Genomic DNA, 72,089 nt, shown 5'->3' on the forward strand with positions numbered 1-72,089 from the left:
AACCAGGTTGGAGTGCAGTGGCACAATCTCATCTCACTGCAGCCTCCTCCTCCCAGGTTCAAGCAATTCTCCTGCCTCAGCCTCCTGAGTAGCTGGGACTACAGGCACACACCACAACGCCCGGCTAATTTTTTTTTTTTTTTTTCAGATTTTTAGTAGAGACAGGATTTCATTGTGTTGGCCAGGCTGCTCTCGAACTTCTGACCTCAGGTGATCAGCCCACCTCAGCCTTCCAAAGTACTGGTATTACAGGTATGAGCCAGCACGCCCGGCCTTCTTTGCAACTATTAGGATGACTGTAATAAAAATAAATAAATACATAAATACATAAATTATACATATATAGAGAGAGAGAGAGTAGGGGGAGAAAAAAGGGTTAGCTAAGATGTGGATAAAGTTAGACACTTACATTGGTGGTGGGAATATCAAACTGTGTGCTTACTGTGGAAATCAATTTGGAGGTTAATCAAAAAGCTAAACATAGAATAATTCCACTTCTAAGTGTATACCCAAATAATTCAAGCGTGACTCAAACAGATACTTGTACACCAGTGTTTTTTTTTTTGCAGCATTTTTTACAATAGTCAAAAGGTAGAAAAACCCTAACAGATGAATCTTTAATGAATGAATAGATGAACAAAATGTTGTACATAAATACAAAGGATTATTATTCAGCCATAAAAAAGAATGATGTTTTGATACACACTACAGCATAATGAACCTTAAAAACATTTTCTAAGTGAAATAAGCCAGACTCAAAAGGACAAATATTGTATGATTCCAAACATGTGAAATATCTAGAATGGGAAAATTCATAGAGATAGAAAATACGTTAGTGATTACTAGGATGTGAGGGGAGAGTTAAAAGGTGTTTTGTGAGTATAGTTTTTGTTTGGAGTGATGAGCTAATTTTAGAAATAGATAGTTCTGATGTTTATACATTTTGCATGTAATTACTACCATAGAATTATACACTTAAAATTTTTTAATGATGTATGTATATCATATTAAAATTTTAAAAAGCAAACAAATAGGAGGTGCCTAAGCTTGACTCATGTTCATTAATTTACTGACCCCTTGATTATGGCAGTGGTTAATATATTTTAGAATTTAAAATTCACTTAAAAGACGTGTTAAAAGACAGATTGCTGTTTCCTTAGTTTCTGATTCATTCACGCTGGAATGGTACCCAAGAATTTGCATTTCTAATACATTTGTGTATGATGTGGATGCTGTTGGTCTGTTGATCACACTTAAAAAAACTTCTAGGCTACATTATGCCTAAAACAGTTCCTCTGTCTCATCAATGCAATTGTTTAATTGATTTGTTTTTTTTTTCCTCCAAGTAAAGGGATTAAGTTATTCTAATCTAATAACGTGCTAATACAGTTTGGCTCAGTCAGGCAAAATCAATCATACATATGAAATCATTATCAGCTGCAAGGAAATAGAGAGAGACAAAGTTGGGAAGAGATTAAAAGTGAGAGCTGATGTAGGATTGCCTGGATGGAACTAAAATCCCGGTTCCATCACCTTTCTCCTCTGTAACATTGGAACATGCGATGAATTTCCCTGAGATTTAGATTCCCTTGCCTGTAAAGGAGAATAAATAACAAAAATTCCTCATAGAGTATTTTGAGGATTACATGGGATACTGCTTATAAAGTTGCTAGCAAAATGTCTGGTACATAACAAGTCCTCATAAACAGTTACAAATGAAAAAGAGATGGACAGGGAATAACATTGATGATAAATCAATCTATAATAAGACATTTGATTAAAATATTAGCTACTTTTGTTAGCTAGCAACTCTCAATTTTGCCTAAAGCTGACCCCATATCTAGGGTTAGGTTTTGAAAGAAATTCATCACCATCAGAAGTAGGTCTGGAAGTTAGAAAGGAAAGCTTAAAAAAACAGAAATATGTGCAACACCTATTTACAAAGAATCCATTGGGAAACCCCCACTGAGCCCAGGTAGATGGCACATGTCCCCTTTGGGCATGTAACTCAGTTCCCTGAGGGTCAGTATACTGTCTTTGTTTAAAAGGTCCCAAGGCAAACTTTTTAATAATTGTGGTCCCACTCAATAGTCATGTTCACTTACTTTATGGGTACATTTGTGGCATATTTTAAAATGTGAAGTTGAGTGCATTTCACTTGAAAACCAAAGGCATGTAATGACAACATGTTATACAGGAAAAATTATTGATTTGTGTAAATCAGCAGATCTTGTTTGTATTCTAGCTCCACGGCTTACTAATTTTGTGATATGGGCAATTTATATCCTATCTGAGCCTGTGTTTCCTCTACAATATGAGATAATTTCTACTTTGAAGTACTGTTATGAGGGTTAAATATAAATTACTTTCTGGTTTATGATGTTGGTATATACTATTTCCATGCGTGATAGTTATTTTTATGAATAAGATTTTAACAGTAAGCCATAGAAAAATACAATGTAAGACTGATTCTTAGAATCTATCAAAACAGTTTGAAAAAGTGACTTAAGGAAACACCTAGCATGGCAGTGACTAACATTTTGAAAAGCTTAGTTTTTCCATTGAGAACTATAGCCCAACACAGTGTCTGTGCTTCAGTGTTCCTCTTGTCAGGAAGGGTAATATCTATGATGCATGGACTAACTCTAATGAAAATTTTTATTCTTAAGACACAAAATATTTCCCAGCACAGTACATAAGGTCTTTGTGCTCATGTCAGCATTGGAGATAAATTTCTGGGAAAGAAGTAGAGAAACTGCTCATTTCTATAGACATCAAAACACCAAAGTAAAAGTGCAAATAAAGGTACACTACAGACTTTTTTTTAAATGCCTAAACTGAAAAGTATACCCATCAGGAAACATCCAACTCATGAATTACTTTAAATATGTTTTTAAAACAGTGTGCTCATTTTATAACCACAGATTCATGCTATTTACCTGATATTCCCCAGTGGTTGCTTTGTGGGGTTCAGTGCCATCCTTGGAGCAATAAAAAGCATTTCTTCTGCACCAGTAAAAAACTGGCTACTTCTCACATAAACCTTGGAGGGCTTCCCTCAGTGGGCTTAGTGATCAGCAAATCATGTCAAACAACCCTTTTTGTTATTTTCGACATAATAGTGTTCCTAGCAGGCAGTACTCAAGAATTCCCAGATTCTTAGCTTTAAATTCAATATACTCTCTTGTACTAAAAGTCAAGCTATTTATTCACAGTAGTTCTTAGGTCCATGTTTCATTTTACACATATATGTGGATGTAATAGCTTTTTCCTTAGAACTTTTAAAAAAATAGAATTCAGTAAAAGTCCTATATTTGTATTTTCTATGTGCCAAGAACAGATAACCATCATTAATGTGAGCCAAATTTGAATTGAGGAGCTGAAATTAGGAGGAACTGAAAAACACCTGAAATAAATCTTCAAGTAATGAAGGGGAAAGTTTACTTTAGAATTAGTGTATCAAAAATGGGAAAATTGGCTGGGTGCAGTGGCTCACACCTGTAATCCCAGCTCTTTGGGAGGCTGAGGCATGCAGATCACCTGAGGTCAGGAGTTCAAGACCTGCCTGGCCAACATGGTGAAACCCTGTCTCTACTAAAAATACAAAAATTAGCCGGGCATGGTGGCACATGCCTGTGGTCCCAGCTACCTGGGAGGCTGAGGCAGGAGAATCGCTTGAACCTGGGAGGCAGAGGTTGCAGTGAGCCGAGATCACGCCACTGCACTCCAACTTGGGTGACAGAGTGAGACTCCATAAAAATAAATAAATAAATAATAAATAAATAAAAATTTTTTTTAAGTTGCTGCTTTTTTAAAAAAGTTAATAGTTTCAAAATGTATACATGTAAAATCTAACTGGGAATACTTTGTACCTACTTGTAGCCCAAGATTAAGTTTATTCTCAATTACTAGAAGGTTTGCACAATAGAGTACATATTTAATCTGTATGACTAAAAGCCTCATTGTCAATGTGACTATGTCATCATTATCACATTTGTGAATCTCCTGATTATAACCTGCACAGATGGTCTATCTACAAGGCTCTGGGATAAGAAACTTGCTGTCTGTCTACAGAGGAAGCTGTTTTCACTTCCAGATAGTTCTGAATATTTGAGAGTACCTGCTGATTTAGAGTCAAATTATGTCTTGCTGTAACATCCATAATTACTGAACTTACATTTGAGATAAACCAAGATTAGACTAGACCATGCCTTCAAATGACAGACTCTCAAAATGTGATGCATTTCTTTTTAAAACCTGCACGTCCAGGATACTCTACCTGGAGAAAAACATAGCTCTCATTAACCTTGTCCAGACATTAACTTATAAGAGAAAATCATTATTTTCCTTGTAGCCAAATTATTCTGCTAAATTGTTTTTAGGCAGGATTAATAAACCTTTACTGTAAAGGGAAAGAGGCTAAGATTTAGGTTTTGTGGGCCATATAATCTCTATACAACTGTTCAACTCTGCTGTTGCAGTGAGAAAGCATTTATAGACAATACAGAAATGAATGAGTGTGTCCACGCTGCAATAAAACTTTATTTACAAAACCAGTCTCTTGGCTGGATATGGCTTGCAGGCTGTAATTTGCCAACCCTTGGTTTACAGCCTAGCTAGCTAAACACTGCTTGTTGTAGTAAAATCTTGCTTTTTAAAACATGTCTCTCATCCTAGTATTGTCATTATGTGTGTGTGGTTTATTGTTAAATATGTAATATTTAAGGGTCTTTCCTATTTAGTTTTATTAACTAAAAGCTGTTTCATAATTATAATGCACAGACATCTATATAGGTTTTTATTTTATCATTCAACCTATTAGCTAATCCTTAGAGTTCTGTTTCATTCTTCATGTGTTTGACAGATGAACATGTCTAAAACACTGATGAAAATGTTACCAGAATATAAACAAAAATGAAATTTTCAGGTTAAAACAATTTTGTTAGTAATATGTAAGTATATCAATTAACCATTAAATAATTTACCAAATTATTCCATTACCTAATCCATATTGCTCCTTCTTGTCCACAAGAATATAGTAAGGTACATTACCAAATATATACCTCTGACTTTAGTGGGCATTTAATGTATTATTAGAGGATCCTGATATCTGTCTTTCTTAAAGAAATTAAACTCATCCCTAGTGATTATACTTTCTTCATCTAACACTATAATATTGATAACATTTGAAAAAATAATGTCTAATAATTAACACTAGATTTACAGAGTATTTTTAGACAATTTTCTAAAATTATCTGAAAAATTTGGCCAGAATCAGTGTAAAATTCACATCTGAGCTTATGGAAGCCAACTTTATTCCACTCTAAAAGGACAAAATTTTGTACTTTTAATTTTATCTTTTAAAATGTTTTAACATAAAGGTAGTGGAAGACGTTACTAAAGGAAGCTTAGATAGTAACATATCTGTCGTCTCAGCTAACACAAAGACCACAGATGGGGCAGATCTGTAGGATGCAAAAACTTTCCTTTTTCTCACCTCATAGTAGTCATATGGCTACTGCAATTCTCTGGTTTCATGTGCTTACAAAATGTCCTTTATTTAAAAATAAAAAGAAAGAGAAAGACAAAGACAAAGAAAGACAAAGAAAGAAAAAGAAAGAAAGAAAGAAAGAAAAGAAAGAAAGAAAGAAAGAAAGAAAAAGAAAGAGAAAGAAGGAAAAAAGAAAAAAAATAATTTCTTCATGTGTCTATTTAAATTAACAAAGACATGAATTGTCCCAGACCTCCCTGTGATGATTAATTTCATGTGTCACTTTTACTGGGCTAAGGGTTGCCCACATGGCTGATAAAACATTATTTCTGAGTGTGTCTGTGTTTCCAGAGAAATTAGCATTTGAATAGGTAGACTGGGTGAAGAGGATCATCCTCACCAATATCTATGGGCATCCTTCAATCTATTCAGAGCCCAAATAAAACAAAAAGGCAGAGGAAGGGTGAATTTAATCTGTCTTCTTGAGCTGGGACATCCATCTTCTCTTGTCCTCCGATATTGGAACACCTGGTTCTCAGACTTTTGGGCTTAGGTTGAACTATATCACTAACTTTCCTGGGCCTCCATCGTGCAGGCAGGAGATTGTGGAACTTCTCAGCCTCGACATCCTTGTGAGCCAATTCCTCCCAAGAATTATCTTCTTCTAGCTATCTCTGTCTCTATCTCTATCTATCTCATCTGTATCAGTATCTGTATCCCTGTGTCATCTATATCATCTGTATCTTTATCTCATCTATCTCTATCTATATCTCTACCTCTATGTCTACATCTATCTTAGTTATCTATCTCATTTATGGTTCTGTTTCTCTGGAGAACCTTAACTAATATAGTCCTTATCTTACGACTCACTTGCCAGCTTACCATGATTATAACCAAGTTGATCACTTCAGAGGAATACTGAATAATATATATTGTTTACACTAAGAGTTAGCTAGCCACCCTCCTGAAGCCGAATCTGGCCCCCACCTCACTTAGTAGAGCAAGCAAACTAAATGTAGATTATACATTGTTTACTCATTTAAAAAAACCCAAAGAATAACTTATCATGACATGCTAAAATTTAAATTTTGATATACAAATAAAATTTTATTAGAACACAATTATATTTATTCATTTACATTTACATTCTTTGTCTATGGCTACTTTTACACTAATGCAGCAGAGTCTGTTAGTTGAGACACAAACAGACCAATAAAGACCAACATTTTTACAATATGACCCTTTAAAAAAAAAATTGACTCTTGGTTTAGACTGATCAATAATCCCATGGGAGGATTTTAATGATTTTCATTTGTAGCCAACCAAGCACTTTTTTTTTCTTGGCTAGGATAAATTTAGAACATCTATGTCCTTCCTTAAAATAGCCCCAGATACTTGAAAGTCTGATTCTCTCACAACTATATTTTTTTCTCTGCTGTTAAAATTTGAACTCATTCTCTTCAGAAATAAAAAGAGTAACAAAATAGAAACTAAGCAGTCCCATTTTTATTTTGCCATTTATGAGGGCCTATACCACCTAGTGGTGGTTTAGTATGTATTTAACAACCAGTACACTGAGAAAAACTGCTGTATTTTTAGTTTGCTTAATTTAGTGGTGTTGAATATTTCCTCTATGACCAATTTTGGCTTACAAATATGATTTATTTGAATGCAAAGTTGGGAGGAGATGAGCACTGTGTGCTCCTATGAGGAGTCCATCTGGCTCAAACATAAACACTATTAATATCACTTTGCTCTAGACATGTGATTCTCCTTGATAATGCTTCTTGCATTAACTGCAACATAAAAGTTACAATCCTTATTATTCATGAAAAACTCAATTTGTATAGGACTCTTGATAATATTTTAATATGTATACATTTTATAATGATTTTTATTGATATTTTTCTTCTTTTAGACTTTTTTTGTTTATTTATATAGTTAGTTTTCACATTAAATGGGAGAAACACTGACATTGTTCAATTCACACCCAGGGAAATTCTGTGTGAATGATACCATATTATATTTCTTTTAATGCTCTAAACAATGTTGTGAGGCAAGTGTTATATCTGATTTGCATATGAAGAAACATATTCTGAGATTAAAAAATTGCCCAGTTTCACACAAGGAATAAATTGGAGAACAGGAGTTCTATATAGATAGACCTGTATGACTTCACAGAGTGAAATGGACAGATAAACAATTCACTTTCCAGGAGAAATCACAGGACAATGGATATCAGAAGAAATGATGGGACCAGGGTAATATTGGATGTTTTGTATATAAAAAACTAATTTGGGCAACAAAAAAGGATATAAAGTCACTGAAGCAAAATATATATTATGAAATCTAAAAGAAAATATGCTATTGGTTGGCCATGGCTACATTATAAAAAACATTTCATTTCACATAAAGTACGAATACTATACTATGACTATGAGTTAATATTAAAAAATTGACCACATAGGAAATAGGAGAAAAGAGTAACAACACTGTGGAAAGCAAAGAAAACGACTGCAAGATGCAGCTATCACCACCATCTCCTGGCCACATACGGACCTCCTCAGAAGCTTAGATGAATAAAGGGAAGAGACTGGAGTTATTAAAATTTGTAAACTCAAGAGTAAAAGCCTTCCTGAGCTGAGGCTAGACCTCTGAGGGAGAGATATGTTCCAACTGCTGCTGTTACCTCTGAAGAGGCACTTTCTGGGGCTCTGAAAAAATTGGTAAACTGAAACAATTACTGCTCCTAGGGCAAGGGGATGTTCTTGGGAGAATATTGGCAAGGACAGCAAACAAACAGGAAAAGGAGATCTATTCTTCCATTCTCTTGCCTATGTTTCTCTAGTACCTCCCAATAGCAGAACCTAGCAGGATCCCATTTGAAGGAACTTGGAAAACATAGCTTGCTGATCCCCATCACGGTTTCATAGCAAATTTATTTCAGGGAAATGTGGCTAGAGATCAAGATTATTAGTAAATCAATTTTCTTACCTAATTTTTAATCTGTATTGATTTCTTATAACATAAATATCTGTGATTACAGAGACCTCAGTATTTTCTTTTTCTTCTGTAGCAGCATTTCAATCTTTTTTGAAGTTCTACCCCTCTTCCACTTCTAGTTCACACCATGTGAGAGCAATGGACCTAATCATCATGGGCAGTGGTCATAATATGTCTCAACCTGCCCAAAATAAAGATGCTACCCCATTAACCATATGGTTTATTTTGTAATATGCTCATGATCCAACCTAGTCCAATGAGAAACTTAACTAAAAATTTTGTTGAAATTACTGAGGAAAACAATGTTCATTTTCTGAAAAAGTAGCTTAGCTAGTAAGATATAAGCTCAGTGCTACTAGTGGCCATCTTGATGTGGAACAATACTGAGAATATTTCTTCAGGTAATCCTACAAGAAATGTGTGAAAAACAGAAAAGAGAAAGTTACAATGAGAAATTTCTTATGTACTGTATTCAGTACAGCCTGAGGGTAGCTCTAAATCTAGATACTTAATAAGAATACTATTGATAATAAATAATACTCATATAGCAAATACTATGTGCTAAGCATTCTTTCATGTACTTTATAAGATTAATATATCTAATACTCACAAGGACTATATGAGATAGATATTATTGTCCAGTTTTATTATGTCCCGCAAATAAAATGCCCTGACAAATTATATTCTCTCAACCATCTTTCTTTTGTTTGCAATCAACATTTTATATGTATTCACTTATTATGTATCACTCCTTTGATTCCTCAAAATTTATTTAGGGCTATATAAATATTTTGCTACTACTGGAATTAGCAAAAATTTAAGATTAAGTTTTCAACCATGTTATTGCCCTCATCATACTGTAGCAAGAATTAGTAATCAATGAATCATAAATCCTATTTATTTATCCCAATTATTCCATGTTCACATACTCACAAAGGACATTATTCTGTCACCATTTAACCCTGTTCCCCAAAATCTCCTCATAAATGCAGTTTCAAAAACAGGCATGTTATAAAAAGTGGTCTTCCTTTCCGTTTACAAGAGCATCCTGACTTCAGGGTGACTGTGAGTGGACTGTCCCTGAGCTGTGCTGCGGGGACAGCCAGCCGTCCAGGAATGTGTGCGATGCCCACACACAATGCCTCCCCCAACTACACATAGGAAAGCCTGGCTTTGTAAAATGGTGAGCAAGTGAGTTTTCTGCAAGGCTAGTTTTTCAGAGGAGAGGTCAAGTATATTTAAATGCAAAGTGGTACAAAACTGTATCTTTGGAGGGAGCCACATATTGACCCAATGGGAGGGCCTGCGGCCTGTTACCATGGCCCTCCCATTGGGTCCTGCCTCCTAGAAGCTAGGAAGGACCTGGAGGATTAGGATTCCATGTCAAGAGCGGGTCACCAGCATCTTCCTTTCTACCCTCTTCTCTCTCAGGGCAAAGAGACTTTTCTTAGAAACTAACATTAAAAAATTGCTTGGGGCAAGGGCAGAAGTGGTGTGGGGGGATTGCCTCAAGTCAACGGATGCTTACTTGATCTACAGTTTCCTGAAGCAGTCTGACATCTTGCTCGCGAGACCCAGTGCTCTCTTCCAGTTGTAGGTGAAAGGCTGGAGAAAGGGACTCCCCCACCACTTTTAATCCAGAAATGCTGAAGAAGGGAAACACACACACAGCCGTAAGTCCCTTCCAGGCTTGAAGATCGCTCACGGAGAAATAATGTTAGAAGTCCGCAACGTCAAGGCACAGTGAATGTACAGAAGCTTGCGACGACGGGAAGCATCATTCCAATTCCAACAAAGAAAGGGAAACGAGGCACTCTGGGCAGTGCTTCCTTATCTAAAAAAGTCTGCCTGCGATGTGGCTTCCCGAGCGCAGGACCGGGTCTCGTGGCCCCAGCCTCCCACCAGGGACTCTGTGCCTCCTTACAGGCCCTCTGGGCCCCACCTTGGCCTATCATCCCCTTGCCATGTGCTCCCTCGCCCCCGATGTTTGTTCTTCCCTGTGCTGGCTGCACGCGCCGGGGCCCAGCTCCTGCACTGCCTGCTGCTGGGGCCTTCTTCATCGCCCACTTTAGGGAAGGCTCTGCTCCATCATTTGCTATTTTTCATCCTGTCTGGATCCTTCACAAGCTACTCACTACAGTTCATGTTATGCTTCCTTGCTTATTATCTATGTCTTTAGTTTTTATTTTGTCTCTCATAAATTACAGGGATGATTTCTGACATTAACAACATTATACCCCATCTCTACAAATAAAACAAAAACAAAAACAAAAAACAAAAAATTGGCCGAGTGTGGTGGCTTGCCCCTGTAGTCCCAGCTACTTGGGAAGCTCAGGTGGGAAGATCGCTTGAACTCAGGAGGTCAAGGTTGCAGTGAGCTGAGATTGTGCCACTACACTCTAGCTTGGGTGACAGAGCAAAACTCTGTCTCAAAGAAAAACCCAACAAATACCAAACATACATTATATTTTGACTAACAGCAATATGTTTAGATAGAAAAAGTCCTTATTTTCATGTTAAGTTTTAGATTTTACTTGGATTAAAATTATTTTCTTTTTACTTAGGATTAACAGCACAAAAATCTGTAGCTTCTCAGGGAGAAAGGTAGATCTTTAGGGGCCAAATCCTGTATTTTTAAATTAAATTAAATTTAATCCTGTATTTTTACTACAGCTGCCATGAGATGCTATTCCATATTACTATTAGTATTATTATTATTTTTGAGACGGCATCTTGCTCTGTCACTCAGGCTGGCTGGAGTGCAGTGGCACGATCTCGGCTACTATCTGGTCAGGTTCATTTAAAGTCTATTTTCTCCTATAACAACAAATATTATTTGATTTTTGACCTACCTCTTAGGACACAAATGTGATATATGTCTATTTGAAACTGAGCTAAACATTTTAGATTCCTTTCATTTAGTCTGTTTCACCTAAAACGATTTGTTTTTCCCTCAGAATGAAATGACAATAAAAAGTACTAGGTAGCACAACTGAATCTTCCCAGTTTAGGACTCAAAAAGCCTTTACAGAATGACTACTGTGTGTTACAATAATGTGAATTCTGGAAACTCATCTGACCTGGCCTTCCAATCACCCTTGGAACATTATTAATTAGCGTCTCCTTTCTTTAAATATAACACATCATGCTAGATCTCTCAATAAAGCAGGCTACAGGTCTGAATCATGGACTCTTGGGCATGTGGAATGTGGGGGAACCTTCTAGATTAGTTCCTTACTAATGTAGAAACTAAGCAATACACTTTGAAAACCCATTTCCTGTGTAAATTCTGACCATGTTAAACGCATATATCAAGTATCTTTTTTCTTAAAGGTCATGTATTTTCACAGTATTAAAAAATTGCTTTCAGTCAGGTGTGGAGGCTCATGCCTGTAATCCCAAGCACTTTGGGAAGCCAAGGCAGGTAGATCACCTGAGGTCAGGAGTTTGAGACCAGCCTGGCCAACATGGTGAAACCGTGTCTCTACTAAAAATATAAAAATTAGCCAGGTGCGGTGGTGGGCACCTGTAATACCAGCTACTCGGGAGGCTGAGGTAGTATAATCACTTGAACCTGGGAGGTAGAGGTTGCAGTGAGCTGAGATCGCGCCACTGCACTCCAGCCTGGGCAACAAAAGCAAGACTCTGTCTCAAAACAAAAACAAAAACAAAAACAAAAAACAAAAAACAAACAAAAAAAAAACTGCTTTCCAAATAGCATTTCATATGAATCAAATGGCCTCAATTTTCCTCAAGAAATACAAGGCGCGATGGCTCACACCTATAATCCCAGCACTTTGGGATGCCAAGGTTGGGGGGATCACGAAGTCAGGAGTTCAAGATCAGCCTGACCAACATGGTGAAACCCCATCTCTACTAAAAATACAAAAATTAGCCAGGTGTGGTGGCACGTGCCTGTAATCCCAGCTACTCAGGAGGCTGAGACAGGAAAGTCACTTGAATCTGGGAGGTGGAGGTTGCAGTGAACTGAGATCGTGCCACTGTGCTCCAGCCTGAGTGACAGAGCAAGACTCTGTCTCCAAAAAAAAAAAAAAGAAAAGAAATACAAGGCACCTGAGGTCCAAATCTAACTTGTGCTTTTTGATCAAATGGTCTCATCTCACATGCTGGTGAGAGAAGGAATTAAACAAAATGCCCTATCTCTGGTTGCCTAGATGCTGAATGTCAGATGAGTTTAATTAAAATCAAATGGACACGCTTGTAGCTTGAGTTCAGAGGAGCCATGTTTCAGAGTCTATTACACTACTCTTTAACAAAAGAGTATCATCTTATCCCAGTGGATAAACGAGCACTGGGCTAGCTCCCAGGGACAGAGCAATCACCCAGGTAGCCACGGTCTCCACTGTGTGCTTATAGCCTATAGGGAGAATCTGACACCAATAACTATCTCTATTACAATGAAAACAGAGGCAAACCAGCATAGGATGTTGACTTCCTTTCCCAAACTGAATCTCAGAGATGAGAGTAGTGAGAAATTAGAGAAAAACTGAACAAAAAAATTACTCAGAACTAAACATTGAAGATACTGCCTTTGAAAATATTTATCTTTAACGTATTTATTGGAAAATGAGAAATAAAACCAAAAGCTAAATGTAAGAAGCTGAAGAAGAGTAAGAACACAGTGCAATAAGACAGTGCATAAAAATAAGAAAACACACTGATGAAAACACACAAAACCAAATTTATATAAATAAAAAGTTAAAATAATATAGATATATGAGAGATAATCAACAACTATTCCCAAACCAAAGGCCCCAAGCCTAGATGGCCGTAAAGTGGGAGACCTACTCTCAACTTTTTTTTTTTTCTTTTATTATTATTATTATTATTATACTTTAGGTTTTATGGTACATGTGCGCAATGTGCAGGTAAGTTACATATGTATACATGTGCCATGCTGGTGCGCTGCACCCACCAACTCGTCATCTAGCATTAGGTATATCTCCCAATGCTATCCCTCCCCCCTCCCCCCACCCCACAACAGTCCCCAGAGTGTGATGTTCCCCTTCCTGTGTCCATGTGTTCTCATTGTTCAATTCCCACCTATGAGTGAGAATATGCGGTGTTTGGTTTTTTGTTCTTGCGATAGTTTACTGAGAATGATGATTTCCAATTTCATCCATGTCCCTACAAAGGACGTGAACTCATCATTTTTTATGGCTGCATAGTATTCCATGGTGTATATGTGCCACATTTTCTTAATCCAGTCTATCATTGTTGGACATTTGGGTTGGTTCCAAGTCTTTGCTATTGTGAATAATGCCGCAATAAACATACGTGTGCATGTGTCTTTATAGCAGCATGATTTATAGTCCTTTGGGTATATACCCAGTAATGGGATGGCTGGGTCGAATGGAATTTCTAGTTCTAGATCCCTGAGGAATCGCCACACTGACTTCCACAAGGGTTGAACTAGTTTACAGTCCCACCAACAGTGTAAAAGTGTTCCTATTTCTCCACATCCTCTCCAGCACCTGTTGTTTCCTGACTTTTTAATGATTGCCATTCTAACTGGTGTGAGATGGTATCTCATTGTGGTTTTGATTTGCATTTCTCTGATGGCCAGTGATGGTGAGCATTTTTTCATGTGTCTTTTGGCTGCATAAATGTCTTCTTTTGAGAAGTGTCTGTTCATGTCCTTCGCCCACTTTTTGATGGGGTTGTTTGTTTTTTTCTTGTAAATTTGTTGGAGTTCATTGTAGATTCTGGATATTAGCCCTTTGTCAGATGAGTAGGTTGCGAAAATTTTCTCCCATTTTGTAGGTTGCCTGTTCACTCTGATGGTAGTTTCTTTTGCTGTGCAGAAGCTCTTGAGTTTAATTAGATCCCATTTGTCAATTTTGGCTTTTGTTGCCATTGCTTTTGGTGTTTTAGACATGAAGTCCTTGCCCATGCCTATGTCCTGAATGGTAATGCCTAGGTTTTCTTCTAGGGTTTTTATGGTTTTAGGTCTAACATGTAAGTCTTTAATCCATCTTGAATTGATTTTTGTATAAGGTGTAAGGAAGGGATCCAGTTTCAGCTTTCTACATATGGCTAGCCAGTTTTCCCAGCACCATTTATTAAATAGGGAATCCTTTCCCCATTTCTTGTTTTTGTCAGGTTTGTCAAAGATCAGATACTTGTAGATATGTGGCATTATTTCTGACGGCTCTGTTCTGTTCCATTGATCTATATCTCTGTTTTGGTACCAGTACCATGCTGTTTTGGTTACTGTAGCCTTGTAGTATAGTTTGAAGTCAGGTAGTGTGATGCCTCCAGCTTTGTTCTTTTGGCTTAGGATTGACTTGGCGATGCGGGCTCTTTTTTGGTTCCATATGAACTTTAAAGTAGTTTTTTCCAATTCTGTGAAGAAAGTCATTGGTAGCTTGATGGGGATGGCATTGAATCTGTAAATTACCTTGGGAAGGATGGCCATTTTCATGATATTGATTCTTCCTACCCATGAGCATGGAATGTTCTTCCATTTGTTTGTATCCTCTTTTATTTCCTTGAGCAGTGGTTTGTAGTTCTCCTTGAAGAGGTCTTTCACATCCCTTGTAAGTTGGATTCCTAGGTATTTTATTCTCTTTGAAGCAATTGTGAATGGGAGTTCACTCATGATTTGGCTCTCTGTTTGTCTGTTATTGATGTATAAGAATGCTTGTGATTTTTGCACATTGATTTTGTATCCTGAGACTTTGCTGAAGTTGCTTATCAGCTTAAGGAGATTTTGGGCTGAGACAATGGGGTTTTCTAGATATACTATCATGTCATCTGCAAACAGGGACAATTTGACTTCCTCTTTTCCTAATTGAATACCCTTGATTTCCTTCTCCTGCCTAATTGCCCTGGCCAGAACTTCCAACACTATGTTGAATAGAAGTGGTGAGAGAGGGCATCCCTGTCTTGTGCCAGTTTTCAAAGGGAATGCTTCCAGTTTTTGCCCATTCAGTATGATATTGGCTGTGGGTTTGTCATAAATAGCTCTTATTATTTTGAGATACGTCCCATCAATTCCTAATTTATTGAGAGTTTTTAGCATGAAGGGTTGTTGAATTTTGTCAAAGGCCTTTTCTGCATCTATTGAGATAATCATGTGGTTTTTGTCTTTCGTTCTGTTTATATGCTGGATTACATTTATTGATTTGCGTATATTGAACCAGCCTTGCATCCCAGGGATGAAGCCCGCTTGATCATGGTGGATAAGCTTTTTGATGTGCTGCTGGATTCTGTTTGCCAGTATTTTATTGAGGATTTTTGCATCAATGTTCATCAAGGATATTGGTCTAAAATTCTCTTTTTTTGTTGTGTCTCTGCCAGGCTTTGGTATCAGGATGATGCTGGCCTCATAAAATGAGTTAGGGAGGATTCCCTCTTTTTCTATTGATTGGAATAGTTTCAGAAGGAATGGTACCAGCTCCTCCTTGTACCTCTGGTAGAATTCGGCTGTGAATCCATCTGGACCTGGACTTTTTTTGGTTGGTAAGCTATTGATTATTGCCACAATTTCAGCTCCTGTTATTGGTCTATTCAGAGATTCAACTTCTTCCTGGTTTAGTCTTGGGAGGGTGTATGTGTTGAGGAATTTATCCATTTCTTCTAGATTTTCTAGTTTATTTGCATAGAGGTGTTTGTAATATTCTCTGATGGTAGTTTGTATTTCTGTGGGATCGGTGGTGCTATCCCCTTTATCATTTTTTATTGCATCTATTTGATTCTTCTCTCTTTTTTTCTTTATTAATCTTGCTAGCGGTCTATCAATTTTGTTGATCCTTTCAAAAAACCAGCTCCTGGATTCATTTATTTTTTGAAGGGTTTTTTGTGTCTCTATTTCCTTCAGTTCTGCTCTGATTTTAGTTATTTCTTGCCTTCTGCTAGCTTTTGAATGTGTTTGCTCTTGCTTTTCTAGTTCTTTTAATTGTGATGTTAGGGTGTCAATTTTGGATCTTTCCTGCTTTCTCTTGTGGGCATTTAGTGCTATAAATTTCCCTCTACACACTGCTTTGAATGCATCCCAGAGATTCTGGTATGTTGTGTCTTGGTTCTCATTGGTTTCAAAGAACATCTTTATTTCTGCCTTCATTTCGTTATGTACCCAGTAGTCATTCAGGAGCAGGTTGTTCAGTTTCCACGTAGTTGAGCGGTTTTGAGTGAGATTCTTAATCCTGAGTTCTAGCTTGATTGCACTGTGATCTGAGAGACAGTTTGTTACAATTTCTGTTCTTTTACATTTATTGAGGAGAGCTTTACTTCCAAGTATATGGTCAATTTTGGAATAGGTGTGGTGTGGTGCTGAAAAAAATGTATATTCTGTTGATTTGGGGTGGAGAGTTCTGTAGATGTCTATTAGGTCCGCTTGGTGCAGAGCTGAGTTCAATTCCTGGGTATCCTTGTTGACTTTCTGTCTCGTTGATCTGTCTAATGTTGATAGTGGGGTGTTAAAGTCTCCCATTATTAATGTGTGGGAGTCTAAGTCTCTTTGTAGGTCACTCAGGACTTGCTTTATGAATCTGGGTGCTCCTGTATTGGGTGCATATATATTTAGGATAGTTAGCTCTTCTTGTTGAATTAATCCCTTTACCATTATGTAATGGCCTTCTTTGTCTCTTTTGATCTTTGTTGGTTTAAAGTCTGTTTTATCAGAGACTAGGATTGCAACCCCTGCCTTTTTTTGTTTTCCATTTGCTTGGTAGATCTTCCTCCATCCTTTTATTTTGAGCCTATGTGTGTCTCTGCATGTGAGATGGGTTTCCTGAATACAGCACACTGATGGGTCTTGAGTCTTTATCCAATTTGCCAGTCTGTGTCTTTTAATTGGAGCATTTAGTCCATTTACATTTAAAGTTAATATTGTTATGTGTGAATTTGATCCTGTCATTATGATGTTAGCTGGATATTTTGCTCATTAGTTGATGCAGTCTCTTCCTAGTCTCGATGTTCTTTACATTTCGGTATGATTTTGCAGTGGCTGGTACCGGTTGTGCCTTTCCATGTTTAGCGCTTCCTTCAGGAGCTCTTTTAGGGCAGGCCTGGTGGTGACAAAATCTCTCAGCATTTGCTTGTCTGTAAAGTATTTTATTTCTCCTTCACTTATGAAGCTTAGTTTGGCAGGATATGAAATTCTGGGTTGAAAATTCTTTTCTTTAAGAATGTTGAATATTGGCCCCCACTCTCTTCTGGCTTGTAGGGTTTCTGCCGAGAGATCTGCTGTTAGTCTGATGGGCTTCCCTTTGATGGTAACCCGACCTTTCTCTCTGGCTGCCCTTAACATTTTTTCCTTCATTTCAACTTTGGTGAATCTGACAATTATGTGTCTTGGAGTTGCTCTGCTCGAGGAGTATCTTTGTGGCGTACTCTGTATTTCCTGAATCTGAATGTTGGCCTGCCTTGCTAGATTGGGGAAGTTCTCCTGGATAATATCCTGCAGAGTGTTTTCCAACTTGTTTCCATTCTCCCCGTCACTTTCAGGTACACCAATCAGACGTAGATTTGGTCTTTTCACATAGTCCCACATTTCTTGGAGGCTTTGCTCGTTTCTTTTTATTCTTTTTTCTCTAAACTTCCCTTCTCGCTTCATTTCATTCATTTCATCTTCCAGGGCTGATACCCTTTCTTCCATTTGATCGCATCGGCTCCTGAGGCTTCTGCATTCTTCACGTAGTTCTCGAGCCTTGGTTTTCAGCTCCATCAGCTCCTTTAAGCACTTCTCTGTATTGGTTATTCTAGTTATACATTCTTCTAAATTTTTTTCAAAGTTTTCAACTTCTTTGCCTTTGGTTTGAATATCCTCCCGTAGCTCGGAGTAATTTGATCGTCTGAAGCCTTCTTCTCTCAGCTCGTCAAAGTCATTCTCCGTCCAGCTTTGTTCCGTTGCTGGTGAGGAACTGCGTTCCTTTGGAGGAGGAGAGGTACTCTGGTTTTTAGAGTTTCCAGTTTTTCTGCTCTGTTTTTTCCCCATCTTTGTGGTTTTATCTACTTTTGGTCTTTGATGATGGTGATGTACAGATGGGTTTTTGGTGTGGATGTCCTTTCTGTTAGTTTTCCTTCTAACAGACAGAACCCTCAGCTGCAGGTCTGTTGGAGTACCTGGCCGGCCGTGTGAGGTGTCAGTCTGCCCCTGCTGAGGGGTGCCTCCCAGTTAGGCTGCTCGGGGGTCAGGGGTCAGGGACCCACTTGAGGAGGCAGTCAGCCCGTTCTCAGATCTCCAGCTGCGTGCTGGGAGAACCACTGCTCTCCTCACAGCTGTCAGACAGGGACATTTAAGTCTGCAGAGGTTACTGCTGTCTTTTTGTTTGTGTGTGTCCTGCCCCCAGAGGTGGAGCCTACAGAGGCAGGCAGGCCTCCTTGAGCTGTGGTGGGCTCCACCCAGTTCAAGCTTCCAGGATGCTTTGTTTACCTAAGCGAGCCTGGGCAATGGCGGGCGCCCCTCCCCCAGCCTCACTGCCGACTTGCTGTTTGATCTCAGACTGCTGTGCTAGCAATCAGCGAGACTCCGTGGGCGTAGGACCCTCTGAGCCAGGTGCGGGCTATACTCTCCTGGGGCACCGTTTCCTAAGCCCGTCGGAAAAGCACAGTATTCGGGTGGGAGTGGCCCGATTTTCCAGGTGCCGTCTGTCACCCCTGGAAGGGGAACTCCCTGACCCCTTGCGCTTCCCGAGTGAGGCAATGCCTCGCCCCTGCTTCGGCTGGCGCACGGTGCGCTCACCGACTGACCTGCGCCTACTGTCTGGCACTCCCTAGTGAGATGAACACGGTACCTCAGATGGAAATGCAGAAATCACCCGTCTTCTGCGTCGCTTGCGCTGGGAGCTGTAGACCGGAGCTGTTCCTATTCGGCCATCTTGGCTCCTCCCCTACTCTCAACTTTTGAAGAAACGATCAAGTCTTGTTTTACTCAGTGCTTCCATGAGGCAGAAAGAGTGGCAAATAGCCAAATCATCTACTGAAGCTACCCTAACACTGACTGCTATGTTACGTAAAGTTGGTACAAGGTTATAGATCCATTTAAATTATAAACATAAATATAAAAAGTCAAATTAAAATATTAGCTAAATAAATCTAACAGTGTAGAAAAAGATATTATAATGAAGTAATGGTTTTCTTAAGAATGCAGGGATGGTTTAACATCAGAAAATATTTCAATGTAATTCGGCCATAAGACAAATTTATGATTTACCTTAATAGATGTTAAAAAAAATGGATAAAGTTCAACATCTATTTATGATTTTAAAAAAAGGCCTTCAAATTTAGGAATCATTTAGCCAGGTGCAGTGGTACGCACCGGTAGTCCCAACTAGTTGGGAGGTGCTTGAGTCCAGGAGTTTGAGGCTATAGTGTGTTGACTATATCTGTGAATAGCCACTGCCCTCCAGCCTGGGCAACATAGCACAATCCTCTCTCTTAAAAAAACCACAAAACAAAACAAAACTAGGAATAATTCAATAAAAGCTGCTCACCAAAAACCCATAGCATGATGTTTTATACTTAATGAAGAAGTGCTTCTATACTGGGAATAAGGAAAGAATGTTTGCTCTTATTGCCACTGTTCAATACAGATTAGGGACTCAGACCAAAGCAATAAAATAAGAAAATGAACTAAGATGTAAAAGCATTAGGAAGGAAAGAGAGAACACCATTATTGCAGACAACAGGACTTCCATGCATGTCATTATAACAGAATGAAACAACTACTGGAAATACTAAGAGTTTAGAAAGACTCCTGGATATGAGGTCAGTTTAGAGAAAATAATAATATTCTTATGAATCAGCAATAATCAAGTAGAAAATATAACAGAAAAGACAACTCTATTCATAACAGCAACAAAATCTATAGGATGTCTGAAAATTCCCTTTAAAGGTTCCATAAAGGTACAAGGGCTTTATAGGAATTCCATTAAAGGACACAAAGGGAGATTTAAATAGAGAGCTCATGTTCATGGATGACATTTCCCTCCATATTCATCAGAAAATTTAATGCAGTTCCAATTAAGATTCTAGCAATAATTTTGGAGAAACCCATATTCCAAAACAGTGATAAAAACAGACATTAGTGGTAAACCTGTATTCCAAAACAGTGATAAAAACAGACAAAATCAAAAGAGTCTGACGAATGAGCAAATATACCAATGGAATGGAAGAGACAGTTTAAAAACAGATCTAGGTACAAATGGGAACCTGGTATATGATACAGTACTGCCAACCAGTAGGAGAAAGGATGTTTTATACTTAGCCAGATGTTATTCAGAAATTGATCTCAGTAATCTTAAACTGAAATATTCTTCTCTTGACCAATTTCTTTCTCCAGCCACCATCTTGTTTCTCAGTTCCTCTTCAGAGAAAAACTCCTCAAAACAGTCATCTAAGCTGTGTCCACCTGTCTGGAACCTCCTTCAAGCAGGCATTTTACCCCACACTCCCCTGAAACTACTCACCAAGTCATAATACCTCTACATGATGAAGTCAAAGGATCAGTTTTCTGTTATCTGGTCTGGCCTGTCAGCAGTGGCATGTCACAGGCTGACCTACATAAGCAATTTCTTCCCTGGTTTCCAGGACCCTAGTCTCTTCTAGCCTGCCTCTTCCTCACTGGCCACTCTTTCTCGGACTAGTCTTCGCTAGTTTCTGACCTCTTCACACTGAAATGCTTCATATAATATCCATACCCCAAGACTCAAAAATTTATCTCTAGCTCAGTACTCTCCCTCACACTTCAGACTTATATATCCAGCTGCTGCTCTGCACTCCATGTCTGATGGGCACTTTGGGCTTAACATAACCACTGCTGACCTTCCCCAGGAAGTATTTCTCCATAGTTCTGTCCCTCTCACTCATTAGCAACTCTACCTATTTACTCTGACCAAACCCCTTAAGCTCTACCTGGAGTCTTCTCTTTCTCACTCACCCTGCATATGAACTTCTGCCAGATCCAGTGTGCTCTCCCTTCAGAAGATACCCAGAATCCAGACACTTCGCACGTCATGGCTCCCAACATGGTTAGAGTCACCATCACCTTTCACCTGAGTCAATCTCCTAACTGGTCTCCCTGCTTCTGTTCTTATTGCTGTTCAATGTATTTTTTCACACCATGCAAAAGTAATTTTGCTATGGTATCAGATAGGCTGTTTCACTTTTTTGCTCAAAACCATGCTAGGGCTTCCTCTGTGTGCCAATGCCCTCATCACGGCTCACAAGTCCCTGTGTGCGGATGGCCCATGACCCAGCCCTCATCTTCCACCAGATTTCCCACTCCTTCCCTCCTGTCACATTGGCCTCTTTGCTATTTTGTTTACTGTTCTCTGTAACCATCTAGATACCAGCACGGTTTGCCCCTGCGACCCTTTTGAATGCGTGTTTGCTATGAGGTGCCATGGAGTCTTCCAACTGTGGATAATGAGTAGGCAACTGGGTGTGAGACCTGCAGCTGCAGTGGTCCAGGGTGGAGATATGAAGCTGGGAGCTGTCTACATACACGTGTCATGAAATGATGTGGAGCTCCAGCTGTGGAAGAAGGCATTCTTCAAGAAGGTAACGAGAAGAAGAGAAGCACAGACAAAGCCTTGAAGAGCAAGGTGTTGAAAGAAAGCCTTCAGAGGAGACCGAGATGGAGCCATTCAAAGATGTAAAAGGAAATCCAGGCGTGCAGTGTAGCAGAGTCCAAAGAAGGAAAGAGTGGTCAACTGTGCTGAAAACTATGGGGACATCAAGAAGATGAGCTCTGAAGATGGTCCACTGGATTCAGCAGTCAGTGGAGACCTCCACAAAAACAGTCCAGGCGAAGGGCAGTAGCAGAAGCCAGGTCTCAGAGCTGCCAGTGTAAGTGAAGACGTGGAGATGATAGCTACTGAGAGGAGCAAAGACATGGGGAGTTGCAGAGGGAAACGTTGGGTGACAGGCAAGAGGAATTTAAAGTGGACGTGACTGCTAATCAAATGACACAAGAAAGGGGACAGGCTGAGGACAAAGTAGCAGGGACAAGCAAAGGCACTCAGTCCTTAAAAAAGGGCCTGTGGTAGTTGGAGCAACATTTATTGGCCTACAGGAGGGAAGACTGGTTCAGATACCCACAGGTGTGTAGATTTGTCAGGAAATATGACAGAGTCCCAAGTGACAGCATAAGGCGAGGCTGTTAGCTAAAAGTGAGGGGAGTGAAGACAAGAGGATTAGGAATTTTGGAAAGAAAAAGTGTGATAGAGCTGGGGTAAGTGGAGATTGGACTTAGAAAAAGGCAGGTTAACACCATAGAGTGAAGGGCATATAAGGCTAGCACTGATGAATTTCCAGTGACTCCAATATGCTAGGCTGTGTTGGCATATTAATATTTCACAAACCAATGGAACTGGAACCAATACAAATATATCTCTCTACCATAAATCATGCAAGAACTGCTGTTACTATCACACAGGCACACCCAGAATTTTAATTGTCTCTGCCCCTTCTTTATCTGGAACAGCCGTGATGTACTCATTTATCAATTGTCCTTTTCTTTCAGTTAAGTCTCCAGTTTCCATATCTGGAACAGAGATAGGACTTTCATGACCAAGAAAGCATGCTTCACCTTACGAAAGGCAAAAAGAAAGACCCCGGGCAATGTGAAATCACTTCCTATAAGACCAGAAATGTGCCTGGAGAATCACCAACCTCGATCTTTTTTTTTTTTTTAACTACAGAGGAATCTTAAAGAGTGACTCTTGTGTAGTTTAAAAAAAGAAAAAAAAAGAAACACTGATAAAATTTCACTTGTTTCTTTTTCTTGTGTTAAAACTTAGTAATTTATTAAAAAGTAATACAGATGTTATGAACCCAGTCATCTAATTACATAATATATAATGGCATCCCTGTGTGTGCAGACATGGAGAGATGCTTCAGTGTTTACCCTGGTTATTTCTGGTGGTAAGATGTTGGGTTGTTATTTTCATCTTTCTATCTTCTGTACTGCTGTAATATTTTATTAATGAGTTTGTTTCATTTTCAGAAAAACAAAGTCACGATTCTTTAAAACAGATCATCTGGTTTTATACAAATAAACCAATGTGAGTGAACTAAGTTTTTGGTTTCTTAGTTGCAATCTGGTCAAACTGACCCAGGCCTATAAATTTAAAACTTTCCATTAGTTGTTAAGTGTGGTGCAGATAAACTTTATGTTGGTTGAAAATATATAAAACTCACCCTTGTAAAGCTTTATGAATTTGTCTGCACTTTTCCTTAAACACTGCAAAAATACCTAGATGAAAAAAATACATTTGACAGTCTATTTGAAACGTATGATAGTACTAACCTAAAAATATTTTTGAAGACCCAGATCAAGCTCATCAATTTAAAATGCTACAAATCCTTCTACATACTAACAGAGCCAGGAATCCACACTCCCCTGAAGGCCCAAGCTCTGTCTGGTGCTAACCGGCCCCTTCTCACCTCACTATTCCACTTTCAACACACCTGGAATGATGCTTTCAAGAGCAATCAATGCCTCTTGTTCTCATCAAGATCCTAATCTGGCCAAGAATCAAAGGGTACAAATTTATTGCTTATTTCTTTATCATAAACAATTTGGTAAAAAATCAACTATAGTAAAATAATTTTTACAATATTTCTTGATATTTTCCTTTTTTATTCAAGGAAAATCCCAAAACTAAAGTATCTGATCAGAAGGTAGGAGTGCCAGGCCATCTGAGAAGCAAACATATGAATGAGCACAGAGACACACATTTTCTGGTTCTCTGAATTAGTATCAGTGATGAAGATTCAGAAATACTGTACTGGGTAGGGCTTGCTGCTCCCTTTCCATTTTAAGCTTTGCAAAGGTGGCACTGTCATAGCCAAAGGCCACATTTTAAATTCTTAGTAGACTTTTTATTTTTCCCAATGAGTAAGTTCTTTGCTGGTAAACCCGGCTTGGCCTCAGTACCAACTGATGATTCAAAGGCTAAAGGCGAAAACTCGCAATATTTATAAAATTGCACAGACAAAAAAGCAGCATGCTTCAGGTGATTTCTCAAAAAACTATTAACCAAATAAAGACTGGCTTATTTACACCAATGGAACGTTTAGGCCCAGAACTGGCTGAGAGCCCCTCCTCCTCCCAGCATCTCCACCCATTATCTGAGCTAGCCTTGCTTTGGCTCTGGCTCTGGCTCCAAGCACAGGAGAAAAGCTCTGACCCCAAGTCCTTGGGGCAGGAATAGCTTCTTCACTGCCATTCTTCCTACGAATGCCATATAATGTAACTGCAAACCAGTTTTGTCTGGCAAATAATTTCTCCAGTAAGTAAATCAGTAACACAACTAATGTAACCTGAAATCTCTTTGATTTCTTGGGTTTTTAAAGGGTTATACCTGGATTCTCTTCCATGATGTTGAGGGCCTCAATTGCTGCAGCAGCTAACAGGGGAGGTAACAAAGCCGAAAAGCGGTATCCCTGGCCAGAAAGTTGCTGAGAAGAAACAAATGAGTTGAAGACATATACACATTCTCTGTCCTTTCTAGGTAAACATTTGAAAGGCAACGGTTCTCTAGAACAACTACTGAACAGTGTGTACATGTGGTGAGGGGGGTAAGATCCAGCCATAAATAAACATTATAAGTGTAACAGAAACAAGACTTTTTGTTAAATGAGAGATCATTTCTAAAGAGAAATCTTTTGAGTGATTCTTTAAAAGTTGACATTTAAATAAAAATTGTGTGATAAACTAAGTAAAATTTTGTATTTCGAAGTTATATTTTGAGGTGACCAATGGAGAAATTAGTTTCAGTTTTAGCTCCTGTTTTTAAAAAGAACCCACCTGATGATCAATTACAAAAGACCTGCCACAGCAGAAACCTCCAATAGAAGCAAGTGCATTCTCCATGTTGGCACTGATAAGATCAATATCATCAATCTGCCGGAAAAGGAGGAGTAACAGTTATTCCACAATTTAAAGAAAAAAAGGCCAACTTCAAGCCTAGAGACAAAATTTAACAGCATTAAACTGTCTGTTAATATCTGGATTCAAACTACCTATCTACATGAAAATAAAAAATAAACCATATAACATCTATCGCTGAATGAACTGTAGTTTCATGACCCATCTCTGAAACTGTCTCATCTTACACATTTTTACCATTTCATTATACATGACAAATTAACTCACAGCAAAGACAAATAAATTATAAGAAGATAAAACCCAAAGCTCTTGGATATTAAACGTAGTCACAGGTATAAAATAAGACTATTTCCTCACTAAAACAGTTGTCTAGCTGGCCTTCTTCATGGGAGGCACTGAGATAAATAAAAACAAGCCTATCGAAGTTTTGAGCATTTTATTCTTGTATTCAGTTTGCCTCTCAGCATTTCATAAGTCAATTTATCCAAACGTCATGGCGATGGAATCTTTGACCAACTGGACAGCAGAAGAACCTAATGTGCTCTAATGACCTAATGGGCTTTGAGTCCTACATCTTTCTGACCACTCAGAACTCCTTCAGTCCTCATCTTTGGGTCCAGCCCTCAGCACCAAGTTCCATTCTGGGCACACAGTAGGCATTCAATCATTACTTACTGATGGCCATGTTAATGGATTGTCAGAACACAGCTAGTGTTTTCCTTAGTGTTTCATAGATCCAGCAGAGTTTTGAGAAACTCTGCACTCCTGCTCTTTTAAAAAGCATTTTTAAACCTTTCATTATGAAAAATTTCAAGCCTGAACAAAGTAGAACAGAACAAAGAATCCCCATCATCCAGATTCAAACATTATCAACTCAAGGACAACCTTGCTTCACCTATATCCCCTACCACCCTCATCATTTCTTTGTAGTGAGTCCCAGACTTCACGGGGTTTCATCTATAAACATTTCACTGTGTATTTCTAAAAGATAAAATCTCTCTCAAAATATAATCACAAAACTAGTATCATGCTTAAGATGTTAACAATTTTTAAATGTTAAATTTAAATTTGATGTTAAATACATTCAAATATTCGGTGTTCAAATATCTCTGATTGTCTCACCAAATTTTCTTTTAACAGCATTTGTTTGAATCAGGATCCAAATAAAGCCCGTACATTCTGCTCTCTACTCTCAGGCGCTGGTGAATATTTCCTCAGTGACAACTGCTGGAAGCATTCACAAAACTACAACAGTGAAGTTCGAGTTTTTTCCTCCATAAAAAATTTCATGCCTTAAAAAAGGCTGTAGTGTACTGCTAAATCTGCTTGAATTACACTTACATTTATCTTTCCATTTATTCCATTTGCTTCCTCGGTGCATGTAACTGCTGAATGTCAGTCTGCCTTGGAGGAGGTGCTTCCATCCAACCTCCCGGGATATTCACTCTGCTCTACATTTTTCTCTGGGACTATATGGTAGTGGGATGTCGATAATGTAAGGCAATTTTACGTTTTACAGTTCAACTGTGTAACACAGGTTGCACAGCTCTTATGTGCATGTTCTGGAGAAAAAGCTTTCTGTAACTCTTCCCGTGGTGGTTGGTAAGACAGCTGTTCAAGACTGGCTGACTTCCTCTGCCCTGAGGCTTCAGGAGCAAAACCCACTAGGCACTGCGGGCAGTCTGGGTCCGTTTCCCTCAGAAAAGGTAACATGACACCTCATTCTGTTTGGGACTTTAAGAGGTTTTGCTGAATGCATGCCAGTGGTGTTTCTGACACACACTGACACACACACACACACGCACGCATAACTGTATCTACCTCCCACAAACACGTTATATAGAATACAGATTTTTAAATACTAGAAACAGTATCCTTTCTCTGCCATCATGAATACTTCTGAAAAAACTACTCAGGAAATTCCTAATGATTTTAAGAAATAATTGGAAGGCAAAATTTAACCATTTCTACAGAAGAGACACTAAAGCCAATTCAAATGCAACTTTGCAAACAGAGCACAAACCATGACTACCCACTCCGAGTTTATAAGTTCAGAAGGAAGATGGGGTTCCCTGGTCTGGCTGACTAGACTCATCCTGGGCTCACTGAGGTGAGAGACACCAAAGTTTCATGACCCTTCAAACTAAGGAGCACTGTCTTGTGCCTATAAAAGTATATGCCTAGCAGAATGGAACTACATGTTTCCTATGTCTCCTATAAGAGGGGAAACATTCTTAAAAAAGGGGAACTTACATTGATTCCATAGTGTTCAGTGACTCCTCGGCCATGCTCTCCTAGGACTCCAAATGAAAGGCTTTCCTCCAGGAAGATTCTTGCTTTGTATTTGTATTTTAACTTAACCTAAGTGTTATATAACGGTTAAAATACTAATGATTAGCACCATATAGAACATATTATGAAGAAAAAATTAAGATTAAAAAGTATGTACAGCTGACTCTCAATACTTGTGAATTCTATACATGCAAATTCATCTACTTATTAAAATTTATTTGCAACCTCCAAATCAATACTTTTTTCCTGTCATCACAGATATGTGCATGTGCAGAACTGTGAAGAATTTGAATTACCTGACACGTGTTTTCCCAGGTGAAGGTGAACAGGCAACTGTTTCAGCTCTGATCCTGTGAAAAAGTATCCTTTTCATGGCCTATTTATTGCCACTTTTTTGGACTTCTGTGTTTTGTTGGTGATTTTGCTATTTAGAGTGGCCCCCAAGTGTCATGCTAAAGTGCCGTCTATTACTCCTAGTGCTGTAATGTCCCTTATGGAGAAAATTTGTGTGTTAGAGAAGCTTTGTTCAGGCATGAGTTGTAGTGCAATGAATCAACAGACATTAAATAAGGCACCTTTAAACAAAAATACACATAAAGCAAGTTTTGTGACAACTGGTTGATGAAAATGTTGTAACCAAAGGTGCAGAGGAACCTAACCCAATTATTTGCCCTAGCAGCAATAGTTTAGTATTTCTTATTGCAGTGTTCATGGCAACTTTATAGAATATAAGTAGGGTGAATGATGAGAATCAATTGTCCTTTAGATGGTCTAGAATAATTCAACTTAACAACAGACAGCACAATACTGATTTTTTTTTTGAGACAAAGTCTTGCTCTGCCACCCAGGCTGGAGTGCAGTGGCAGGATCATGGCTCACTGCAGCCTTGACCTCCTGGGCTCAAATGATTCTCCTACCTCCGCCACCCAAAGTGTTGGGATTAAAGTTGTGAGCCACCATGCCCAGCTTCAGTGCTTATCTACACTTGAGCTGTTCCTCTACTTCATCTTTAGTTTTGTATCTGTCCATCAGCACTGCTTCATTACTGTAGCCCTATAATATACGTCCTAGTACCTTCTGGTTCACTACCTCCCTCCCATTATTCTATCAACTGCTGACACTCTTACAAAAACAGAAAGAAGAAAACAAATACATCTCTTCTATTGATACTTAAAATATATTTAGATTTCCTCAGAAATAGTGAAAACATTTTAAAATAACATATGGAACCCTTATTTTGAATCCTTATTCAATTAATAGACTCCTAGATTAAAATCTCAATGGCCAAATGCAAGGGTGGTTCAACATGGAAAAATCAAATATGTATTACATACATATTAGAAGAATGTAGGGGGAAAAACCCCACATGATCATCCCAATAAATGCAGAAAAAACATTTGACAAAATCCAACAACCTCTCATGATAAAACACTCAAATTAAAAATGGGAAGGAACTTCCTCAACCTGATAAAAGGTTATTATAAAAAACTCACAGCTAACATCATACTCAATGGTAGAAGACTGAAAGCTTTCCTTATAAGATCAGGAACAAGACAAAGATGCTCATTTTCGCCACCTCTAGTCAACACTGTAGTCGAGGTCCTAGCCAGGGCAATCAGGCAAGAAAGATAAAAGGCATCCAAATTGAAAAGAAACAAGTAAAATTACCTCTATTCACAGGTGGTGTAATCTTATACATAGAATAAGATCCACAAAAGCACTATTTGAGCTAATAAATTCAGCAGAAGTTACATTATGCAAAAGCAATACACAAATATCTGTTGTATTTCTATAAACTAGCAGTAAACAATCTAAAAAGGAAATTAAGGAAACAATTCCATTTATAGTAGCATAAAAAAATCAAATACTTAGTGATAAATTTAACCAAAGAGGTGCAGGACGTGTATACTAAAAACCACAAAACATTGCTGAAGGAAATATCTAAATAGATGGAAAAATCCCAAGTTCAGGACTGGAAGACTTGATATCATTAAGATGGTAATACTTCCCAAAGTGACTACATATTCAATGCAATCCCCACCAAAATCCCAACAATACTTTTTACAGAAATGGAAAAGTTAATCCTAAAATTCAAATGGAATTTCAAGAGACTCCAAATAGCTAAAATAATTTTGAAAAAGAACAAAGTTGAACTCACATGTCCTGATTTCAAAACTCACTACAAAGCTACAATAATTGACACAGTGTGGTACTGGCATAAGGACAGATATATAGAAGAATGAAACAGAATAGGGTCTAGAAATAAACCCACACATCTATGGTCAATTAATTTCAACAAGGGTGCCAAGACCAGTCAATGGGGAAACATTCACCAATGATGCAGGCAAAACTGGATAACCACTTGTGAAAGAATAAAATTGGACTTCTTCATCATCGCATATGAAAAATGAACTCAAATGAACTACAGACCTAAATGTAAGATTGAAAACTATAAACTCTTAGGGGGAAACATAGCAGTAAATATTGATAATTTTGGATTAAATAAAGTTTTTTTTTTTTTTTTGAGACGGAGTCTTGCTGTGTTGCCCAGGCTGGAGAGCACTGGCATGATCTCGGCTCATTACAACCTCCACATCCCGGGTTCAAGCAATTCTGCTGCCTCAGCCTCCAGAGTAGCTGGGATTACAGGTGTGTATCACCACGCCTGGCTAATTTTTTTGTATTTTTAGCAGAGACAGGGTTTTACCATGTTGGCCAGGCTGGTCTCAGTCTCCTGACCTCAAATGATTCACCCGCCTCAGCCTCCCAAAGTGCTCGGATTACAGGCGTGAGCCACCGCGCCCAGCCAGATTAAACAAAGATTTTAAAATAAAACACAAAAGCACAAGCAACAACAAAACACATAAATTGGACATCATCAAAATTTTTAAAAACTGTGTGTCAAAGGACAGTATCAAATAAATGAAACCAACCCCCACAAAATAGGAGAAAATATTTGCAAATCATGTATCTGATAAAAATCTAGTATCCAGAATATACAAAGAATTCTTTTAAAAACAAAAAGACAAACAACCCAATTTAAAAAATGGGCAAAGCACCTGAATAGATATGTCTCCAAAGATATACGCATGGCCAAAAAAACAAACAAACAAAAAAACAAGAAAAGAGGCTCAGCATCATTAGCCATTTGGGAAACACAGATCAAAACCACAGTGAGATACTACCTCATGCTCAATAGGGTGGCTAAAACAAACCAACAAAAACCCCTAGAAAATATAAGTGCTGACAAAGATGTAGAGAAACTGTAACCCTGGTACATAGCTGACGGGAATGTACAATGGTGCAATCGCTGTGGAAAACAGTATGTAAGTTCCTTATTAAGTTAAACACAGAATTACCATATAATCCAGCAATTAGCCTGCTAGATATAGACATAAAAGAACTGAAAACAGGAATTCAGACAAATACCTGTACACAGATGTTCACAACAGCACTATTCGCAGTAGCAAAAAGGTGGAAAGAACCCAAATATCCATCTGTGGATGAACATATAAAACAAAACGTGGTATTATCCATGCAATGGACTATAACTTAGCATTAAAAAGGTATGAAATACTGATACATGGTATACAATGTTAATGAACTTTAAAAACATTAAGTGAATGAAGCCAGAAAGAAAAGGTCGTATATTATATGATGCCATTTATAGGAAATAACCAGAAAAGGGAAATCCATAGAGACAGAAAGCAGATTGGTGGTTGCTGGGAGCTAGAGGGAGAAGAAAATGGGGAGTGACTGTTTAATGGGTTTCAGGTCTTCTTTGCCAGTCATGAAAAGGTTTTTGACCTAGAGTTGATGGCTGCACACATGGTAAATGTAATAAATGTCACTGTCCTGTACAATTTAAATTGGTTAATTTTGTGTTACATGAATTTCACCTCAATAAAGGAAATCCCAATGGTCATGGTTTCTAAAAAACAGTTATGTTGCTTTCACTATTAAAAAGCTAAGTTTTGGCCGTGCGTGGTGACTCACGCCTGTAATCTCAGCACTTTGGGAGGCCAAGGAGGGCAGATCACCTGAGGTCAGGAGTTCAAGACCAGCCTGACCAACATGGAGAAACCTCGTCTCTACTAAAAATACAAAATTAGCCGGGCATGGTGGCACATGCTTGTAATCCCAGCTACCTGGGAGGCTGAGGCAGGAGAATCGCTTGAACCCAGCAGCCAGAGGTTGAGGTAGCCGAGATCGTGCCATTGCACTCCAGCCTAGGCAACAAAAGTGAAACTCCATCTCAAACAAAAAACAAAAAACAAAAAAACAAAAAAAACAAAAAAGCAAGCTGTGCTTTCATTCATATGCAATTCTACAAAAGGTAAAACTAATCTACAGGAATAGAAAGTAGATTAATGGCTGTCTGGGGCCAACATGGGTACGCACTACCAAGAGGCATCAGGAAGCTTTCTGGATAAAGTTTTCTTTCTGGATAAACATTGTCTTACACAAAAATGTTCTGTATATTGACTGTGGTGGTGATGGCTGTGGTGATAGAGATGTATATACATCTGTCAAAACTTATCAAACTTTACCCTTAAAGTGGGTGTACTTTATACGTTGATTTCACCTAAATAAAGCTGGATCTTAAAAGCTACGTATGGCCGACGCAGTGGCTCATGCCTGTAATCCCAGCATTTTGGGAGGCCCAGGCGGGCGGATCACGAGGTCAAGAGATTGAGACCATCCTAGCTGACATGGTGAAACCCCATATCTACTAAAAATACAAAAATTAGCTGGGGGTGGTTGCGCACGCCTATAGTTCCAGCTACTCAAGAGGCTGAGGCAGGAGAACTGCTTGAACCCAGGGGAGGAGGCTGCAGTGAGCCAAGATGGCCACTGCACTCCAGCCTGACGACAGGGCAAGACTCTGTCTTGAAAAAAAAAAAAAAGCTAAAGCTAAGTTTTGGCCAGGTGTGGTGGCTAATACCTGTAATACCAGCACTTTCGCAGGCTGAGGCAGGAGGATCGCTTGAGCCCAAGAGTTTGAGAATAGCCTGGGTAACATAGTGAGATCCCTACTCCACAAAAAAGGGAAAAATCAGCCAGGTGTGGTGCCATGTACCTGTAGTCCCAGCTAACTCAGAAAGCTAAGGTGGAAGGATCACTGGAGCCCAGGAGGGTAAGGCTGCAGTGAGCTGTGTTCACACCACTGCACTCCAACCTGGGCAACAGAGCAGTCTTGATTACTCTTTGAAGGCCAGCACTGGCATTCAGTGTTGTTCTTTTTCCCTAATCTGAGCAAAACATGCTTATGAGGCCTAATGTGATAGCAACGCAGATGTTATACACTAAAAGCAGTCATAAACAAAAGGCACATCTGTCAAATAGTCCAAATATTAAAATTACGGCTGAACATGGTTGCTTACCAATTCTGGAAGAGGACAAATAGTTCCAGTATTCATATACAATCCTTCTACTACAATGAAACACCGAGTTACACGAGGATTCTTTACAAGAGAAAAAGCAGACATCTTACATTTCAGTAACTCTAAAGAAAAGATCTGTTACATATTCCCCAGCACTTTCACCTTACAAGATTTATTCCTAAAAAATATTCTGAATGAATTGAAAGCTCGGTGTTTGTGATGGGTTATTTTGAGATGAACAACAGTGCTATCTTCTCTCAGACTTGTTTTTCAGCTCACAGCATTAGCTAGGTGACACACACAAACTAATTAGGCACTCTGAGAATATTAAAATACAAACAAAACCCTCCCACCTCCAACTGGGAAGAGGCCTAAGGGACTTTCTAAAGAAATGGGAATGTTTTACATCATAACGGGGCTGACATTCCTGGGTTACATGGGTATAATCACTGGTCAAAATTGTACGGCTGCATTCATGTGATTCAATGTCTGTCAATTTTACCCAAAACAACTATAATGAAGGTCACCATCATGAAGATGGGGTGAGGAACAGATGGCACAAGAATGATGTAATGCTGATAACAAAGCTGGGAGAAGGGTACAGGGGGCTTCACTATACCACTGTGTTTCCTTCTTATATGATGGCATTTTTCCGAACAAAAAGTTAAAAAACTCAAACCGTTTTCCTTCACCTCCCAAAAAAAGGAGCAACCCTGTTCCCTCCTCACTCCCCACTGACGTATTATTGGATCAAGTAAAATTTGACTATGAGCTTGTCCAATGATGTCCCCAGGTGGAGGGGTAGAGAGGTCTCCTTTCCTTTTTTTTGAGACAGAGTCTCACTGTCACCCAGGTGGGAGTGCAGTGGCGCTATCTCTGCTCACTGCAACCTCCACCTCCAGGGTTCAAGCAATTCTCTGCCTCAGCCTCCTGAGTAGCTGGGATTACAGGCACCCGCCACCACGCCCAGCTAATTTTTGTATTTTTAGTAGAGATGGGGTTTCACCATGTTGGCCAGGCTGGTCTTGAACTCCTGACCTCTTGATTACTGATCTCGGCCTCTCAAACTGCTGGGATTGCAGGTTTGAGCCACCACACCCGGCAGAGATCTTCTTTTCAAAAAACACACACCTTCACACACTGCTCAGAGCAAGTCACTAATAAATCTCTCACATGTATGAAACTGTACATGGTTCAGGTGTGTGGGACTGCAAAAAATACTGAGATCCACAGATAAGAGTTTGCCATTACCTTCTTACTCAGAGGTTTCTTGCCTCTAAGCTTCTGCTCCAATGGTCAATTAGAAATGATCAGAATTAGAAAGTATCAGAGCAGTGCTTTAAGGGGTATTTTACAGCCCACAGCAGTAGCACTAAAAAAAAAAGTTTGTTGAGGAATAAAAAGTATACATCACTGATGTTGCTCAATCATCTTTACTCTGTCAACTCACAACTGAAAGCTGGGGAGCTAGCAATATGTTAGAAGTGATTGATGAAGAGATGCCACCCTAATTTCTACACAGGGCATGTTACCTCTTCCTGTCTTTAAGGAAAAACATTTTCTTAGATTTAAAAATATTCAATGTAGGATTCTTGGGAAATGGAAAAGTACAAAAAACAATTAAATAAATTAGCTAATAATACCACATGGTGATAATTTTTGTCTTTCTTGTATAAACATATAAATTACTTTGTTCAGAATCAGGATTTTACTGTAGTTTTAGGACCTGATTTTAAAAACATTATGCTGTGAGCATTTCTAAATTATTTCAGATTACATGATTTTAATGGAGACGTACTGCCTGTGGGTATACCATAAACTACTTATTTCCTTAATGCTGGATTTAGTTGTTTCCCTCATTTGCTTTTTCATATCACAATATGAATATCCTTCAATATGTGACATCATTTCTCGTAAGTTTTTAAAGACAGCACCACAGGAATGGGTCAAAGGGCATGGAATTACTTGGATCCTGGAATGTATCTGCCCATTTGCCTTCTAGAAAGGCAGTGCCAATTTAAACTCTTTCCAGTGTCATAGGAACACTCTTTGTCTCACCACACCTGTGTTGGCACTGACTATTACTATTCAAAATGAACAGGCAAAACTCCTAGCCTAATTTCCTTAATTATTATTGCGGCCAGGCTATTTTTCACTTGTTCATAGTTATGTGTATTCCTTTTATGAACTACTGTTCATATCCACTGACCATTATGGGAACCCTGTAGTAAAGGGGATAAAAAACAATTCATGAACCATAGCACTTGGGAAATGGACAAAGAAAACATTCGAAGTGTTAACGACCAGATTATTTATGTGAAAATGAAATTGAAAATGAATATTTCTAAAAACCAAAATGTAGAGTTACTTAGAAAGCCTGCTCTCAGCAAGAAAACTATAAATTAGTAAAAAAGTAAAAATTATAAAGTAGAAATAAGTTTCAAGATATTTAATTTTACTTCTTGTTGCTCATTTAAAAAAAGTTCTATGGCTTACAGATCTTGTAGAAAAAGAGCACATACAAAACTTGAATCTGATGTTTTCCAAATTTATACAGTACTAACTTGGCAAAACAAATGGCAGCAGACTGCAGTTCTATTACTGAATACAGACTAGCTTTCTATTACTGCATCATCATAAGAAACATGTTTTTATACTTTGTAGAAAGAAATTAACCAGTGGAATGGGCTGTTTTCAGATTTTGCCTATAGATTTTTCTAAATTGTGTAAATGTGAAATGTTAGCCTACAGCAGATTTAGTATAAAATGGCAAGATCATGCATATTCATCATGAGAATGTGTATATTCATTAAGTGATGCACTTAGGCTGACACCTAAGCAAAGATGACAGAATCCTAAATGAATAATGCAAATATTTGGAAAATTGAAAATTAAGACAAAATACACAAAATTAAGAAATGTGATGAGCATTTTTATCATTTATTCTAGTTATGAATGAGTTGCACTGACAAAGTCCACTTGAAACTGTGTCTGAGATGAAGACACACATAATGGTGCCCTGCTCAGAACCACAGACCTGAGCTACTTTACTTACCCATGTCATCAGGGGAAAATAAATTATAATTTTAACAACGATGCTCTGAACACACTTCCTCTGTTTCACCCTAATCAGAACACCAAGGAGCTACTTCCAAACCACCATCCCCTGGGGTTATGTTAGGTTCTTGAGAGGAAAGAGCTAAAAACAGGGCTGCAAGCTGGAAGGAGACCATGTTAGGGGCAGTCATTTCCCACAGGCAGCAGCTGCTCAGAGCAGGATACAGGTGGGATGGGGAGAAAGAGCTTCACTTTGTTCATATATTAATATAATAAGCTTCCTGCCATTCTTTCCTCATGTAATTGATACATGATTTATTCTGGTATGAATAAGCCTATTCTGAATTCACTAGGTACATGTCATTAAAGGCCTAGTAAGTTTTGGTGTCATTATGCCCAGCTATGAGTAGACATCTCCCCGCCTCACTAAGCACATGCTGTTTTTCAGCCTCTCTTGATCCCTTAGAAAGCTGCTTGGATTACTTCCCTCCAATTTGCTATATGTAATTACGGCACTGACAAGGCAATTACAATCAGACTTGGCTCTCCAACACGAAGTACATTTAATAAGCAGGAACACCTTAATATCCAAATGTGATCCACAGGCAAGTTTTCATGACAAATTACCATTTCATATATAATTTAGCTGGTTAGAAAATACAAAAGAACTGTATAATTTTCTTCAAAGAATCATACCTTTTGATCTTCAATCTCTTGTTCATTTAGTAGTCACTCGAGGTCAGCCATGTCATTATGCTTAAATAACTTAATGTCACTACGGGATGCCTGTAATCCTTTCTGAATAGCAAAGCAGGCAGCTCTGTCTCTGCAAGGAAAAGAGATCCACCAAATTGGGTTTAAAGGGTCTTGTCAACATTCTCAAAAAGGAATGCTTGTTTTTGTAAGCTGACCAATCACTGATTGTTAACATGAGCATAGCAAAAAATAAAACATGTTTGAATATTTATACATCATTGTTTGCTCTTCATCCATGAGTCCTTTTCACATAACTACCATATTTAATCTATTCCAAGAAGCACACTCTCACTATATATTAATCTCTCTGAAATCAGCATGCATCTTACTATGGATGACATATCAGTTTATTCACATACTTTTCTCTTTCTAAGAAACATAAAGTACTGGTGTGCCTCATCATCAGTGGCATCTCTGATTTGACTGACACATTACTCTGCCATTATTTTGCCCTGAGAAGTAATACTGGCAGCCCAGCTAGATAGAAAACTTTTAGATAATGACTATTCTACTGTAGCCAAACACCACAGAAAAAAATGAGGGGTACCCAGCCCCATCCATGTCAGCAAAGGCTGAGCAGGGAACCTAGACTTTGACCCTCGAGAGGCTGTAACAAGGTGACACCCCTCCTAGCGTGTTGTCAGGGAAGGCCAAGTAGGAAGCTGAGCCTTTTATTCCTATCAGTTGGTAACAAGTGGACCCCCTCCACCCCCACTGTGGTGTCAGCAAAGAACACATGGAGAGCCCTAACTTCCACCTGCACTTGGGAGTAGTGGGCACCCTCCCCATCTCCTCCTGGGCAGTGTCGTAGGAGGGCGAGTGGAGAGTCAGGACTATTACCATCACCCAGCAGCAACAAAGAAACCCCTAATGATGTCAATGGAGGGCAAGTAGGGGCCCTGAATTGTTCCTCCTCCTGGCAGTATGAGGCAGCAGTCCCCCAGCCCCTTCCCCTGTTGGAACCATGTCAGAGAAAGCCAAATAAAAGCGATGGCTTAAACTAGACATGGACTACAGCAGCATAATATGAAAGTGTCTAGGTTTCCATCAAATATCCCTTATATCAAGAACCAGAAGATATCAAGTAGAATGAAACAACAAATGCCAATAGTGAGATGACAGAGATATCAAGATGATCTTACAACAATTTTAGAGCAGCCACGATAAAAATATTTTAATGACCCACCATGAAGACACCTTAAGCAAATGAAATAATAAAAAGCCTCAGTGATGAAACAGAAGATACAAAGAAGAGTCCTATGGAGATATCAGAACTGAAAAACCAGATTACTAAAATAAGAAGCTTAGTGGATGGGCTCAGCAGCAGAATGGAGGCAGAGTCTCAGTGAACTGAGACAAGCAACAGAAATTATTCACTGACAGCCGGGCGCAGTGGCCCACGCCTGTAATCCCAGTACTTTGGGAGGCTGAGGCAGGTGGATCACGAGGTCAGGAGATTGAGACCACCCTGGCTAACATGGTGAAACCCCAACTCTACTTAAAAAAAAAAAAAAATTAGCTGAGCATGGTGGTGGGTGGCTGTAGTCCCAGTTACTCAGGAGGCTGAGGCAGGAGAATGGTGTGAACCTGAGAGGTGGAGCTTGCAGTGAGTCAAGATCGTGCCACTGCACTCCAGCCTGGGTGACAGAGCAAGACTCTGTCTCAAAAAAAAAAAGAGAAAAAAGAAAAAAGAAATTATTCACTGAGCACAACAGAAAGAAAATAGACTAGAAAGAGATGAACAGAGTCTCAGGGACCCATGGGATTATAATAAAAGATGTAACATTTGTGTCATTGGAATTCCAGAAGAGAAAGAGGTGGGGAGCTAAAAAAGTATTCAAATAAATAATGGCTAAAAACTTCCCAAATTTGTCAAGTGGTTTAAATCTACAGATTAAAGAAGCTGAGCAAAATCCATATGGGCAAATGCAAACAAATAGTTGCCAAGGCACATCATGGATAACTTCTGAAAACAAATGACAAAAAAAATCTTGAAAGCAGCCAGAGAAAAATGACACCTTATACATAGAGAAAAACAATTTGAATGAAGGGAGATTTTTCATCAGAAACCAGACACCAGAAAAAAAAATCACAATGTGTTTCTAATGCTGAAAGAAAATAACTGTCAACCCAGAATCCTATAACCAGCAAAAATATACTTTAGGAATGAAGGTGAAATCAAGCCATTCTCAGTTAAGAAAAATGAAGAGTATTTGTCACTAGCAGACCTACCCTAAAGAAATGGCCAAAGGAAGCCCTCTAAATAGGAAAAAAGCCATAAAAGAAGACTGTTAGATTATCAGGAAGGAGGAAGGAACACAGTAAGTAAAAAATATGGGCAAATACACTAGGCTTTTTTTCTCCTCTGGAGTTTTCTAAATTATTTTGGACAGTTAAAGCAAAAATTACAACACTGATGTGGTTCTCACTGTATGTACAGGAAATATTTAAAACAATTATAATGTAAATGAGGCAAATAAAGGAATGTAAAGGAAGGTAAAAGTTTCTACACTTGAATTGGTACAATGATGACACCAGTAGTCTATTATATGTGTAATGTAACACTCAGAGTAATGACTAAAAAAAGCCATACAAAGAAAAAGTAAATTCTAAAAACATGTTCAGTTAGCCCACAGAAAGGCAGAAAAGAGAAAATAGAGAAACACAAAGTAAACGAACAAACAAGAAACAAAAAGCGAAATGGCAGACTTTGTTTTAACAGACTTAAACTCTACTATATCAATAATTACATTAAATGTAAATGTACAAATACATGATTTAAAGACAGGCAGGTAGAATAAATTAAATAACATGACCCAACTATATGCTGTCTGTAAGAAACTCACTACAAATATAATAATATAGGTAGTAAAAAATACAGATATATACACACAACTATGTAATATAAAAAATAATAAAAAGGGTATCTGACAAAATAAACTTGGGAAGAAAGAAAATTATCAGAGTGTTTGCTTTGGCAGCACATACACAAAAAGTGGAAAATTATCAGAGACAGAAAAGAACATTATGAAATGCCAAAAAGGTCAATTCATCAAGAAAACTTAGTAATCCTAAATATGCACTAAACAAAAAAGCTAAAACATTTGAGATGCAACCGCTGATAAAACTGAAAGAAATAGACAAACCCACAATTACAGTTGGAAACTTCATTATCCTTCAACAACTGATAGAAGAACTAGACAGAAAATCACCAAGATAGAAGAACCCAAAAACACCATCAACCAAAAAGACTTGACATTTATAGAACACTCCAGAATCAGAATACACACTTTTTAAGTGCCCATGTAAGATATTCCAAAATAGACTACCGTATTAGTCATAAACCAAACTACAACAAATTTAAAGTCCCTAAACACCTGAAAAGTAAACAATACACTTCTAAATAATCCATAGGTCAAAGGGAAAGTGTAAGCTGGGCACAGTGATGTGTTTTTGTAGTCCCAACTACCCAGGAGGCTGAAGCAAAAGAATCCATTGAGCCCAGGAGTTCACAGCCAACAAGAGCAAAATAGTGACACCCTATTTCTTAAAACAAAACAAAAATGAACTAAATACAAATGAAAACACAACACATCAAAATTTGTGAGACACAACTAAAGTAGTGTTGAGAGGGCAACTCATAGCACTAAATGAACATTCAAGAAAAGAGAAAAAGCTTCAAATTAATAATTTAAGCTCCTACCTCCAAATCAAGAAAAAGAACCAAATAAATCAAAAGTGAGCAGAAGGCAGGAAATAATAGGAGAAATCAATCAATGGAACTGACAACAAAAATACAATAGAGAAAAACCAATGAAACAAAGAGCTGATTCTTTCAAAAGATCAATAAAATTGACAGACTTCTAACAAGACTGACAAAGAAAACAGGAGAAAAGGCACAAATTACCAATACCAGGAGTGAAACAAGGTATATAACTGTGGACTCTGCAGACATCAGAATAATAAGGGAATACCATGAACAGCACCACACATGTACATCTGACAACTTTTAAGAAATGGACCAATTCCTTGAAAAACACAAACTACCTCAATTCACTCAATATGACAGAAAATTTGAATAGCCTGATAACTGCTAAGGAAACTGAATTCAGAGTTAAGATACTTGCAAAAAAGAAATCTCTCCAGGCCCAGATGGTTTCATGGGAGAATTCTACCAAACAATTAAATAATTAAAAGTAATTCTATTACTTTTAATATACAAATAGCTCCACAAAATAGAAGATAGAACACTTCCCAATTGATTCTATGAAGTGTTATTCTGCTGCCAAAACCAAAGTAAGTATCAAAAAAAGTGTATCATAGGACAATCTCCCTCATGAACACAGATTCAAAATCCTTAACAAAATATTGGCAAATCGAATTTAGCTTTTTATAAAAAAAAATTATACCCCGTAACCGAGTGGTATTTATTTCAGGTATGCAAGGCTGGTTCAATGTTTGAAAATAAATCAATGTTATCCACCACATTAACGGACTAAAAAAGAAAAATCACATGATCACATCAACCAATACAGAAAAAGTAGTTGACCAACCAAATTCACATTGATTTGCAATGAAAACACTCAGAAATAAAGGATGAGGTGCAGGAAAGTGAATGCAATAAAGAGCATCTGTAAGAAATCTGCACCTAACATTATACTTATTGGTGAAAGAGTAAATGCTTTCTAATATCAGGAACAGGGCAAGAATGTCTTCTCTTACTACTTTTAACATATCCTGGAAGTTCTTGCCAGTGCAATAAGGCAATAAAAGGGAATAAAAAGTAAGTAGATTAGAAAATAAATAAAACTATTTACAGATGACATGACAACTGTCCACATGGAAAATCCTAAGCAATCTAGAAAAACAGTTCCTAGAGCTAATTAAGTGAGTTTGGCAAGGCTGCAGGATACAAGCTCAGCACACAAAAAATCCATTTCATTTCTATATTTTAGCAATCAATACGTGGATATCAAAATTTGTATTCGCAAACCACATATCTGATAAAGAACTAGGATCTAGAATGTATAAAGAACTCTCAAAACTCATTAGTATAAAAACAAATCATACAACTAGAAAATGGACAAAAGGCATCAAAAGACATTTCACTGAAGAGATGGCAAATATGCATATGAATGGATGTTCAACATCATTAGCCATCAGAAAAATAGAAATTTTTCTACACACCTGTCAGACTGGCTAAAAAAGTAGTGACAACACCAAATGTTTCTGAAGATGTGGAGAACCTTGATCATTCATATCTTGCTGATGGGAACGTAAAATGGTATAGATACTTTGGAAAATAGTTTGGGAGTTCCTTTAAAAACTATGCAATACTATAAACATAGCAACTGCATTCCTTGGCATGTATTCCACAGAAATAAAAACTTATGCTCACATAGCATGAATGTACATGAATGTTTAGAGCAGCTTTTTTTTTTATAATAGCACAAAGCTGGCAACAGCTCAGATGTCTTTAATAGATAACTTCAGTAACGGTGGTACCTTCATGCCATGGAGTAATACTCATCAATCAAAAGGAACCAACTCTGGATACAAGCAACAACTTGGATGAACCATCAGAGAATTATGCTAAATGAAAAAAGCCAACCCCAAAGTGTTGCCTACTGGACGATTCCATTTGTATACAATTCTTAAAATGACAAAATTAACAAACAGAACAGATTAGTGGTTGCCAGGAGTTAAGGAGTGGGCAGGTGGGAGTTATGTGGATGTGGCAACATGAAGGATCCTTGTGGTGACAGAAATGTTCTGCATCTTGACAATGACAAAGTCAATATCCTGGCTGTGAAACTGTTCGTTCTGCAAGAGGTCCTCACTGGAAGAGACTTAGTAAAAAGTACAAAGGATTTCTATATTATTTCTTACAAGTGCTTTTGAATCTACAATTATCTGAATGTAAAAAGTTTAATTTTAAAAAGATCTGTGAAGCAGCATGAACACAGACTTAGTGGAGTGATAGGACAGACTTAAGTCCATGAATGACCACTGTGCTGAGCCCCACTATTGGCAAAGCATTAACAGTGTTTACTGAAAGGAAGGAAATGAAGCATCAGACAGTGTCTATGCCTGACAAATTTATCAAAATCAATTTACCAAACACCATGTTTACCTCTAGCACTCCTACATTCAAACACATTTCAGGTAGAATATTTAAAATTATGTAGCAGAATAAACAGGTTAGCAACTCACTGGAAATGGAAATTTTAAGACATTGGGCATAACACATGGAAGTGAATTTAGCCTATGTTTCCTAGCAGTTAAAAAAAAAAAGACAATGTAGTATTTACCAAAGGAAGCATAGCAGTTCACCAATAACCATCAACTTTTTCTGGACTTAAAAAGAATTTATAGTGGGGTGCTTGTGTATAAAGTGACACTGAATGACACTGCAGCTGTCTGTAACTCTGCTTTTACTAAAAACCTAGAAACACTGTTTAAGTCAATGGCGCTTCAGTTAGTGATGAGTCTTTCACATTATTTTTTAAACTATTTGCCAAAAATTAATAAAAATATTCATTTTTATGGTCACATTAGTATACTACTTGGACCCATGACATTTGCTGTAGTGCTCCTAGACTGCTATAGGGCTACAGTGAGGAATGGGTCACATGTACTGCAGAAGCCCCAGGTAGAGTCAGCTCTGTAGTAATTATGATAGAAGGTTCTGTCGCCACACAAGCGTTCCAACGGTGAGTGGTAAGTAAGACGCCAGTGCAGGCCTTGAGGGATGCCAGGCTCTGCAACACAGTTATCTGGCCCCTATTCTGAGCTCCAGCTTCCTTTCATTCATTTACTGAACAACTGTTTATTGACCATTACTAAATGATAAATACTATTCTAAGTAATGGGCTCCCAGCAAGAAACAGAAGCAAATAACCACACAGATATAAAATTATAAACTGTTACAAGTTCTACAAAAGAAAAGTACAGTAAGTATGAAGCAAATGAGCAGAGCAGAGTGTGTGTGAGAGTGTGTGTGTGTGTGTGTGTGTGGGAGGGAGGCTTGAAGCAGGGTGACCTTGACAGGCAGTTTGAGTGCTCGTGTGAGCATGGATAAACAACAATAAATTCTCTCTGGCTGTAAGATTTTGTCTACAGGCAGCAGGGTTCTTGACCTGCTCTGAGAGGTGTGGAACGGCTTCCCTGCGGAGGTGACGTATGTGAAGGATGAGAAGGTTAAGGAGGAGAGGGGAGGAGGAACAGTGTTCTAGTCAGAACGAGCATGTGCGTGGGCCCCAAGGTGAAAGGATACTAGCATACAGGGCTGGCAAGGCTACAGCTTAAACACCTCAGGGAAAATGGTACAAAATGAGCCTGAAAAAGTGATGCAGAGCTCACACAAGATCATACAAAGGACTTGGGTCTTCACTTTAGGAACAACAGAAGCTCTAAATTGTATTAAATAAAATGTGACAAAATAGGATTTACATTTTAAAAAGATTACTCTGGCTATGATGTTAAAAAGGAAAAGAGGAGGCCAGGCGCAGTGGCTCATGCCTGTAATCCCAGGAGTTCAAGACCAGCCTGGCCAACATGATGAAACCCTATCTCTACTAAAAATACAAAAAATTAGCTAGGTTTGGTGGCGGGTGCCTGTGGTCCTAGCTACTTGGGAGGCTGAGGTAGGAGAATTGCTTGAACCCGGGAGGCGGAGCTTGCAGTGAGCCAAGATCACTCCACTGTACTTCAGCCTGGGCGACCAGAGTGAAACTCCATCTCAAAATAAAAAAAAATTAAAAAATAAAAATAAAAAAAGGCCAGGCGCGTTGGCTCACGCCTGTAATCCTAGCACTTTGGGAGGCCGAGGCAGGTGGGTCACCTGAGGTCAGGAGTTCGAGACCAGCCTGGCCAACATGGTAAAACCCCATCTCTACTGAAAATACAAAAAATTAGCCCGGCATGGTGGCGCATGCCTGTAATCCCAGCTACTCGGGAGACGGAGGCAGGAGAATTGCTTGAACTTGGGAGGCAGAGGTTGCAGTGAGCCAAGGTTGCGCCATTGCACTCCAGCCCGGGTGACAAAGTGAGACTCCATCTCAAAAAAAAAAAAAAGAAAGAAAGAAAGAAGAGGAAATTAAAGTCAATTTGAGACCAAATTTTAGTCCACTCATAGGATGACAGGGCTTGGCTTGGGGCGGCAGATGCTTCTGACTGGCTTAATCAGCTGCCTGGGGCCTGCCAGCCCTTGCTTGGCTGTACTCTGCCCTTCACAGTAAACCTCGGTAGCATGCATTTAGGACAGGCACGCGAGTGTGAAGATCCACTTGTGGGTAGTCAAAGAAGTGTCCAAGTCATGGCTCCTCTATCCTTAATAAGGTAGGAAGCAAGATCAGCTGAGACCAGGTGACGGGGTGAATGGGTGATGAGACATGGAGAGACTTTGCCGGGCAGTCTGAGTGACAATGTGAGGTGGTGACCACAGACTAGGATACCACACAGCCACAGAGCTGCACAAAGAAGGCAGATAGCTGTCCTCATCTGGACATCAATAAATAATTATCATGGCAGATAAATGACTATAGACACCATTAAGCATCTTTTAAGTGAAAGTTTCACAAATTTTGAAACCTTTGGTGAGGTTACTATTTCTTGAAAAACAAAAAGCAGCATTATTTTATGCAGATAACTTCTAATGAAGTATTTCTCTAAGACAGTCAGTATTATTTCAAAGGAACTGCTATTAGAAAACTAGGTAAAGTTTACTTACACAAAAACAATGTCCCCTCTTTTAGAGTAAGCAGGAATAGCACTGGCTATGGTGGCAAATCCATATGAGTATATAATGGCTTCTTCTGTCTTCATAAATTTTGCCAGGCAGTCTTCCAAATCCAAATGAACATCTATTTCAGTTAAAAAAGTTAAATGGTTAAACTGTTTTATAATTCTTTTTCTCTACTAAAGAACAAATAAAAGAACACAAGCAGTATAATTATCAATACTTTCACCTTATGGCCAAAATGGAATTGTTTTTAAATGATAGATTATATAAGATCTATTAAAATAATTCCAGGCCCATACAACTTTTAAAATACATGAACTAAATCAGCTACGCATCTATCTGCAAAACGTGTTACTGGGGCAGTTCCAACTTCTGGTTATGCTTTGATATCACTCTACTGTAAGACTTCGAGGCCTACCAAGTTTCCCTGCATTAACTGCCCTTGACCAAAACCAGTGAGGTCTCACCAATGTTTGATGTTAACTTATTAATGTCTGTTTGCATTTTAGCAAAAAGAACCCTGTATACTTTGCATCAAGAAGGTGACACTTACTAGAACCCCAGTGACCACTCCTCTAACAATCTGTGTCAGCATTTAGTAGCGGCACCTCCCATCACTTTCTGGGGCTGGGATTCTGTCTGAATTTCTTATAAGTGTAATGAAGAATTCAAATTTATAGTACAAAAGGAAATATAGTCCTTTTATAGATGCACCGTAAGGAGGATGTTGACATAATAATGAGGATAAATTATAATTATTAGACTGACATGTTTTATTTTCCTCTTAAGTCATGGCTCCTTACAGCCTTTTACCTCTCAGACTGAACCATGAGGCTTCATGCCCTCGGACGGAGGACCAGTGATGCTTAGAATAAATAGGCCACTGGCCAGCTTAGAATCTTAAAACTTTGAAGCAGTCTTAAAATGAGACATTATCACGGAGGGAAAGGGATTTTAAAAAATTCCTTTAGCCCTTTTAACTATGGCAGGACCCAAGCCTGGAGGACTAGATAACAGAGTTTTACCACAGGCCCTGTGTGGAGAGAGCTCGAAGAAGCCAGGCCCTTCCAGTCTTAGAGCGCTATGGGAGAAAGGAGGGAAATCAGAGGCCACAGAGTTGGATTTTGAGACCCAGGATGAGTGAGCCGCGATGTGTCTATTGATGAGAATCCAAGCACAGGCAATGGCAGGTGGTCTGGGCATTCCTGAGCTAGGGGCAGCAGAGAGGGCTGATGGCCTGGCAGGAGGCAGCATATTTACAGACTTCCTAAAGAACGTTACAGAACTGTTAAAATGAACTATTAATTCCATTCCTATCAAATAGTGATAAAATATGAGGCATGCTTCTTCCTATTTGTATGTTAACACAGTCAATATCATTTGATTTCCATTACCAATTGGTTATAGTTATTTTATGAAATGGACACTTTTCATTACACCAACATTAAATAAACGTGGGACTTTACAACAACACACAGAGTTTAGAAGAAAGTATCCCAGGTGATCTTCGAATATAAGATCTCTGACACTACGATCACACAAAATCCAAGGCCGTGATTCCTTGTATCTGACAGCCACCCTCTAGGAGAGATGCTATCAGAAAAGGTTTCAGGCAAAATCTAGCAAGAAAGAGGAAAACAGCGAAGTAGCTGAGCATGGGTTACTCTTGGTTATGTCTTCCTTTCTCATCTTCATTACTGTTCTCTGAGCGCCATCACTTTGCCACCTCTCACGTTCCCAGGTAGGAGGCCTCCTTCAAACTATAATGGTGCTTCTAATTGAAAATATCTGCCACAAACCTTCACAGTTCAGCCAGAAGGACAACTCAGGCAACAGTGGTTTGCTTTCATTTGGTATCTCCATTTCAAAAAGAAAAACATGCTATGTATACAAACTATTTTTGCTAACCACAAAAGGGATTTTAAATCATTCTGTAGACTTCTTAGCTCTAAATGACTCTTTTCATTGATGAATGATGAGAATGTAAAACTGAGTATGACCCTGTTTCAGGACTTTAGGGTGAGTTACCCAGTTGATGAAAATCAGCATGTTACAAATCTTCCCATCATTAGGTATACTCATAACTGTTTATATACAGTTGCCATAAGTGGGAAGAAGAATCTCTCAACAATAAATCAATGACTTATTGGTTATAGCATAGTCCCAAAAGTTCAAAAAGACTAGTCTTTTCCTGCTATCAAAAGACACTGGGTTTTAGCTGATGTCAGCCTTGCAAAGCAGGTTTTGTGACAGGTAAATATGGGTAACTGCAGAACTTGTTTCTCTTGATGCTCCTTTGTTGAATGAAGAAACTCTCAACCCAAGGGAGCAGAAGGCAGCAAGCAGGAAAACTACAAGGGCACTCACTTTTCTTCAACTTTTGATGTCCGTATCTTCTGTGTGTATGATCCATTTCACTAACTGGAGCTGTAGACTTGCATGGAATAAAACTAAAGTACTATATTCTACAATTCACTGTTAGCACTAAACATGGCAGAGAAGTGACCATAGAGGGAGGTGTCCTAGAATGCCTCTGCACATCTCACAGCCCTCAGCACTTTCTTGCACTTGCTTATCTGCCTGTCTGGCTCCCTCACCAGAATCTCAGGGACAGGAGGCCTCACTACCTCGGTCATCACAGCTCAGACTGTAGTTAGGTCTGGGGGTTCAGCCCTAGGCAGCCTTGGTGCCTTCCTCTGTCAAATAGGGGGAATAGTCCTACCTTCCTCAAGGGTTAGTAGGAGGGCTGCACAAGTTAATGCTGATAAAACACTCAGAACACTGCCTGGCATGGAACAAGCAATATGCTATTTAAGTTTGTTTAATTACATTAATACTTGTAGAATAAAAGAATAAAAGAATAAATAAAATAAAAATAAAAGAATGAAAGAATAAAAGAAAAGGTTTTATTTTAAAAGCAAAAACCTGGTCACACTTTAGGCAATCTTCTAATAAAGCTATCTGAGTTCTGAATTGTTAAGACTGTCTTCCAATAAGAGCCACTTGTTCAGCTTCTCACTTATAAGGAGGAGAGATTACGGCCTTCCTGGTTGTTTTCCAGAGAAAACACCATAAAATAGCTGACTTTAGGACAGTTTAGAAACAAACTACATTTTCTCTTAAGGCCTTCATATTTTTGCATACATACTGTCCTTAAAAAAAAAAAAATCCCTAGAGGCCAGGTGTGGTGGCACACCCCTGTAATCCCAGCAGTTTGGGAGGCCGAGGCAGGAGGATCACCTGAGGTCAGGAGTTTGGGACCAGCCCGACCAAAACGGAGAAACCCCATCTCTACTAAAAAAAAAAAAATTAGTTGGGCATGGTGGCACATGCCTGTAATCCCAGCTACCTGGGAGGCTGAGGCAGGAGAATCGCCTGAACCGGGGAGGCAGAGGTTGCAGTGAGCCAAGATCACGCCATTGCACTCCAGCCTGGGCAACAAGAGTGAAACTCCATCTCAACCACAACAACACACACACACACAAATATCCCTAGAGACATGCACAATTTTTCTTCTTAAGAGTATAAGTGATAGCCCTTAGGTACTCACTGGAACATATAGAGCCAAATGTTTTTCATGTTTTCACATGCAGTATCTCATGTGATCCTTAGCAAAGTGTTCTAAAGCCATGCAAGCAATGATCGTTCCCACTTACACTTGAGAAAACCATGATCCCATGACTGGTAAGAAGAAGTGGCAGATCTAGGAATTTTATGACCAAATTGTAAGGTCCCCTGAGTAGGCTGTGCCATGGTCAAGCCATCATGACCCCTGTGACCCACACGTACACATCCAGAAGGTGTCCTGCAGCCAGAAAGTCTGGGACAACAGGAAAATCACAAAAGAAGAAAAACGGCTAGTACCTGTCTTAGCTGATTAGCCAACCTTGTGGCATTCTACCATTGTAACAGGCTCTACCCTAACTGATCAGTCAACCTGTGACACTGCACTCTGTGACCTCGTGATAATGTACCTTGTGACATTCTTCCCCTACCATTGTAACAGGCTGTACCCTAACTGATCAGTCAACCCGTGACACTGCGCTCTGTGACCTCGTGATAATGTACCTTGTGACATTCTTCCCCTACCTGCAAAAACCGGCCCCTAACTGTAACTTTCCACTGCCTACCCCAACCTATAAAACCATCTCCAATCCCACCACCCTCTGCTGACTCCCTTATCATACTCAGCTCACTCACACGCGGGTGAATAAACAGCCTTGTTGCTCACACTTAGCCTGTTCAGGTTGTCTCTTCAATTGGACGCATGCATAACATTTGGTGCCAAAAGCCCGGGATAGGGGAACTCTCCCCGGGAGACCTCTCCCCTATCCTTCCCGCACTCTTCCATCAAAGAGACTTCCCTCGACCTCAGACCAGCCCCCACGAACACTCCCACCTCTGTCTACGGATCGGGTAAGCTGCCTCGGTCTCTCCTCATCTCTCTCCCTCTTTTTCTCTCCTCAAAATTGACACAAGGGACCTTCCTCTTATCCGTGTTTCCAAAATCCAACATTGGTCACAGACTCTTCTTGGGAAGACAGTCTTCCCTCGGTGTTTGGTGAATGCTGGGGATGCCAGCCTTGGGCAGTTGCCAGCCACACAACCTGGGACCTCCATTGGGGATGCCCACTGAGGATGCTAGTGGTTGCTCTTTTCCTTGTCTCTTTCTTTCCCCTCAAACTTTCCCAGTTCTATCATGGGCAACCTCCCACCCTCCATCTTCCCCACTGGCTTGTTTCCTCAAAAACCTCAAACCTCTTAGCTTTCACCCAATCTAAAGCCTAAACATCTATATTTTTTTTCTGTAACACGGACTGGCCCCAATATAAATTAGACAATGGCTCTCACCAGACAGAAAACAGCACTTTCAATTTCGCTATTTTGTGGGACTTAGACAACTTCTGTCACAAAATGGGCAAATGGTCTGAGGTACCCTACGACCAGGCATTTTTTACCCCACAATCTCTCCCTAGTCTCTGCTCCCAATGTGGTCCATCCCCAATTTTCCTTATCTCCCTTCCGTCTACCTCTCCTTCTTCCACTGGGGATGCTGACTCCTCTTTGTCTGTTAACCCCTCCAATCTTTCTCCCCCCCACCCACCTATCTGAACCTGGCCCTAATTCCCCTTCAGAACCGAGTTCTACCCACAAGCCACCCCCTTATGCCCCTCCCATTACCATCCCTCCTCACACCTGCTCTGGCTTACAATTTGGCCCTGAAGCCGACCCCCATGCCCCCGCCCAGCAATTTCCCCTTTGAGAGGTGGCAGGAGCCAAAGGAAAAGTCCAGGTTCACATCCCTTTCTCTATGTCTGACCTTTCCCAAATCAGGCTCTTTTCCATCAGACCCCACCCAAATATATACAAGAATTCCAATACTTAACACAGTCCTATAATCCCACTTGGAATGACTTAAATGTCATCTTCACTTTGGACCCTAGCTCAATCTTATGCTGATGACTGCTGGCGCCTTGAGCCTGGCCTCCAAGGCCAGGCACTAGGGCAGTACCCCGTGAAGGCCCCAAAGGACCTACCAGGCAGGGGCCCAAGGGACTACATGATCTCTTGTTTAGTTCAAGGGCTTCAGAAATCTGCATATAAAGCCATGAATTATGACAAACTAAAGGAGACCACTGAGAACAAAGGTGAAAATCCAGCTCAGTTTATGGCCCATCTAGCTGCCACCCTCAGGCGATATACAGCACTAAACCCTGAAGGGCCGGAAGGCCGCCTTATTCTTAACATGCATTTTATTACCCAGTCAACTCCTAACATTAGAAAGAAACTTCAAAAATTAGAGTCTGGCCCTCAAACCCTACAACAGGAATTAATCAACCCTGCCTTCAAGGTGTTCAACAGGGAAGAGGCTGCCAGGCGGCAGCTCGCATTTCAGAATTACAAATGCTTGCCTCCACCGTAAAACAAATCCCAGCAGCACCGCCTACCTGCAAAAACTTCAAGGCGTACAAACTGCAGCGTTTAACTGTCCCTCTGGGACCTTGCTTCAAATGTCAAAAACCTGGCCACTGGGCCAAGGAATGCCCACGGCCCAGGATTCCTTCTAAGCCATGCCCCTGTGTGGGCCCTAACTGGAAGTCAGACTGTCTGACTCTCATCACCAATCCTGGAACTCCTGGAGCTCAAACCCGAAATGATGGACTCCTTCCCAGATCTCCTCGGCTTGGCGGCTGAAGACTGATGTTGCCCGAACATCTTGGAGGCCCCCTGGACCATCACAGATGCCGAGCTTTGGGTAACTCTTACAGTGGAGAGTAAGTCCATCCCCTTCTTAATCGATACAGGGGCTACCCACTCCACATTACCTTCTTTTCAAGGGCCTGTTTCCCTTGCCCCCATAACTGTTGTGCGTATTGACGGCCAAACTTCTAAACCCCTTAAAACTCCCCAACTCTGGTGCCAAATCAGGCAACACTCCTTTATGCGCTCCTTCCTAGTTATCCCCACCTGCCCAGTCCCCTTATTAGACCAAGATATTTTAACTAATTATCCTCCTCCCTGACTATTCCTGGACTACAGCCACATCTCAGAGCTACCCTTTTATCCAATTCCAAACCTCCCTCACAACCTCTCCTTTCATCTCCCCACCTTAACCCTAAAGTATGGGATACCTCCACTCCTTCGCTTGCAACTGATCATTCACCCCTTATCATCCCATTGAAACATGGCCACCCTTATCCTGCTCAATGCCAATACCCCATCCCACAACAGGCTTTAAGGGGCCTAAAGCCTGTTATTACCTGTCTACTACAGCATGGCCTCTTAGTCCCTACCAACTCCTCTTACAACTCTCCCATCTTACCTATTCAAAAACCAGATAAATCCTACAGGCTAGTCCAAGACCTTCATTTCATCAATCAGATTGTCCTCCCCATTCATCCTGTCGTGCCTAACCCTTATACTCTCCTATCCTCAATACCCTCTTCCACAACTCATTATTCTGTTATTGACCTCAAAGATGCCTTCTTTACCATCTCCTTACATCCCTCTTCCCAGCCCCTTTTTGCCTTTACTTGGACTGACCCTGACACCCACCAGTCCCAACAAGTCACCTGGACCGTCCTGCCCTAAGGTTTCAGAGACAGCCCACACTACTTTAGCCGGGCCCTCTCCCATGACCTGCTTTCTTTTCATCTATTTCTTTCCCATCTCATTCAATATGTGGATGACCTTCTTCTTTGCAGCCCCTCTTACCAATCTTCCCAGCAAGACACTATCCTGCTTCTTCAACACCTCTACTCCAAGGGGTACAGAGTATTCCCCTCCAAAGCTCAAATTTCTACTTATCTTGGTATAATCCTCCATCAACATAGGTGTGCACTTCCAGCAGACTGTATTCAGCTAATCTCCCAAATTTCAATCCCCACCACCAAACAACTACTCCTCTCCTTCTTAGGCGTTGTTGGATACTACTGCCTTTGGATACCAGGTTTTGCCATCCTAACCAAACCACTCTATAAACTGACAAAAGGAAACTTAGCTGAACCCACAGATCCTAAATCCTTCCCTCACCCCTCCTTTTACTCTAAAAAAGGCCCTGGAGACAACCCCTACTCAGCGCTTCCCGACTCCTCCCAACCCTCCTTCCTCCACACAGCAAAAACGCAGGGCTGCGCTGTAGGAATTCTTACTCAGGAACCAGGCCTGTGACCAGTAGCCTTTCTATTCAAACAGCTTAATCTTACAGTCCTGGGCTGGCTGTCATGCCTGCATACCACAGCAGCCACAGCCCTTATACTCTTAGAGTCTCTCAAAATCACAGGCTATGTCCTACTCACCTTTTATAGCTCTTACAACCTCCAAGACTTAGTTTCCTCTTCACACATAAAACACATACTCTCGGCTCCCCGCCTCCTCCAGCTCTATTGACTCTTTATTGAAAATCCCATGGGGACCATTGCCTTTGGACAGGACTTCAACCCGGCCTCTCACTTACTACCCACTACAAATCCTAATCCACATGACTATATTTCCTTAATCCACATAGCCTCCTCTCCTTTTCCCCATATTTCCCTTTTTCCTGTCCCTGACCCAGACCACACTTGGTTTATTGATGGCAGTTCTTCAAAAACCAGTTGATTAACACCAGGAAAAGCTGGATAGGCCACTGTGTCTCATTCATCTATCATTGAAACTGCTGCACTCTCCCCATTTACAACCTCTCAACAAGCTGAATTAATAGCACTAACTCGTGCCCTAACTCTTGGCAAAGGACTGCATGTTAATATCTATACTGACTCTAAATACGCCCTTCACATCCTCCACAGCCACCCTGTCATCTGGGCAGAAAGAGGTTTTCTCATTACACAAGGATCCTCTATTATCAATGCCCCCTTAATAAAGCCCTCCTTAAAGCTGCCCTCCTTCCATCCAAAGCCAGAGTAATCCACTGCACAGGACACCAAAAAACCTCTGATCCCATTGCCCAAGGAAATACCTATGCCAATAAAACAGCCAAAGAAACAGCAAACTCCCCTGTATCTGCTCCCAGTGGCCAATATTTCTCCTTCTCATCTATCACTCCTATTACTCTCCTTCTGAAACCTTAACCTACCAGTCACTTCCCACTCAAGGCAACTGGTTTTTAGATCGTGGAAAGCTCCTTCTCCCTGCCTCTCAAGCTTACTCTATCTTCTCCTCCTTTCATGACCACTTCCATGTAGGATATAAACCTTTAACTCACCTTTTAGAATCTCTCATTTCTTTTCCAGCCTGGAAATCCATCCTTAAAACAATCACCTCTCAATGGGCTATATGCCACTCTACTACCCCATCAAGGCTTTCTCAAACCTCCTCCTTTCCTTACGCATCAAGCACAACAATTTATCCCTGCTCAAGATTGGCAGATTGACTCTACTCATATGCCCTGTGTCTGGAAACTCAAATACCTCCTGGTTTGGGTCGACACCTTCACCAGATGAGTTGAGGCTTTTCCCACGGGGTCTGAAAAGGCCACTGCAGTTATTTCCTTCTTCTAACAGACATAATCCCCCGGTTTGGTCTCCCTACTTCCATACAGTCTTATAATGGGCTGGTCTTCATCAGCCAAATCACTCAAGCAGTTTCCCAAGCCCTCAGTATTCAATGGAATCTTCATGCCCCATATCTCCCTCAGTCCTCTGGAAAAGTAGAAAAAACCAATAGCCTTTTAAAAACACACCTTACTAAACTTACCCTCCAGCTTAAAAAAGACTGGACCACTCTCCTACCCCTTGCGCTCCTCCAAATTCGAGCCACACCCTGGGAACCCACCGGGTACAGTCCATTTGAACTCTTATACGGCCGCATCTTTCTGCTGGGGCCCAACCTTATTTCAGACACCACCCCTCTTGGTGATTATCTTCCAGTCCTTCAACAGGCTAGAGAGGAAGTCTGCTAAACTGCCAATTTCCTTTCACCTACTCCAGATACCCAGCCATATAAAGACATCCTAGCCGGACGGTCAGTTCTCGTTAAGAACCTAACCCCTCAAACTCTACAACCTCGGTGGACAGGACCTTACCTGGTTGTCTATAGTACCCCAACCACGGTCCATCTGCAGAATCCTCCCCACTGGGTTCATTGCTCCAGGATAAAACTGTGCCCATCAGACGACCAGCCTAGCTCCTCTGCCTCCTCCTGAAGTCGCAAGTACTCTCCCCCACTTCCTTTAAACTTACCCATATTCCTGAAAAAGAACAATAACCCTGTATACCTTTTATTTACAGCAGGCCTTTACACAGTCACCCCAGTATTTAAACTCTGTCTACTTATGTCCCTACAAACCATTCTCACATACTTCTAAATGCCCTGCTTTTGTCTATACTACCAGTTCACGCTTTTCCTCCAGACCATTGTAGCTGATGTCTCGTGGTGTCACCCTCAAGCTGCCACCCTTAACTCTCTCAGAATGGACAGATGACCTTCTGTGACCTTCTCCAATTCTTCCATCCTGATGAAGTTCTTTTCTTTTATACTTACTCTTTGTCTCACTCCCATTCCCTTGCCACTCTCTACCCCTCCCTAATTATCTTCAGCAAACCATCAACCTCACCCACTCCCTCCTCACCATCTCCAATCCTTCCTTAGCCAGAGATTGTTGGCTATGCATTTCCTTCTCTTCCTCCTACTACACAGCTGTCCCTGCCCTGCCAGCTGACTCGGCAACCTCCCCCATCTCCCTACACCTCCGAACCTCTTTCAATGATCCCCACCTTTACCCTCCCAAACAACTTCTTTACTTCCTAGAAAAATACAGCAAAAACTCCCCTGATATCTAATACCAACAAGCTGCTGCTCTCCTCTGTACCTACCTACAAAAACAATTCCTTTATCTCAGCAAGCAGTCACAGAAAGCTTTCATCAGATTATAATCAACAACCCCATAGAATGTGCCTTTTCTAGTTTCCTAATACCTGCCAAGAAAATAATTCCCTACCAATCAGAAACCAAGCAAACAACCCCTGTTTGCATTAGACTAGAGGAAAGTGGGAGGCTCTGATATGAGCTTATTTCTTCGAACTTGCCATCAAGAATGGAAGTCAGGATACTTGGTTTATATTATTATTATTATGATTTTTGAGATGGTCTCACTCTGTCATCCAGGCTGAATTGCAGTGATGTAAACACGGCTCATTACAGCCTCAACCTCCTAGGATCAAGGGATCCTCCTGCCTCTGCCACTTTTGTAGCTGGGACTACAGGTTCACGCTAGTGCCAGGTTTATTTTTATTTTTTGTAAATATGGGGTCTCCCTACGTTGCCCAGGCCAGTCTCATATGCCTAGGCTCAAGCAATCCTCCCTTCTTGGCCTCCCAAAGTGTTAGGATTACAGGCATGAGCCACTAAACCTGGCCAATTTCTAATTTTAGGGTTAGAACTAAAGATTTTAAAGATCACTTCCAGCTGTAGGATTCCTGGACACTACTTCTCCTTATCTGTTTCCAAGACAAATAATGTAATCACCAAACTAGCTTAGGGATAACGTAAAGTGCTCTCTTACATTAAACAAATCACAAAAGTAAAAAACTTAACTGTTAAAGTAAAAAAACATAAAAAGATTCAGAAATGGAAACAAGGATGGAAGATGGAAGATATTTCCCTTGCTCTGCTTTCCCCACACTGTGTCATTTTATAAGCCAAAATGCTATTTCCAGCAACAAATTCATTTGAACAATTTTATTTATTTATTTATTTTTGAGACGGAGTCTTGCTCTGTTGCCCAGGCTGGAGTGCAGTGGCATGATCTCGGCTCACTGCAACCTCTGCCTCCCAGGTTGAAGCAATTCTCCCACCTCAGCCTCCCACGTAGCTGGGATTACAGGTACCCACCACCACGCTCAGCTAATTTTTGTATTTTTAGTAGAGATGAGGTTTCAGCATGTTGGCCAGGCTGGTTTTGAACTCCTGAACTCAGGTGATCTGCCCGCCTCAGCCTTTGAAAGTGCTGGGATTACAGGCATGAGCCACCATGCCCGGCCTGAACAATTATTTAATAACATTTTCAGGAGCAAAGAATATACACTTAATAAAAACAACCATAAAATGCCAGTCTTCTTTGATGACTCCCAGGGAATTCACTGTATTTGAAATCATAAACTCATCGAATATTTAGTTGGCCTATTCCCGGATTATACATACACAAGGAAATCAATGATCCTTCATCTTCATTCTAGAAAGAAAAAAAACTACACTGTTTATCCCCCCTCCCTCCACCCCAGGCAATCTGCTCTCCACTTTCTTCCTAGAGCTGTTTCTCGGCCCCCTGCGTGGCTAGTCATGGTAGGGGTTCCGCTCTCATCAATGGACTGTGGGCAGAAGTATGAGGCCATCTCCCCTGCATAAAGAGTACTGCTGCTCTGCACTCGTTCCTCACACTGCAATCCCCACACATGCACACGAGGATGAGCCCACCATGCCCAGCTAATTTTATTATTTTTTGTAGAGACAGGGTCTCCCTCTACTGCCCATGCTGGTCTCAAATTCCTGGGCTCAAGCAATCCTCCCACCTCAGCCTCCCCAAAGTGCTGGGAGTACAGGTGTGAGCCACCATGCCCGGCCTAAAATTGAATCTTAACTATTGAAAACAGTAGTCGCAAAGAGAACAAAACAAAAACTTACCAAATGTGCCATAAAATCCTCTGGGTCCACAAGTCCCCACGCCATACTTCTTTAGAGATGCTAAAGCTGCTGCCTTTATTGAAGTAAAAGAATTATACTTTAACAATTTATCTTTAAGAGTTCAAAATGAACATTTCCTAGTCTTTAACCCACAGAGCTCCTACTTCCCTCCTCCACTTTTCTTCCTTTCTTGGAACTATGACAACTCTAACAGAATATAAAGAAGAGACAGGTGTAAAGACTGAGTATATGACTTAAAATATGGAAAAGTTATACTAGCCTGATTCTCAAAACCTGGTTAACTTTTCTGCATTTGTGGGCCAAGTCTTTCCTGGAAAATGCCTGTTAGCCCACAATCCCAATAGGTGAGAGAGCAGTTTCCTAGACCCTTCTCCTAGACCCTTCTCCAACTATTCTCTAGGTCTGGCCTGTTCAGTTCTGTGGTTGTTGCCTAACACTGAGCCACATAAGAGACTCTGGCCTCTCTCTGTCTAGGTCCAGCTCACAACTCTGTCAGACAAAAAGTAATGGGAAAAACTTGCATAGCACTTTCCAATACTCTGATTTTTTTTTTTTTTTTTTTTTTTTTTTTTGGAGATAGAGTCTCGTTCTGTTGCCCAGGCTGGAGTGCAGTGGCACCATCTTGGCTCACTGCAACCTCCACCTCCTGGGTTCAAGAAATTCTTCCACCACAGCCTCCCAAGTAGCTGGGACTACAGGCATGTGCCACCATGCCCTGCTAATTTTTGTATTTTTTGGTAGAGATGGGGTTTCACCATGTTGGCCAGGCTGGTCTTAAACTCCTGACCTCAAGTGATCCACCACGCCCAGCCTGCATTTGTCTTTTATGTCCAGTTTCTTAAATCAGTAATGTTATCTGTCCACTTCAGCAATATGTGCTACTCACCTTAACCCTAGGGTTATCCAAAAATCCAAGAAAATTAAATGAGGTGAAGTTTATACATTCTTTTCCATTCACCACAATTTTGTGGCTTGGAGGGCTAGGGAAGAGATAAAGAGTGGTCCACGTCAATTACACACTCATGTTCCATGCTATCATAGTACCTTGGTGGTAGACACAACAACATAGTGTTGTCATCCTACCCTATTTGCATACTGGTCTTTGATTTCTTGTTTTTAAGAAGTAATATTAGAGCATGGTACATTAAAAATAAGATATTTTTCCATTAATTTTATTTTTAATAAACTACCTGTACTACTAAAATAAAAAAGAAAAATAAGCTAGAATTCCAAGATGAATGAATGGCAAATCTTAAATGCTTTTGTTTTAAAACTCACTTAAGAATGAAGCTGCTAAATAAAGTATCTCAGAAAAATGTGGAATAAGCCAAACAGGAAGAAAATATAAAATAAGATCAAAGGCAAGAATAGGCAGAGTGAGTTATGATCTTGCATAGTTAAATGGCTTAAAAAGAAATGTCATGTATAGGAAGCCACTAAAGAGTAAGTGGGATATGTTCCCAATGTCTAAAGTTAACACTGGAATGCTGTTGAAGAGGAATCCTCACACTCCTGGGGAGCAAGGAGAATGTGGGTGGCAGCTACACTGGAGCCGGATATGAGCCCGGCTGGGACAGGAGAATGGGCTCCTGAGGATACTTCTGTTAAGCCCTCTGCTGATCTATATTCGAGCCATGAGCCATGCTTCAAAATCATGGGCTCAAATTATGGGTTGCAAACTGTTAAAGGGCTGTGAGAACAAGTTAGTTGGTCACAATCAGCCTATTTTAACCAGAGGAAACAGTAAAACAAAACAGAATGGAAGAGAAACTATCAGAACCATGGCACAGGGTGAGTGATGGGACTATGTATCTGTACTGGTCCATGTACTGGGTTGCTCTATAAAATGCACTGTAGCCAGAAAAGATGGAGAAACACTATTCTCATCAATACCTTTTAACAGCATTGGTCATCCTTGAGAAAACACAGATGCTGGGAAACCAGGAAAAGAAAAGAACGACAACTTGAAGTAAATTCATGAAAGTGAACTAACTTATAAAAAAGGCAAGAAGACTCAGTGAAAAAACCATGGGTTGTAGAGTCTGTCAGACAGACCCCCTCTGTATTATGGCTATTGACGACTTCAGAAGCTTAGGGACATCACTGACCTCTGTGATTCTCAGTTTCTTCATCATTAAAGTAGGGGGAGAGTCTACCTCTCAGGGAAATTGCTATTATGAAAGTGACTGGCTCATAAGAGGTGCTCTCCAAATATTTTCTTTCTTCTTCCCTAAGGCTTCAAGGGTTTCTCTTTCAAATCCAGTGCCACTCACCTCCTCAACTGTGATTCTGATTTTATCATGTTATTTAGGTTCCTACTTCTCAGGGTTTCCTTAAGTTTCCTAAGTCCTCCCTGATTTTGTAGTCAGGTATTGGCAGTCACAAAAAGATTAAAACAAACAAACAAACAAATACCTAGACAGACCACCCGTGTACCAAAGGTGCCATAAACATTGAGACCATTCTATAAAAACTGTAATACACAGAAAACAAATGATTAAGAACAAATATATGCAAAACCCTTAACCACGGCTCAAAAGCTATCAGAAGGCAGCATGATGTGATGTAGGGATACGATTTCTGTCCAGCACTTGGAGTAGCAAAGGAACAAAGTTTCCCGTGAGAAATGGAAGTCTCAGATCTGTGCCCCATGCAGGCTAGCAGGCTGCAGGCTAGCAGGCTAGCAGGAATAGCAGGCTAGCAGGAATAGGTCATGCATGCTAGCAGGAATAGGTCATAACGGGCACTTGATAACAGGAATCCTGGAACTTAAAATCTTATAGGGTATGCTGCAGAAGCAAGTAAAACCAACCAGAAAGACGTCTCCACAATCGAGACCTGAGAGGACTCAAAAGAGAGAAAACAGCTTTCTCAATCAGAAACCACAACCCCACCATGAGTGAGAGTCAGCATACAAGACATGCAGAAGGGCCGCCGCCCAAGAACGCGAGATGCTGGACAATAGAAAGTGCTAAGGACCAAGAGCATAAACATAAGGAAAGGTTAAAAAGTTACTGAGAAAAGGACAGGCTGGGCTGGGCATGGTGGCTCACACCTGTAATCCCAGCACTTTGGGAGGCTGAGGAGAGCAGATTACCTGAGGTCAGGAGTTCAAGACCAGCTTGACCAACATGGTGAAACCCCATCTCTAGTAATAATACAAAAAAATTAGCTGGGCCTGGTGGCACATGCCTATAATACCAGCTACTTGGGAGGCTAAAGCAGGAGAATCGCTTGAACCCAGGAGGCAGAGGTTGCAGTGAGTCGAGATTGTGCCACTGCACTCCAGCCTGCTCAAGAAGAACAAAATTCCATCTCAAAAACAAAAACAAAAAAGGACAGGCTAACTTGCTAAATAGTCAAATGTAACTTCCAGAAATACAATCTAAGAGCCAATAAAATGAGAAATCCAAAAGATAGATTAAATACCCCATCAGACACAGCAGAAAAATGAAAGACAGAGCTGAGATTACCAAGAGATGCAAAAATGTGAAAGAGTACATACTGAACATGGAGGATATGAAGGTTAAAAGTACACTGAACATTAGCTCTACAGGGAAAAACTGGAGGAAAAAAGTGAGAGACAATGTTTGAACAGGTAACAGCTAAAAAATTCCCAGAATTCATGGGAGACAGAAATCCAGACTGAAGTAGAAAAATGAATCCCAAGTAGGATAAATATGAATAAATTACAAGAAGATACATGACAGTGAAACTGTAGAATTTTAAAGAGAAAAAGAATTGTGAAAGCCACTAGAAAAAACAGAAGATGAGCAATAATTAGACTGACATAGTCTCCCCATAACACAGCCCAGGCCATGATGAAGAAATTCTCCAAGGGCTGCAGGTCAAATAATGATCCACTTAGAACTTGTTACCCACTAACTGTCATCCAAGGAGGTAAAATAAAAACATTTCTCATTAAGAGATACAGACTACCTTCTCTGAATCTCCACATAACAATCTAATAGATAATATATTTTAGAAAAAGGAATTTTAAGCCCAAAGAAGCTGCACGGATAAAGAAAGAAAACCTAAAGATTGGCAATAAGAAACTGGTAAACAGGTAAAGAAGGCGATTCTCAAATATAATAATCCTGGAGGATACAAAATAAGTGGAGGTCAAATATCAGACCAGGACATCAAGAAAGGGGGAGTGGGGATGGGGAATAACTGAGGTAGGAGTCTAGTAAGTCCTTGTACTGCTCAGTAAGGAAGAGAGGAAGATTAATGAACATTTGGGGCAAGGTGGCTCATGCCTGCAATCCCAGCATTTTGGGACGCCAAAGTGGGGGGATTATTTGAGGTCAGGAGTCTGAGACCAGCCTGGCCAACATGGTGAAACCCTGTCTCTACTAAAAATACAAAAAAATTAGCCGGGCGTGGTGGTGCATGCCTGTAATCCCAGCTACTCCAGAGGCAGGGGCAGGAGAATCCCTTGCACTCAGGAGAGAGATGCTGCAGTGAGCCGAGATGGTGCCACTGCATTCCAGCCTGGGCAACAGAGTGAGACCCTGTCTCAAAAAACAAACAAACAAAAAATTGGACAGGAATTACTTATGTTAAGCATGAGGAGAAGAAAAGAATCAGGGAAGTCTAATCAAGAAAACGTGATCAAGCAGACTAAAGGCAAGGGAAAAAAACAGAAATGAACAAATTAAGGCCACTGCCCTGGAACAAAAGACCACATCTGTCAACTGCTCCTGCAACTAGGTGTGGCCAGTGTTGCCGTAACCAAGCTGACAGGCCTAGAAAGAGCCTCTTTTCTGCCCATCTGCCTGACATCTTCCCTTAAGGTGACTTATGAATGGAAGTCACACACCTCAAGGGCAGAACACCAGGATGGTAACCTGGGTCCCTGATCATCTGTGGCACTAGCTACCTTGCTCCACACTTGTGAGGGCAAATACACTTCTACTTTGCCTAAGCCATCTAAGTTTGGGTTTCCTATTATATGAAGCTGTACCCACTACTAATTAGTTACAACTTCAACCAGAATGATCTCTAACAATGCTACCTTTAGGTATTTTGAAGAAATCAGTTTGTTTTTTATAAAGAGAGGTAAAATAATTTGACACTGATATGGTACTTATTTCCCACACGTAATATATATTCCTGGGAGCGGGACTTCACAATGAAACAGTATACAACCAAGTAAGCAAACCTTTTAAAGACCACAACAAAAAGCAACCCTGTACGGGGTCAAGTGTAGAACCACAAATACTGAATGAGACTTGGGTAAAATTTTGAGGGATAGCAATATACACAGATTCAAAAAGTTATGCATCCAAGTATTCAGACAGAAGTGAAAATGACAGACTTTAAACATAAATTTTTCAATGCTTCTAATGATGAATATGGTATCCAAGATGCCTAGGAAGAATTAGAATAAAACTGCTGCATGGGGTAAAGGAAAGAGCAGTATTTTTGAATATATTATTTGCACAGTGACATTTTAAATATATATGTGCAATTAAATTAATAATCAAATAACATTATTTTTGGCCATTTCTTATACATCCCTTTAAGTTTACATATCAAATTGGCCAAGAAACTGTTTTAAATGTTATTGGGAAAATTGTGAATCACCTCATATTTCAGCAGATATTAGTGTTTACTATACAAGTAAGTTAGTAATCAAAATAAATGTAAACAGATTAAACTCCTCAGTTAAAAAATGGTACTAGGATTAAAATCCAATTATGTACAAAAGAACTACACACAATGACACAGTAAAACTGAAAACAGTCCTATTAATCACAGAATAACTAAATGATAGCTGGTGTAACTACACTGCTATCAGATAAATGGACTTTAAGGTAAAACATAATTTTTGTTAGAGATAAGGGACATTCAAAAAGATGTAAAAATGCTGAGCCCACATACATTTCATACCTTCAAACTAAACAATTTAAAAACAAAACAGAGAAAGAGAATGAATCCATATGGTGGGTAATACTGATCTTTATACTGTCTCTTTCTTTCTCATTCATTTACAGACCAGACAGAAAATGGCTAAGACTGTCAACTATTTGAATAATAACTAAAGTGCTTGATGTAATGGACACAAGACACTTTGAATAAAAGGAATATATAATATAAATTTTTGTGATAAAGCTGTGGAACATTTGCAAAATTTACAATAAAGTAAGACATACAGCAAGTCTCAACAAGAGCAGCAGAATCATTCTGAAAAGCTGTCATCCAGAACATGTTTTTTAATCACATAGCAATAAATTATAAATTACTGAGAAGACAAAAACTCAAGGAAAACATTATGCTTTAGTCAAAGAAAAAAAAAAGAAAATTAAAAAATATTTAGGTCTGAATAACACACATTAGAAGTATAGCCTACAGGCTGGGTGCAGTGACTCATGCCTGTAATACCAGCACTTTGGGAGGCTAAGGCAGGTGGATCATCTGAGGTCAAGAGATTGAGACCATCCTGGCCAACACGGTGAAACCCTGTCTCTATTAAAAAATAATAATAATAAATTAGCTAGGTGTGGTGGCACACACCTGTAGTTCCAGCTACTGGGGAGGCTGAGGCAGGAGAATGGCTTGAACCCGGGAGGCAAAGGTTGCAGTGAGCTGAGATTGCGCCACTGCACTCCAGCCTGACAACAAGGCAAGACTCCATCCTGCCTCCCCCCGCCCAAAAAAAGTATAGCCTACAGCTGGAGTAGTACTTAGAAGGGAATTTATAGGCTTAAACACAGAAAAGTTCATTATCCCTCATACTCAATTTTGAAAGTTTGCAGCAAGTTCATTCAGTAGCAAAATCTGTCCTAAACATATATGAAACTCATTAATGCTTTTATTTATTCAATGGAATGAAACTATTCTGGGGATGCTGCCCTAGACTGCATGAGAGTGGTTCTGTAATAAGGAATACGTACTTTATTATCTTTCAAAACCTTTTTTTAAGCCTGAATCCTGAATTACACTCAGGGTGTTTTGTAAAGAGAATGTCAATCAATACTAGAAAAGATTAGAAATGTAAATTAAGTGTTCAACTAAGTTAGAAAAAGAACAGAGTACACCTAAGAGATATATTAATGGAAGTTAAATAACAAGTAAGAATTTCAGAAAATACAACATAATAAAAGTCATGCAATGATCTTAGATGCAGAAATGACATTTGATGAAGTTCAACATCTATTTATAAAACTCTTAGAAACGTAGATCGGGGGAAATGGTCTCAAATTGATAAAACTATAATACCTAAAACCTACAGATATTAACTGGGAAACAAGAGAGCCATTACTTTTATGAATATGAACAAAACAAGGATGCTTGGTACCTTTTTACTATTCAGCATATTACTAAAGGCCATACCAGTAAAACTGTAAGTCCAAAAATGTGAATAAACAAGTGTGCGCACACACACACACATCTGAGAAGAGTCACACTGTTATCGGCAGGTGATATGATCACCTTACATAAAAAACTCAACGAAATCAACAAACCACTGGAATTAGTAGTAAATAAGGGTAACAAAATACAAAGTATTTACAGTATCAAGAAAAATATAAAGATAGTAATAAATGATAAGATATATGATGGTCAGCTGAAGGGATGGCTCAACATTTTAAAGATATTACATTTTGCCAAAATAAACTACAAACTCAATGCAATCACAAATAAAATTCTACCAGGATTTCTAATGGAGCTCTATAAACCTCAATAATTATGCAGAAGGATACAAGTTCAGGAATGGCTAACTGAATTTAGAAACAGGGAGGTGCTTTACCAGAAGAAAGCAAATATTACAGACCCCTGTTAACAACAGGTTTGGTACTGGAGCGGGTAGGCAGAGACCAATGAAAGAATCTAGAATTCACGAGAACTGTGTACATATGAATACCTGGAAAATGACAGCAGTTACACCACAAACCACTAGGTTTCACACAAATTTTTCTCTATGGATAATGTTGAACAGCCAGGTATAAAGTGAATTCCAGACATATTAAAAATCTAAAAGGTATTTTAGAAAAGATAACAAAATGTGGAAGAATGTCTTTGGGACCTCAGGGTAGGAAATGATTTCTTAACCAAGTCTCCAAGAATACAAACCGTAAGGCCAAGATGGATGCATCTGACCAAGTCAAAATTAAGAAGTTTGGTTCAACGAAAGATACCAAAGATAAAGTTAACAGATGGGTGATAGAGAAGAGGTTTATTGTATTTCACTGAATCTAAGATGTCATCAATTGTATTTTATTCATCACTAAAGAAGAGAAACAGTGTCAGTTAATGCTTAATGAAAAGGTCTATTATACATTCTTAGACCCAGATTTTTGTTACACTACGTTTGTACTTATGAAAAGGAAAATATAAGTCAAGACATTCCTAAAACCTCTTTAACTGAGTTCTGTCCCTCTCCTCTAAGTCACTGATACCACAAGTTTTCATACCATGTTCTTCTTGCTCTTGGCAGTATCTTGGCATTTCTTACCAGCATGCTCCACTATCATTTCTGAGATTATCTGACATGTTAACTGTCACCCATTCTCAAGTTCTGATGCTGCAACTTTCCTATTGAACTAACCTCATAGTTTTATCGTCCTTCCAATTAAATCACGTTTCTAGAAAGTAAGCTGGTACTACCCAAAGGCAACAGGAAGTCTGACAAAGAGATCTTCAAAGCCTTTTGTCATCCATCCTCTGCCTCTGCTCTGCAGGTCTGGCCATTTCTCTGGCCATCAGTTGCCTCATTGACCAGCAGGGCATACACTTCAACTGGAGTGCTGACAGTAAGCTCGCCACCATCAAGTTCACTGGTACATAAGCAATGACAACCATGTCACAAACTACCTTCCTGGCTGACAATGACTCATCAGTGACTCTCAGCAGCTTTAAGATTCATCCCCACTTCAGAGATTTTAAACTAGGGAAAAACAGTTTGTGTCTTAGAATCAATGTAACAGAGTACTAACTCAAAAATTGACTAAGGAGTAAAATCTACAAGGTATACAGAACCTTTGCTAATCAAAACACTGGGAAGCCAGTAAAAAAACAGGTAAAAGATATGAAGAGGCATTCAAAGAAGCAGAAAACTCCAGTAGCTAAAAAGTAGATGAAGTGATGCTCAAAGGTTCAAACAGTAAGAGAAATCCAAAGCAAACAGTATTGCTAAACAGAAATGTAGGGAAAACTTGAATTCCTATATACTATCTTAGGGGACCATAGATGACACAGAAAAGTCCTACAGGAAAATTAGGCAGGCATATATCAGTATCCTATTCCTGGTTCTATACCCCCAGAGAAATTCAAGGGAATATTAGGTTCATGAGGGACTATTAATCAGAGCATTCTTTGCAGCAGTGGGAAATGGGGGCGGTTTAGGTGTCTATCATGAGGAAAATGGAGAAGTAAAATTTGGTGGCTGTATATAACAAGAATATGTAGCAGTCAAAAGAAATGAACAAGAAATACATGCAGCAACTCTACCCGTCTTTACTGACCCTGCTTTGATATTTCTTCCTACCACTTAACATCAGCTGACATTAAAAAACACCTCAACCCTTGATCTCTTCTGAAAGCACACTCAGAAAGCAAACGCAAAATGCCTACAAAGCTTCAAGGTCTAAACCTACCCAGACCAGAACAAGGGGAAAGGTGACAAAATGTTGGAAACTGGAAAGCAAATGGACAAGTTGTATTCGGTAAGTCAAAGAGATCAAAGAGAAAGGCAAGCCTAGGCCAGCTGTGAAAAGCCAAGCAGCAACACCTGAAACATGCTCCCAAACTGGGGCACCAGCTTCCATTAAACACTGGAAAATGGGAAAGGCCGACAACAGGAGGACTGGCTGGGTGCCTAGACAACAGGCAGTCACTCCCCTCCTCCACTCTGAAGAAGTGCTCTCTGGAGAGGCTGTGTATAAACTGGAAGTCCTAAGAATGAATGAAGGCAGGGGTGCCATTCTGAAGACAAAAATTAAGTGTGAGTTACATAATGAATGGTAAGACCCTGGGCCTCTTGCCTTCAACTCAGCTCCCAAATGGTGGAGAGTAGCTTTTTACCTGCAAAGTAACAGACTAGAGGACTTTTCTCCTGGGAAACACAAAGCCAAGAGAATAAAAACTATAAATACTAAGTTTGGGGGTCCCCTCAAATAAACGAACAGGTCCCTGTCTGATTATCCTAGTGCAAGCTAGTGATTACAGGTGTGAGCCACCGCACCTGGCCACAGCCAGTTTTGTTTCATTTATATTCCCACTTCTTATGTATACATTCCTTCTTCCTCTGAATTATTTTGAAGTAAAACCTATACATCATATCATTTTTAATTACTTTATATGTATCCATAGAAGACAAATAATTTTTTAAAATAAACATATTCACAATGCCATTAAATACCAAAAAATTAATACATTCTGAAAATAGCTGCAAATCCATGCAAATCCAGAGTTCACATTTTCTTGACTTTCTCATAAGTGATTTTTCTAGTTTATCTACTTCAATCAGATACCTGTTTGCTCATATTTACATTCCTTCTTCTAAATTATTTTGAAGTAAAACATATACATCATATCATGTTTTAATTACCTTATATATATATCTGTAGACGACAAGGCATTTTTAAAAATAAGTATATTCACAATGCCATTAAATACCAAAAATTTAATACATTCTGAAAATAGCCACAAATCCAGAGTTCACATTTTCTTGACTTTCTCATAAGTGATTTTTTCTAGGTTATCTATTTCAATCAGATACCTGTTTGCTCATATTTACATTCCTAACTGAACAATGTCTAAACTTAAATTGACATAAAACACAGACGATCTTATGACCAAATGCTTAGTGCAAGAAAAAACTTCAAACTGCAGGAAGAGTCCCTCCAAACACAGAAAGTACCAGTATTTTAAGAGATAGGTTAACTAAAATGTGGCAATGTAGGGAGCAGAGCAGGAAGAACCTTTAAGTCCGAAACTTTCAACAAGTCAATTTCATAGTCAGTTTCCCTGGTCCTTCCACAACAACTTCTAGCATCTGTTTTCTCTACAATGGAGGTAACAATAGTAACTATTTCAGAGCAGGAAAAGGCTTAGAGCAGTGCTACAAGAGGGTCGCGGCTATATAAAGTATAGCTATTTGTGTATTTTAACCTACAAACCTGCAACTTTTTGGTTTTTTTTGGTCAATAATAGATTTCTTTTGGAAAAGAAGCAGCTTCCTGTCTGGAGACATCTGCAGTTCCACTTAGTGAACATTGGTGTCTGCTAACCTTTGCCTCTATTTCTCTCAATAATATACCGTCAAGCTGTTCCTTGATTTAGCAATTTTATATGCTTTTTCTTTATTTTTTTTTCTTTTCCCTTTTCCTGAGACACAGTCCCGCTCTGTTGCCAAGTCTGCACTGCAGCAGCGCCATCATGGCTCACTGCCACCTCCACCCCCCGCTCAAGCAATCGTCCTACATCAGCCTTCGGAGTAGCTGGGACTATCCGCGGGGCCCACCAGGCCCAGCTAATCTTTGTGGTTTTTGTTTTGTTTTAACGTTAAGAGACCGGGTATCTGGCCAGGTGCACTGACTCAAACGCCTGCAATCCCAGCACCTGGGAGGCCGAGGCCGGCAGATCACCCGAGGTGAAGAGCTGGAGACCAGCCTGACCAACATGGAGAAACCTCTCTACCAAAAAAATAAAAAATAAATAAACTAACCGGGCATAGTGGCTCACGCTCACAATCCCAGCCACTCGGGAGGCTGAGGCAGGAGAATCACCCAAACCCGGGAGGTGGAGGCTGCGGGGAGCAGAGACCTCGCCACTGCACTCCAGTCTGGGAAACAAGAGCGAAACTCCCTCTCAAAAAAAAAAAAAAAAAGAGACCTGGTTTCACCATGTTGCCCAGGCTGGCCTGGAACTCCTAGGCTCAAGCGATCAGCCACGCTCGGCCGTCCAAAGTCCTGAGATCACAACCGTGAGCCGCCACGCCAGGCCGATCGATCTATTCCTTTCTGATTAATAAATTGGGCCTGGCGCGGTCACTCACGCCTGCAATCCCAGCACCCTGTGGCTCACTCCTGCAATCCCAGCACCCTGGGAGGCCCAGGCAGGCGGATAAACTGAGGTCGGGAGTTTGAGACCAGCCTGACAAAAAGAAATCTCGTCTGTACCAAAAAAAAAAAAAATACAAAAATAGAAAAATTAGCCGGATATGGTGGTATGGTGGTTCACGTCTGCAATCCCAGCCCCTCGGGAGGTTGAGGCAGGAGAACAACCCAAACCCAGAGGCAGAGGCCGCGGGGAGCCGAGACCTCGCCACTGCACTCCAGCCTGGGCAACAAGAGTGAAACTCCTCCTCAAGAAAAAAAAAGAAAACAAGGGGCCGGGTTTCACCATGTTGCCCGGGCGGGTCTGAAACTTCCAGGCTCAAGCGATATGCGGCACTCTGCTGTCCCAAGTCCTGTGATTAACAGTGTGAACCACCTGGCGAGGTAGATCACGCCTGTAATCCCAGCACTTTGACAGGCGAGGCAGGCATAACCTGAGATCCGGAATTTGAGACCAGCCTGACCAACATGGGGAAACCCCCTCTGTACCAAAAAAAAAAAAAATTACAAAATGAGCCGTGCATGGTGGCTCACGCCTGCAATCCCAGCTACTCAGGAGGCTGAGGCAGGAGAATCACCCAAACCCAGAGGCGGAGGTCGCGGGGATCCGAGACCGCGCCACTGCACTCCTGCCCGGCAACAAGAGCGAATCTCCGCCTCAAAAAAAAAAAAAAAAAAAGTGACCGTGTTCCACCATGTTGCCCAGCTGGTCTGGAACTCCGCTCAAGCCATCCACCGCGCTCAGCCGTCCAAAGTCCTGGGATCACAAGCGTGAGCCACCACGCCAGGCCGATGTATTCCTTTCTGATTAATAAATTGGGTCAGGGCGGTGGCTCACGCCTGCAACCCCAGCACCCCAGGAGGCCGAGCAGGGCAGATAACCTGAGGTCGGGAGTTTGAGACCAGCGTAACCAACACGGAGAAATCTTGTCTGTACCAATAATAATAATAATGATGATGATAATAATAATAATAATAATACAAAATGAGCCGGGCATGGTTGCTCCTGCCTGCAATCCCACCCACTCAGGAGGCTGAGGCAGGAAAACCACCCAAACCTGGAGGTGGAGGCCGTGGAGAGCCGAGACCGCGCCATTGCACTCCAGCAGGGCAACAAGAGCAAAACTCCTCCTGAAAAAAAATAAAAAGAGACCTGGTTTCACTATGTTGCCCAGGCCCGTCTGGAACTCCTAGGCCCCGCGCTCGGCCGTCGGGAGTCCTGGGATCACAAGCATGAGCCACCATGCCAGGCCGATCTATTCCTTTCTGATTAGTAAATTGGGCCGGGCAGGTGATCTATCCTGGAGAATGTTCTCTGTGAGCTTGAGAATATTGTGTATGCTGTTGCTATTGGATGGAATGTTCTGTATATGTGTGTTAGGTCCATTTGATCTAATGCGTTGTTCAAGTCTCATGTTTTCTTATTAATTTTCTGTCTGAATTATCAGTCCATTGTTGAAAGTGATATATTCAAGTCCCTTACTATTACTGTATGGTAATGTCTCTCTCTCTCTCAAGAGCATTTCATATTTGTTTCATATTTTAAGTGCTCCAACGTTGAGTATATGTGTAATTGCTATTGTTATATGCTCTCCATAAACTGACTCTTTTATCATCATATAATGTTCTTATGTGTCTCCTATTTCAGTTTTTGAGTTTTTCTCTTTGTTTTCATTTGCATGGAATATCTTTTTCCATCCCTTCATTTTCAGTCTGTGTGTGTCCTAAAATACAAGGTGAGGCTCTTACGGGCAGCGAATAGTTGGGGCTTGTTTCTTTATCTTTTCAGTTACTCTCTTTTTTGTAGGATTTAATGCATTTATATTCAAGGTAATTATTGATAGGCAAGGGCTTACTACTACCATTTTGTTAATTGTTTTCTGGTTGTTTTGTAGATACTTTGTTTCTTTCTGTCTCTTACGCTGTCTTCCATTGTATATTGATTTTTTTAAAGAAGTGGTATGCTTTGACCTTTCCAATTTTTTTGTCCAATAATTTTTGCTTTGTGTTTCTCATAAGGTTTATATATAACATATACATATATTAATAACAGCCTATTTCAAGCAGATAACAACTTAACTTGCATACAACTCCACATTTTTGCTCCTCCCACACACATTTTATGTTATTGAGGTCAGAATTTACATCATTTTGTAATGTGTGTTCCTTGACAATTTATTTCAGCTATATTTTTAATAGTTTTGTCTTTTAATTCTTGTACCAGGGATGAAATTACATGTGAGCATTACAGTACTCGAGTATTCCGTATATGACTCTGCTTTACTTAGACCACTGAGCT

At 39.9% G+C, this 72,089-nt stretch overlaps 1 pseudogene; it reads right to left on the minus strand.

The window, feature by feature from the left end:
- Positions 1 to 6,581: 6,581 nt before the first annotated feature.
- On the minus strand, positions 6,582 to 58,669 carry LOC129044951 (serine palmitoyltransferase 1-like; annotated as a pseudogene).
- Between the last annotated feature and the right edge of the window lie 13,420 nt (positions 58,670 to 72,089).

This window comes from Pongo pygmaeus, chromosome 8, assembly GCF_028885625.2.
Source record: "Pongo pygmaeus isolate AG05252 chromosome 8, NHGRI_mPonPyg2-v2.0_pri, whole genome shotgun sequence".
Taxonomy (NCBI): domain Eukaryota; kingdom Metazoa; phylum Chordata; class Mammalia; order Primates; family Hominidae; genus Pongo; species Pongo pygmaeus.